This window comes from Schistocerca serialis, chromosome 4 (genome assembly GCF_023864345.2).
Source record: "Schistocerca serialis cubense isolate TAMUIC-IGC-003099 chromosome 4, iqSchSeri2.2, whole genome shotgun sequence".
Lineage (NCBI taxonomy): Eukaryota > Metazoa > Arthropoda > Insecta > Orthoptera > Acrididae > Schistocerca > Schistocerca serialis.
In genome coordinates this window covers 725,180,784-725,252,872 of record NC_064641.1, presented here as the reverse complement: position 1 = coordinate 725,252,872, position 72,089 = coordinate 725,180,784, and the positions used below count along the sequence as shown (strand labels likewise).

Below are 72,089 nucleotides of genomic sequence, written 5' to 3'. Positions count from 1 at the left end.
TAGAGGAGAAGGAATTGTATAATGTACTTTATTCATTGCTGTGTTACCCATAACTTTTTACGTCCATTACTTTACAAGTATTTGCAATTATTACCAATTTCTGTAATTTAGAGATGCCGTCTTCCTAGCATATCGAATCTTCAATAATCTCACAGCAATGCTCACGATTCTGAATCGGATCTTTATGTCTAGAATGTTGAATTTTGGTAATTTTTTATTCATTTTGTGTGATTTTTCTTTCGAGAAATATATGAATACATAGCCGTCCGTGGATTGAATGCGCTCGTGCGTTAACGGGAAGGACCTGTCGGCTGGTGTGTTGGTCAGCCTTGGTTTGGTTTTTAGGCGGTTTCCAACATCCGACTAGATGAATACCTGGCTGGTACCCACAGGCGCCTCAGATAGGCGATCCGCAAACATTTCCAAAATGTTGTCATACTTTCACTTCGTTATCACTAAACGCAAACAGATTTGGGATAGGGGGTAGGGGTGGGGAAGGTATCGACAAGAAGGGCATCTTGTAACCCTACACTGCTAAACTGCTAAGTCTAAATCAATCTCGCGCCCCCGTGAAAATACGCGGGATAAAGACCAGGAAAAAGGAAGTCCATACTAAATTCCTGTCCATTAGTTTCAAATTCCAAAAATGTTCTACAGTGAAACAATGTCTGAAAACGATGAACTGTACAACGTACTTTTTGCGAGAGACAGTTTCAAGTACTGAAATCCGTCGCTTGTGGTCTCTTGTCTGTCAAGCATGCAACGTAGTCCTTGGTTCGCGGCCAAACCACGAAAATCCGTCGATATACGCCACACACAAAGGGACCCGGCCTCTGTACAGATCTGAGAGATTCAACCGACTGACGGAGCCCGCACGATAGTGGAAAACGATGTACCTGATATCGTCAAAAATATCCCTGAAACTGGCCCGTGTACAAAATATATTAATGAGATTTGCAACAGTTTACAAAAAAAAGACAAATCAGCTTAAAAACAACACTACTGTAACAAAAATAGTAAGGATCAGATCATTGAAGATACTAACAGTACTTTACTTAAAAATTGTCAAAAAAAAAATACAACGTACAGATAACACCTATTAGGTTTACAACTTTGCTTCCGCCGTTTTCTCTCGAAGTTCGAGGCTTTATTGTGAAAACCTTACGAAAAATTTGCATTCAAGAGTAGTGGCCGTTGTTGGCCACTACTTTCTCTCGTCTTTCGAGTAGCATACGAAGCCCACGGCGGAAGATCTGGACGTCTTTTGAGGAGGTCCATGAATTGATCCAATTTTGCACTTGTTCATATGACCGGAAGTACTGGCCAGCCAGGCCGTGTGACATTGATCGAAAGAGATGGTAGTCAGAGGGAGCAATGTCTGAAGAATACAACGGGTGGGGTAGGGCTTCCCATTTCAAAGTTTCCAAATTTTGACGTGTTTTACAACTTGGGGTCAAGCACTGTCACGTAGCAAAATCACTTTTCCATGTATATCGCTGTATTGTGTCCGATTGTCTTTCACTGCTAACCTCAAACACTTCAGTTGCTTTCGATAACGATCTCTTGTGATTGTTGCCGTCGGTTTCAGTTGCTTCAAAAATCTTCTGTCTTCCACCGCCTTGCTGGTATTCGACGTCAAAAATCAGCGTCCTTGAAGCATTGAAACCATTCTCTGCGCGTTCTTTCACCAACAGGTGCCTTCCCCTAGGTCTTATCCAGCATTTTATGTGCCTCAGCCGCAGATATACTCATGTTAAACCAGAAACTAAAACTAACCGCAAAGGACGAAAACTGGGTTCATAAGTTGACATATTCAGTGGAGAATAACTTTGTGATGCAATCAGAAACCGAGAAAAGTTTTGATGGTGCTTTGTTTACAAATGCCTGAACTTAATGTGTGACATTTACGACCTACCATCTGCACCAACACATGCAGCTACTGCCACCTATTGCAAAACGGTGGAAGCAAAGTTCGAGATCTAATAATTACGGACTCTTTAATCATAATAGCCAAAAGATGCTGTACATAAATGGGACAAGGAATTCAGGAACGAAACGCATTCCTTGAGATCTAAGACAACTGCTAGAGAAAAGTCACGGTATGAAAAGACATAAACAATTTACGAAACCACTCAAGGGAGTTGTTTCATCATATGGCCGTGAAAGCCCTACGTTGGTAACGACAGGCGCTTTGGAGGTGTAGCTCGGGAAAAAAAGTAGATTAGCTGTACAGATAAGAAATGCAATGAAGAAATTTAAGAAAAGGAGGAAGATGCATCATGGCCACTATAGTCAAGAACAAAAGAAAAATGTTAGGGATTCTTACGACACAACAGTGTCAATACATATACTTTTAAAGGAAATGTTTTAGGTAAGAAATTTTTTGGACTGTGGAGGAGGGGGAGGGACAAGATCAAAAATTACTCTGTATTGTCTCGAGGAAATAAAATGTCAAAGTTAATAGAGAAATGAAAAGAGCTCCACAAAACAGAGAATATCGTATGCACCGACATGGAATGGCTTTTAGAAGATGACGATTGCGTAACTTTAGAAGCAAAATACTAAACGGAATGTCTTTGCTTGCAGTTGAACACTAATGTATCCTGTGCTCCCTACGACACTCAAGGAAATAATGTCAGATACGCTCAACACAAGAGATGTTAGATGTTTAGTACATTGGTGCAATCTGTTTCGTGAGGTATCAACGGGGAAATCGACAGTTCGAATACGTATTAGGACACGCATGGCGGCAGAGCAACGTGATGCCGTCATTACTGGCGACCTATCACGACTGGGATGGCAACCGACACTTACCCTTCATGAACGGTGCAACGAGGATTGGACACCAGTCCAGCACTGTCACCGTAATGGTACCTAGGTACCTACGCAACTGGAAACTCTTGCCAAATAGTTATAGAGGAAATTTAATTTATTTATGCATTCATTTTATTTGACACGATGACGACGTTCAGACATTCTGTTACATCCAACCAGAAATTATTACTTAGTTAATATTACAACCAGCGGAAAAATGCTTCTACAGGTGCACGAAAGAGGCGAGTAAGTTCCTGTAAGATTGACTGAAAAGTGAGATATCAGTTGCCTCATTCTACCGTCCTCAGACTCTTCAAAAATTATCGCAAAACTTTTGGCATGCGAACATATTCGCGTTCTTTTTTAAAATACAGCTCACCTCAAACTCCCACAATCTCCCCTAACTGTAACTCAGTCCATTTCTGTAATCCGCTCATACCCGCCCACTCGCAATTGCCCTTACTTACGCACTCATCCAGCCCAGCCCAATATCATTATCTCTATGTGTCTCTCTGTCAGTGTCCCCTATGTCAAAGACACAGTCCCCTTCTTTCTGTCCTAGTACTATAGTCTGGCCCCACTGTCACTGTCTCCCTCTTCCTCTCTCTTACTGCTAATATCTAATTCCTTCCCTCCTACAGCTACTGTCCCTTCTCACTGTCACTACCTCCCTCTTTCTCGTTCTCACTGTCATGTACTCTGTCTCATTGTCACTGGCTCTGACCGTCTTCCACTTTCTCCTTCTGTTTATTCCTCTCTCACTGGCACTTTCCTTCCTGTCCTAGCACTGTTCTATCACTGACAGCTATGTTCCAATACTGTTGTGTCCCTCTCTTTCTTTCACACTGTCATTGTTTCTTTCGCTCTTTCTATAACACAACCGCTGTTTACTATCTCCCAGTATTCAAAACTTTTCCATATCTTTGCCTCTGCCACGGTCTTTATGTCTCTCAGCATTAAAAAAAGCGCGAATATGTCCGCAAGCCATAATTTTTGGGAAAGTTTTTGAAGGTGCTGCGGAAGGTAGAATGAGGCAGTTGGTATCCCACTTTTCCGTCAAAGTCTTTTAAATAAACAGGAGCGTTTTCGCAATTTTTGTGCTGCTATAGGAGCATTTTTTCTCTGGTTCCCTTCTTTCCCTTGCTTTAGCAGCGCGTGTAAAACATATGAAAAGAAATGTGCTGGTAATCAAAATTTATATAGTTTACTTGTGTGAAAGTGAAGTAACGCAGAACCAATTTTACATGTCAGACCGGATTTTATGTACACAAAATTTTGCATGTGCTTCAGCACTACAATGTGGCCTTCCCAGAATCCTTCTGAAGATAATGGAGACACTTTGCATCATACTTTATAAACTACGTTTTCACCTCTCATCGGATTTTTGGTGCGTATTGGGCGCGTACGAGTGGGGTGTATTCCGGAAACGGCTAAAGATATAAAGAAAATTTTCAAGGCTGCTCGAGATAGGAATACATCGTAAAAATTACATACGTTTGCTGTGCACAGTCTTTTCCGCAGCTGGGTTTGGGTCTGCTGGTGAAGGCGAAAATATAGCAAAAAAGCCTTTTTTTGGTTTGCCGAGGAATTGTGGTGCCTCCGTAAGTTCAATCGAACGCACCGTAAGTGCATCAAATGCAAAAAGAACCAACCGATGTGCTCCATTTGCCTAAGCAAGAGGAAGCGTATAATATTCACACCTTGACACTGTACAGTGGGATAGTGACACTATGACGAACCTTCTATTGGGTATACAAATTGTCCCTTGCTCAAGGGCTATCCAAATCAGTTGTGCCTATCTTTCTAACATCAACAGACTCCGAGGTATGAGCACCGGAAGGTCCCAGTTCTATGTCGCTTGCATACCGATATGCATAGCACATGAGTAATTAGAGTAATAATAATAAAATAATAATAATAATAATAATAATAACAGATGCTCTAACTACACATTTCTCAAAGTAAATGACCATTTTACAATAATATTATAAATAATGATAAATAACATTAAAAACAACAGTATTAATAATAATGATAGTAATAACAATACACTCGCCTGGATAAACTCTTACGTTATCTCGTCGCTACCAGGATTCGGGGAAGCGTGGTCCTTGGATCGACTCCCCCAGCGGATTAACGACTAGGTCCGGCATGCTGGCCAGCCTGAATGTGGTATTTAGGCGGTTTCCCACACTAGACTACTTGAATATCGTGCTGGCATCCACGTTCAATCTCAGTTACAAGATTCGCAATTATTTAGAAAACTTTCGCACACATTTCCATGGGCAAACAGTAGATGCTGACAGTTGATGCACACAGAAAGGGAGACTGCGTCGTTGATAACTCAAATGGTTCAAATGGCCGTAAGCACTATGGGACTTACAATCTGAGGTCATCAGTCCCCTAGACTTAGAACTACTTCAACCTAATTAACCTAAGGATATCACACACATCCACGCCCTAGGCAGGATTCGAACCTGCGACTGTAGCAGCAGCGAGGTTCCACACTGAAGCACCTAAAACCGCTCGGCAACAGCGTCTGGCCGTTGATGACTGCTAAAGCTTTAATCTTCTCTTGCATGCAGATTTCTTTTGGAAAAGAAGCAGGTTACCGCATAGTAAGAAAGATTTTGTATTATGCACAGTCAGTGCCACCAACGGCCTTGCCGCACTGGAAAGACCGGTTCCCGTCGGATCACCGAAGTTAAGCGCTGTCGGGCTGGGCTAGCACTTGGATGGGTGACCGCCCGGTCTGCCGGGCGCTATTGGGAAGCGTGGTGCATTCAGCCCTTGTGAGGCAAACTGAGGAGCTACTTGATTCAGGAGCAGCGGCTCCGATCTCAGGAACTGACATACGGCCGGGAGAGCGGTGTGCTAACCACATACCCCTCCATATCCGCATAAAAAAAAAAAAAGATTCAAATGGCTCTGAGTACTATGGGACGGGAGCGCCTAGAGCCGCTCGGCCACCATCGACGGCTATCCGCATCCAGTGGCGCTTATGGGCTGAGGATAACACGGCGGCCGGTCGATACCGTTGGGCCTTCATAGCCTGTTCGGGAGGAGTTTTTCTTTATAGTCACTGCCAAGATGATGGACATATCAGATCTGGTTTGTAGTTAGAGAATGATTGTAGGGATTTGACGTGTGAGGAGATGATACCATTGACTAAGAGGCCGGTGAAGAAATCAGTCTCTGTGAAAATCACGTCCCGTATCCAGTCATATGTAGCCTAACTAAGCGCAGGAAGAACAGATATGACTGAACAAACGAGTGCTACACACGTGCCTTACGCAAGCATTCATGGCTAGCAAGAATAGTGTAGTGTTTTTTTCTATTTGGAACTAAGACGTTATGAGACACCAGCAATTTCGGCATTTCTCTTCTCATCGAGATTTTAGTTCATCTATTTCGAATTTCACTAACATTTTAGTTAATGGATGAGCACCAAACTAAGGACTAGGAAAGCAACCGACGGTGATCTTAACTTTGCGAGGGTAAGATGTAAACTTAATGGTGTAACAGCGGCAAATAAGTACACTCACATTTGAAGTGGTTTACTTTTAGGTCAGTTCGTGTTTTCCGATGATTCAGCAGTGAGCACATACCCCTCTATACCTGCCGTTGCCCCTTCATTGCACCCTACAGTTACATCTACGTCTGCCTATACACTCTACAAGCCAGTGTACAGTGCATGTAGAGGGTACTTCGAGCCCAGTTCAGCTATTTGCTGTCCTACTCCTTTCGCGTAACGAGCGCATGAAAAGTGACTGAGTATAAACCTGCGCAGCTTTATCTTATTGTCTTCATACAAAAGTTTTCTATCTACAAATTTATTTAGATATAATCAAACAGAGAGGAGTCAAAGCGTATCAAAATCTACTTAACAGAGTAGAAGCCCCAGGAATTCATACGTAACATCCTGACCTCTCTCAGTTGTCTCGTTGCCAAAGCACATTTTATTATCAAGTAAAATACGTTTTTCATCCACTTGACCCAGGACTATTGCGGAGCTTTCGCCTTTCTACCTTGCGCAAGAATATCAGTACGAATATTCCGTCTCCATTTCAGAAAACGTAAATCATAAGTTTTCCGTCCGATGAAGTGTACTTGGTACTTTTTAATATACGGCCCATGGCCCTCACAAAGAGCATTCAATTATTGTTTTGTTTTGATGTGAAGTGGTAGACTTATACTGTATCTCATTCACAGTATGAATCGGTGCACAAAAAGAGTTTCATTCTTTTTTTTAAACGCCCACAGCATTGCTGAGGAATATGCTTTCGCATTTGCATCTCGTCGACATTACAGGTGTATAGAGCTCACCTTGCGCGGTACTTTCTCACAGTTAAATCTTCATGTGAAGTGTACTGTACTCTTTCCTCTAACATGCCTATGGCGTCAGTTCTGTCGTGCACTTTTAATCGCTCACCACCCAATACAATATTGTGCACTTCCTATACCCATTTCTACTGAGGTTGCGGTTTTGTTCCATCTTTCGAGAGAATTATAGTACCCATTTCTTAAGATCTGTAAATGAAAGGGCTGATTCCTCTTAAATCTACACCACATTCGAACGCATTTCCTTTGGTGATGAACGGTCGAAAATTTCCATTTACCTAAAAATAATTTTTCATCAACTTTCGAATCCTACTCGTAACCCTACATTTAAAGCGTACAGTATAAACTGCAACGTAGCGTAGCACATTGGGAAGACGGGCAAGGAAGCAAAGAAGCAAGCTAGATTCCTTTAGCCTGCTTGGGTTGGCCACAGCTTCGCTTAGATGGGAGTAGAGTAGTCTGCCCATTCTGCTGGTAACGTGTGGCAGCTTGCCTGACAGGCTAACAGGCTAGCATGGGCAGCTTAAGGCCGGAATGTGTACACCTGTGGCAACGTGCTACGGTAGTGCGGCGCCAGGATTTCGGTGTGTACCACAACTGCAGATGTGTACATGCAAATCAACACACACTTAATTACGCAACTTAATTTCTCAGAGCCTGTAAGTTAAGCCTTAGAACTTACGTACAGGGATGGCAGACATGGAATTCAGAGACAGCTGAATGGAGGGTGGAACGCCAACGCAACTCTGCCCGGTAGGCCTTTTCTGGGCTGTTAATATTCTTGGTGATGGTGAAGAGCCGCCCAAAAATGTGGTATGATGCCCTTTCTAGGTAATCATAGTGGCATTCATTTTGAGAGATTCTTAGAGTCAAAATCTGCATTGTTGGACATCGAATATATAATCGTTAGAGCGAAAATGTAGGCAAGGGCCATGCAACTACATCCATTCATTCGGCCTCTCACAAATGCATCTTTTTTAACATAGAAAACGTAAATCACACAAATGTACAGGTTGCAAATTCAACCACATGCTTAGGGTTCAAATGGCTCTGAGCACTATGGGACTTAACATCTATGGTCATCAGTCCCCTAGAACTTAGAACTACTTAAACCTAACTAACCTAAGAACATCACACAACACCCAGTCATCACGAGGCAGAGAAAATCCTGACCCCGCCGGGAATCGAACCCGGGAACCCGGGCGTGGGAAGCGAGAACACATGCTTAGGGATTAGAATCACTAATAACTTAAATTGGAACGATCAGATAGATAATGTTGTGAGTAAAGCAAACCAAAGACTGCGATTTATTGGCAGAACACCCAGAAAGTGCAACAGGTCTACTAAAGAGACTGCTTACGCCACGCTTGTCTGCTCTCTTCTGGAATACTCTGTGCGGTGTGGGATCCTCATCAGATGGGACAAGCGGAGGACATAGAAAAAGTTCAAAAAAGGACAGCTCGTTTTGTATTATAGTGATTTAGGGGAGAGACTGCGACCGACATGATACATGAATTGGGGTGGCAACCATCAAATCTAAAGGAGTTTCTCGTTGCAGCAAGATCTTCTATTGCAATTGGAATCACCAACATTCTCCTCCGATTGAGAAAATATTCTGTTGGCACCTTCCTACATAGGGAGAAATGATCATCATGATAAAACAAGGGAAATTAGAGCTCGCACAGAAAGATTTAAGTGCTCTTTTTTCCCGCGCGCCGTTGGATAGTGGAACGGGAGAGAAATAGCTTGAAGGCGGTTCGCGGAGTAATGATCTAGGTGTAGATGTAAGTGTAGGTGTATCAAACATTATTTTATCCATGTTGCATGTTAGAACTACGTAACAGTCGATATAATGAGACATAATTTATTCAAAGTTGATGATCTCCTTATAAATATACAGATACAACCTACATCTGAAGATGAGCAAATGAGCCTGAAACTGGTAGAAAGAGAGAGAATGTCACAAGGATGTGGGGAGAGAGGGGCGGGGGGGGGGGGGGGGATGGAGAGAGAGAGAGAGAGAGAGAGAGAGAGAGAGAGAGAGAGTAGCAAATCATAAAAAATGACTGGCCGCATTTTTTCAACATTTCAACATATATTAAAAGTAATTCCTGCTAATACGTATCGTACACTAAGGCACACCGTGAAACACTGCTAGACAGAAAGCAAATTCTTAATATGCCTGTACACTACCTGCTAAAGGCTTTTTATCTCAGCCAGATTCCCAGACTCCGCAGCAATGTCTCTCCGCAAAATAGTCTATGTGTTCCGCATTCGAGCTCCGTTTTGGACAAAGTGCGGAGTTTGTTGGTACAACTCCCTCGCTAATCTCTCCTAAGGGGGCCTCTTTATCTCTGCACACTACTGCATCCGTACAAGCGTCTACTGCAGTCAGTACTTAGTTTCACTCTACAAATTTTAGCCCCCGCCCCCTACTCCCTCTCCCCCGCCACCCCCTCCACACTTCTTTCGATTATCAACATGACGATTCTTTGGCGTTTAAGACAATTTGTCCAAAGGGTTGATCCCTTCTTTTAGTCAGGCAGTGCCATAATTTTATTCTCTCCACAGTTCGGTTCAGTACCTCATCTTCAGTATTAAATCCAGCCACCTACTCTTTAGCATTCTCTTGCGTTAGCACATTCCAAAACCTTCTATTCTCTTTATGTCCACAATTCTTAACGTTCACTTTTCTCTCCGCTACGAGCGGACACTCGTGGGTAATACCTTCATAAAAATATTCCTAGCATTTAAATTTATGCACGATTTAACAAAAACTCTCTTTAAAAGAATGTTTTCCTTGCTATTGTCACTCTGTATGCTGTATCTTCCCTACTTCTGCCATCATCAGTTACAGACGTTGAACAATGATACAGAAATACAGAGAGAAATTCACGCTTTGACATAAATGCAGATCCTAGACAAGTCTGCAGGTTGCGCTGTTGTGCTTTACACGAACTGTACCTGTGCAATGTCCTCGATGCGTTTAGGCTGAACAGATTTCAAAGAGAAAAAAAACTAGCCTGCATATATGATATGTAATGTGTAGTCACTTACTAGTTACTTAAGTACAATTTGTTAATCCTAAAAACTAATAACTAATCAGATACAAACCGTACATTTCATACTAAAATTTAAGATTGCGGTTGTCTGCAAATTCTTAGGGCAAGCGTGTGTACATGCCAAACAATATTCAATAACCACTCCGAAGACATGCCGCATCGCTGAGCATTTTACACAATAATAACTTCAATATGGCTGCAGTCTCATTAGGTGACATAGTTTAAGTGATGCTCCTTTATACCTCATTTGAGTTTGGTATTAGTTCTCTCAAGGCCCACAATGTGGAAGATCGGCAAGTGAAAGGTTGTGGTAAGTAGTATCTGCTTTTCTTTTCAAAACATCCCGTACTCTTTCTTTAGGCATAAGACGAGTTAAGCCAAATGTGGTAGGCCTATAATCGCTACTGTGAAAATATATATTTCTATAGCCTTCTATTTCTTTGAAACTTGTTTGCTAACAAATATTTAACTAAGTGAGAAATATTATTGCATGCAATTTGTTTCTCGATTAAAAGTTGGGACCCGAATGATTTTCCCGGGACACTGGCACCTTTACTTGAAAACCGCAACATCTGGTCAGCCTACAATACGTTGCAAGTGCCAGTCGTTCCCATAATAGCGTAATTATAAGTGCATTATGTCGGAGCTAAGTGAATCTGAACGTGGAAATATTGTTGGTGTTCGTATAGTGGCTCCTTCACAAACCAAGGTAAAAAGTAATCGGAGTGTTTGGTGCTACATGAGGCAACGTATCGAATATTTCCATCACATATAGGGAATACGTAAAAACATCATCCACTAAGTCAGAACGCCGACGAAAGGGTATGATGAGTGATCATGACGGACAGTTATTGAAGATGATTGTAACGAAAACCAAGATGATGACAGCTGTAAAGAACACTGCAAAACTGAATGTCGCACTCGTGAAACCTGTCAGCACCAAAACCACACGAAGGGAGCTCCATAAGCAGCGAACTGCAGGGTGAGCTGGAATTCCAAAACCACATATCAGTGATGCAAACGCCGATAACAGGAAAACGTGGAGCCGAAGCTATTACAACCTGGACTGCGGGGCAATGGAAGAAAGACATTTGGGCTGGTGAGTCTCGTCTCATACGGTTTGCAATTTCGGACCGAGTTTACGTCCCAATAGTGAAGCATGTGGGGAGTTTGGCCATGATTTGAACAGCCATATCGTGGTACTCCATAGGTTCCATGGTTACTCTGTAGGGTCGCGTTACTGTGTAACCTCTCAACAGTTTACTTCCGTAACATCGGAATAATAATATGTGACTAACCTCCCAATGAAAATTGTGACTCATCTAGAACCCAATAATAATAAATTACTGACTGTGGACCTAAAGTGATAAATCTGGGCGTCAGCAATGCTGCGTCATGGCCCTGAAAAGTCATTCTGAACAAAATAAAAATTATTACCTCAATGAAGTCGATGGATAATGCTATCTATATATCTGCTCCTATAAAAAAATTTTCTGGCACAGCCCAGTGCAATGCTGGCCATTAGATTTGTTATGTATAAAAAGAAACAACTGCTTTTTCTTTACGATAATAGGAATGACCATGGATAGGAGAAATTAGTAAAATCTTTAAATTCAGATGAATAATTGACAAAAGTTATCTTTATAAGAAAGATTATTATTATAAGATTTTTAAAAACGTTTACATGGGACTTGATATAACAATAGCACAAAATCAGTTGTTACAAATTACAAATGCGCGCAGCTGCTTTTACCTTATACTACATCTCTGTCCACGACCGGCCCAACCGCCCGACTGCCAGCTACTACTCTTACTGCTAACACAGCTCCTACTGCAGCCCATACTGCTTCCTGGTTTGCGATTCAATTGTAGCTTACATACCGCAGGCAGCGCGTGAGCAATCCATCGAAATTACATCTGCTCGAGTGCGCTAACAATAAATTCCATAGTCATGGACCTCTTACAACTGTCAAGGATAGCTTGAACATTTTGGCTGATGAGCTCCATCTAATGGTACACTTTTTGTCCCCTAATGGTGAAGCTGTGCCCCAAGATGGCCACAGTTCACACAGCTCACATCCTCCAGGACCGGTTTCGTGAGCACCAGGATGAGGGCTCGCATCGTCCGTGACCACCGCTGCCACCAGATCTCAATACTATTGAGCCCTTGTTGTCTACTTTGGATAGAAGGGTGCATGATCGCTGTCCACCTCCATCATTGTTATCTAAACATGCCACTGTTTTGCAGCAAGAGTGGTATAAGATTCCCTTGAAAACGATACAGAGCAGATTGTAACGGTATTCCTGCACCGTGATAGGCATGGTAATGTCTTGTGTTTGTGATATTCCATATTTTTATCCATTCTTTGTATTTTGCTGTCCAAATAACAAACCTTACCTGGTATTTTAGTGTCTCATTTCCCTTAGCATAGCCTAATTTTATACAACTAAATTACCTTTTTTTCACTTCTGTTGTTTCTGGTCTCAAAATTGTTTTTCAGGATACTATCCATTACGTTCAGCTGCTCTTCTGTCACTTGCTGTGTGTGACGGAATAAGTATGTCATAGGCGAACTTTAAATACTTATTTATTCTCCTTCACTTTTAATATACACTCCTGGAAATGGAAAAAAGAACACATTGACACCGGTGTGTCAGATCCACCATATTTGCTCCGGACACTGCGAGAGGGCTGTACAAGCAATGATCACACGCACGGCACAGCGGACACACCAGGAACCGCGGTGTTGGCCGTCGAATGGCGCTAGCTGCGCAGCATTTGTGCACCGCCGCCGTCAGTGTCAGCCAGTTTGCCGTGGCATACGGAGCTCCATCGCAATCTTTAACACTGGTAGCATGCCGCGACAGCGTGGACGTGAACCGTATGTGCAGTTGACGGACTTTGAGCGAGGGCGTATAGTGGGCATGCGCGAGGCCGGGTGGACGTACCGCCGAATTGCTCAACACGTGGGGCGTGAGGTCTCCACAGTAAATCGATGTTGTCGCCAGTGCCCGTCGACCTGGGACCGGACCGCAGCGACGCACGGATGCACGCCAAGACCGTAGGATCCTACGCAGTGCCGTAGGGGACCGCACCGCCACTTCCCAGCAAATTAGGGACACTGTTGCTCCTGGGGTATCGGCGAGGACCATTCGCAACCGTCTCCATGAAGCTGGGCTACGGTCCCGCACACCGTTAGGCCGTCTTCCGCTCACGCCCCAACATCGTGCAGCCCGCCTCCAGTGGTGTCGCGACAGGCGTGAATGGAGGGACGAATGGAGACGTGTCGTCTTCAGCGATGAGAGTCGCTTCTGCCTTGGTGCCAATGATGGTCGTATGCGTGTTTGGCGCCGTGCAGGTGAGCGCCACAATCAGGACTGCATACGACCGAGGCACACAGGGCCAACACCCGGCATCATGGTGTGGGGAGCGATCTCCTACACTGGCCGTACACCACTGGTGATCGTCGAGGGGGCACTGAATAGTGCACGGTACGTCCAAACCGTCATCGAACCCATCGTTCTACCATTCCTAGACCGGCAAGGGAACTTGCTGTTCCAACAGGACAATGCACGTCCGCATGTATCCCGTGCCACCCAACGTGCTCTAGAAGGTGTAAGTCAACTACCCTGGCCAGCAAGATCTCCGGATCTGTCCCCCATTGAGCATGTTTGGGACTGGATGAAGCGTCGTCTCACGCGGTCTGCACGTCCAGCACGAACGCTGGTCCAACTGAGGCGCCAGGTGGAAATGGCATGGCAAGCCGTTCCACAGGACTACATCCAGCATCTCAACGATCGTCTCCATGGGAGAATAGCAGCCTGCATTGCTGCGAAAGGTGGATATACACTGTACTAGTGCCGACATTGTGCATGCTCTGTTGCCTGTGTCTATGTGCCTGTGGTTCTGTCAGTGTGATCTTGTGATGTATCTGACCCCAGGAATGTGTCAATAAAGTTTCCCCTTCCTGGGACAATGAATTCACGGTGTTCTTATTTCAATTTCCAGGAGTGTAGTTTCCAAATTTCTCGTAGGGTACCTGCACACCTTTCTGTAAGTACATATTGAATAACTTCGAGGATAGGAAAACATCAGTGGGACGAAGTGAAAGAAGACAGCTGCTTTTCCGGCTGACACGAACTCTGTGACACCGGCTCAGTACCCGAATTTGGCAGCTAACACCAGACCTACTTTATTTGTCCAGCTCTTGCAATACGTCAGTAAACCATACTGAAGAAGTACAGCAATTTTAAGGTAAGGATTTCTATTACATTTTGATTACATTTTTTAAAAAAGAAACCGTAATTTACTACCAATTGGCAAACTGATGAAACGACGACGGAACGAAGTTTAAAGAGAAGCCTCAGCTGTAAGTACTTTTAAGCAGAAGACATTTTTAAGCTAACGATAATGTTTATGCTTGATACGAAGTACACTTCAGCAACAGTAGTTTGTCCATTTCAACATTTTCCCAGTGCCCAAATTTATTCTCGATGAATTCCTTTTTTTTTAGTTTTCTTGTCAGATTTTGGTACGAAACTAGAGCCTAGACTACTTAGCCGAATCTACGAGACTGTTTGTACTCTTCTGAAGCCAGCCACAAAAATGGAGGTGTTAAGACGAGACAATTCAGAAAATCGGTTAAGACTGGAATGAAAACTCGCATGCATTTATCGCTCTCTAAGGTGCAGAAAATTCGTCGTCCAAAAAATACCTACACGCTCTGATTCGAAGCATTAGAAATGTTTTGTGAAAACCAACGACTGTGAAAACAATAGGTTTGTTTACAGATAACTTTTCTTCTACCACTCACGACTTTATGGTTTTAGGTTTATAAGTATGTTCGTGGTTTTTGTCTTTTGTATGTTGGTATTCAAGTTGCTATGTGTTCATTTATCGAGTGTCAATTTTTGCTGTAATTCAGTGTTGCTATTCCAGTTTGTCATTTTGTCATTTGGGGACAATGAGTGGAGATGTGGACGCTAGAAAATGAAATGCCAAGTAGAGAAATAGGACATTTCCGATGTATTCTTTTGCTTGAGTTCAATAGAGGGGTGACAGCAGCGGAGGTAGCCAAAAATATTTGTGACGTTTGTGAAGATAGTGCCACTGGACACTAAGTGGAAACGTAATAATAGCAAAAATGAAACAAAATCCTTATGGCGACTGCCACTTTTAAACTATTCCACACATGTATATATATATATATATATATATATATATATATATATATATATATATATATATATATATTAGCGTGCCCTCGAAAAGATGGTTATTGCTTTGTCTTTCAGGGACCTTGGGAGAAGCTACTACATCGAGATCGCGTATGCAGATCTCCGACAACTTCCGATTGGCTTTCATCACCACATTAATTGCCAATATTTATTATAATAAACGACTCTCACGTTAAAGTCAAAAAATACACTCTAACACAAAATCGCAAAGGTACTGTTCCTAAGTGCTTGTTGTCTATTCCACAACCACAATTCACCGAAACAATGCCACTATTCCCTTAGTGCGTGCTGTAATCGACCTCACAAAAACAAATAATGACTTCACGTGAGACATTCTCTTCTCTTACACAAACCAGAGAAAAATCTTCAACTTAATGAGACATCGCACGGTTACAAACGTTTGGCTATCAAGCAACCCAACTTTCAGCCACTGCGTCCGCACAATATTAACAAAAGGAGAAAACAATCTCAGACTTCAATTAATCGTAGCCTCAACTGCGACTACCAACAAATTTCTACGTTTCGCCTCAAGTTTATCTCCTGCTTTTCCCTCCACATGATGAGTTTAAACTACACCAAAATCTGTGAAACAATTACTTTCTCCAACAGGCCGATAATATTTTCAGAGTATCTACCTAAACGACTTAAGAGTTGCTTTGAACTCTCCTGAGTTTAAGCCCCACAGCAGCCTAACTTACTGAGACTCTCTCATTGCAACTAGCTCGTCGAGACTAACTCTTGAGATCGTCTCTTTCAACTAGCTATTGAAAAACTAACTAAAATTCTTAAGGGACGAGCCAAGAACCCTTTACGGCGAAAAAAAAATTATGATGCTCATTGTCTCTTTAGCAGTAGGTGTCTCTTCTTAGCAGCCGCTGAAGTGATCTTGTAGATGGCGGCTACTCCGCAGCTGTAAAATTTGCCGCATGCCGCGACTCTACAAACGGCTGGGCGTAGTAAACTAGCTGGCTTGACTGGAATCTGCTTTTTGCATACATCAGGCGACAAAATCTACAACATTTTAGCTCACTTTATAAATTCATAAATAAACTCTCGATTCTTGCGAAAAACAGCCAACTTCGATAATAAGATGAGGCGATAACACCCGGTAATGCACTTAAAATTTGGCGCATTACAACCAGCAACGGTGTGGTGTACTACGAGTTGCTTCCCCGAGGTGTAATCATCACTGCTGACATATACTGTCAAAAACTGAGACGTCTTGCAGACGCTATATAAGAACAACGACCAGGAAGACTGTGTGTAGTGATACTATTCCACATTAACGCTCGCCCGCAACTCCTATACCGACAAAAAACATTATACAGCAGATTAGTAAGGAAGTCATTCCGCACCCACCTTTTCACCCAGCCTTACGCCCTCAAATTTTCACCTTTTCCGCTCTCTATGGGGCATGTGAAGTTGGACTGATATTGGCTTCTTAATACGTCTGTATACGACTCTTGAGGTGACATGTACATAAGCATCCTGTCTGATCACCTGCATCCATTCATGTGCATTGTGCTTTCCGACGGACTTGGGCAACTCCAGTATGACAATGCGACAACTCACACGTTCGCAATTGCTACACAATGGCTCCAGGAACACTCTTCTAAGTTTAGACACTTCCACTGGCCACCATACTTCCAGACGTGAATACTATTGAGCATATCTGGGATGCGTTGCATCGTGCTGTTCAGAAGAGATCTCCACCCCTTCGTGCTCTTACGGAATTATGGACAGCCCTTTATGATTCATGGTGTCAATCTCCTCCAGCGCTACTTCAGACATTAGTCGGGTCCATTCCACGTCGAGTTGCGGCACTTCTGCGTGCTCGCAGGGCCCCTTGTAATGCATCCATGCATTCGTTTCACGTGTTTATGCTAAATATTACGCACATGTATGCGATCGGGAATGCTGAGGACCAGCCAGGCTACATGTACATCTGACAATTATGCATCAGGAAGGAGCATTAACGATAATATCATAGGAGACAATGTTGTGCAACTTTAGTAGGGACAAGATCCGACTATTTGGGAGTAGGATCTTACAATCTGAGACAGTGTTCTGAGACAAACTTCCGTCACAATGTCCGCAAACGTGACGTCATATATATATATGCGTAGGGGACGAGTGAGGTGTCCCTATTGGCTGAGAGAGAAAGGTGGGGTCTCTCTAGTGCGTAGAGAGGACAGGGCGAGTCAGTAGCGAGGCGACACTCAAAATGGACGGTCGAGTAACTGGGGGCGGCTCCAAAAGAACGGTCACGAGTAAATATTCCAACTGTTAAACATGATATAAAGTTAAAGGTATTGGTTATCAGTGAACATAACGTTTCGTGGGCAATATCTATCGCGAGTATGGAAAGCGATAAATATGTTGAAAAGGGGTTGAATATAACGGCGTAGCAAAGAGGCGCCATACTGGAAATTCTGTGATGTGTGTTTCAAAGTAGTCTTCATTAAAACGAGTACATTACGAGTACATGACGACTGGCATCCTGACACACCCCACTTCAGCAGGATCACAAACCTACATTGAACCTCGTGCCTGAGCGCTACTACTGTGCGACGAAGAAGAACCGAAACAGCAAGACACCAGGATATAATACAGAAACCAGAGAAGTAAGGCAGAGTCGCTTCTTTTTCGCTACAATGCCACAGAGGGTATTGTACCCTACATGATATTAAGCAGGTATAGCGGTTTCTTTGGCGCTTCAGTGGATTATTCATGACTAAAGTCTCTGTTACGTGTGTTATGGAAAAACGCTACGACTCTTTGCACGAAAGTATAGTGTGCGTACTGTAAGACCTTCGGTACACACACCATCAGATTATTTGACTTGTCGCTCTACCGAAGTAGGCGAGTGTCAGTAATATGTCTCGTGGTCTTATCGTGTCGTGTTCATCTACTGCTGTTAGGTCAGACGATAGAAATGCCACTTGCACGCTAAGAGTAGAAGATTGACGGTGACCAACTTTAAACAGAACTTGATTAATTTTCACACACATTTATTAAAATAATAAAAATCATAGAAATTACTTAACTTGATTCTGGATGCTGTTTACAATTGACAATCTGAAGTTCCATTGGTCTTGGTACGTTAATCTTATTCTCACATATCTCTGATACTTGACAAAGTGTCTATTCACTTATCTTCATGGCTATGTACAGGAATATGATAATCTTATTAGGCGCAGACTGAAACTTGACTATAGACTAATGCAGACTGACTAATCGGAGCTCTGTACACTCGTTATAATACCTCGCGCGTTCAGGTATCACTGCGCGAGTGTGATCCGCGAGGAGAAAAGGTTCTACGTTAGCAGCAGTCTCATTGGCTGCGAGACATATTAAAACGCGGATCGGCAGAAGCAGAATTTGGTCCGTCTCTAAGACAGCGCCATCTAGTGCGGAGACGGCCGAGCGCTGCCCCTGCGCTGTTGTGCTTAGCGGGGCGCGCTCTATTGGGAAAGTTGTGTACGCGCTGACTACGCGTAACTATGTACACAACACAAAGCTACATTTATATTTTATCCGACATGATTCGGGAAATGATTCCGTTTTCAATCGCATTTTTCTTTGTACTACACCATTTTTCGTACATAAAAAACGTTACGAGAAAATGGAATAGCGCACAGACAGAGCTGCACTTGAAAATGGACTCATTTCCCGAAACACGTAGTGCAAAATATAAATAAAACGAAATCGTGAGTAGTAGCAGAACCATTATTGATAAACAAACCCACATACAGGCTCTTCTACGGCTGAGTATGCTGCTGAAATCCGGTAGGCGGATTAGTGAACCCTTGCTCGAAATTTCTGAGTTGCGGAGTTCCCGTCCGGCCCAGTCCTGAGCTTTTAGCCTCGGAACCGGAAGAACAGTTAGACAGCCACGGCGGCTCGTCCAGGTACAGAGGCGAGCACACGGCGCCCTGGGACGGGCCGGATGTGCCGTGGCGTGGCATGGCGTGTGTGGTCCCTGCCTTCCTGCCCGTAGCTGTCCGCCCCCACTTGGCACGGGGCTCCGCGCAGCGGCGGACAGCTTTTATTGCTCACGGGGATCGGCCGGCTTTGAGGGAAACAGTGCTAATTGTTCTCTAAAGACGACACCGGGCCGGGCTGTTTGGGCGCTAAACACCTCCCCCTCCCTGCCGGCTCTGCCTGCCCGCTACTCTCCCGCCTCCGACGTATTTTTTCTTATTACGGCGGGGAATTGCCGGCGGCGCGCAGTATTTACGGGCGTAATGCGGCCGCCCGCAGACACCTGACGCCGGCCGGCGGCGCCTTTGAAGCTGGCTGCGCGTTCCCATACCGTATACCCGGACCTGTCCGCCAGACCGCCGCCAGGTAGCTAGCTAGAGATAGCTAGCGCCAGCCACCCGTACCTGCGCTGTCCAGCTAGCCGGCGCATTCTCAGTCCGTGACGCGCACCGTTTTGGCGCCTGCTGTCCGGACTGTTACCGCCTACCCCCCACTCACCTTCCAACACTTACTCGAAGCGGCATTTCCGCCTCCGGCCACTCCCAGAGGCGTCTCCTTCTTAAGCTTTGACTGAGACTTACGGCAGAAAAAATGACGTCAACAACTTCTTCCGACAGTTAGCTCTGACGCCTCTAAATCTACCGCACCACGCCAGCTTCTCCTTCTGCTGTATGGGCTTTAAGGCCAACAATGGACAATATATATAGAATCGCCCAAAGCCATGGAACGGCGCTGGATGAGATGTTATAGTGGTGTGCACATCTGCACATCAGAATGCGGGTGGTGGGGCATTGCACAGTGGCAGGGTACAACGCTACAATGTTATTTCTACATCTACATCTACATGGATAATCTGCAAATCACATTCAAGTGCCTGGCAGAGGGTTCATCAAACCACCTTCACAATTCTCTATCACTCCAATCTCTTACAGCGCCTGTAAAGAATTAACAAACGGTTCAAATGGCTCTGAGCACTATGGGACTTAACTTCTAAGGTCATCAGCCCTCTAGAACTTAGAATTACTTAAACCTAACTAATCTACGGACATCACACACATCCATGCCCGAGGCACGATTCGAATCTGTGACCTTAGCGGTCGCGTGGTTCCAGACTGCAGCGCCTAGAAAGTGAATATCATGAATCCGGTAAAACATCAAATCTCCGACATCGTTGCGGCCGCAAAAAGATCCTGCAAGAACGGGACCAACGGCGACTGGAGCGAATCGTTCAACGTGACAGAAGTGCAACACTTTCCGAGCCGAAGGTCCACTCGTGTACCCTTGATGACTGCAAGACACAAAGCTTTGCGCCTCGCTTGGTCCCGTCAACACCAACATTGGACTGTTGATGACTGGAAACATGTTACCCGCTGCGACGAATCTCGTTTCAAATTTTAACGAGCAGATGGACGTGTACGGTTATGGAGACAACCTCATGAACCCATGGACCGTGGATCAGCAGGGGACTGTTCAAGCTCTGTAATGGTGTGGGACGTGTGCACTTGGAGTGATATGGGACCCCTGACACGTCTAGATATGACTCTGACAGGTGACACGTATGTAAGCATCTTGTCTGATCACCTGCATCCATTCATATCCACTGTGCATTCCGACGCACTCGGCATTCCCAGCAGGACAATGCGCCACCCCACATGTTCACAATTGCTACATAATGACTCCAGGAACCCTTTTCTGAGTTTAACCACTTCCACTGGCCACCAAACTACCCAGACATGAACGAACATTATTGAGCATATCTGGGACGCCTTGCAACGTGCTGTTCAGAAGAGATCTCCATCCCCTCGTACTCTTACGGAATAATGGACAGCCCTGCAGGATTCATGGTGTCAGTTCCCTCTAGCATTACTTCAGACATTAGTCGAGTCCATGCCACGTTGTGTTGTAGCACTTGTGCGTGCTCGCGGAGGCCCTACATCATATTAGGGAGGTGTACAAGTTTCTTTAGCTCTTCAGTGTATGTGTCGTCTTTGTTTGAAAGTGATTATTTTTGTAAACATTTAATTCAAGAGTGAAGCATACAAAGAATAAGAATATAATCAGAATCTCAGACGAACATCCTGAAAATTGCAACCACTTCGATCCAACCTGATATTCACAGCAATTGCCTCCCAAATTCCAAGTCAAATGCCACATTAATTCTATGAGTTACTTACATATGAAATTGTTGAAGAAAACTCATATATAAAATGTCGAATTAAGAGAAATTCATTTAGAATAAATAATCATAAATTAATAAATTCTATATTACCTAACGGTGTGAAATATATATTCTGCCTTCTTTTCTCGGCAGTTGGTTTAAGTCGTAAGTATATTGGGATATTATGTACGGCCCAAAAAGAACTTCATCTGGCCGCCTACCATCCATATTCGTCGGTACCGCCCAGTTTTTTCATCACTATCATAGTTGTTTCCCATTCTAATCTGTTCTCTAATCAATTTATATACATCCTGTGTTTTTCAGTAATTTGTAACATGTCAAAATGTCTCTGAGCACTATGGGACTTAACATCTATGGTCATCAGTCCCCTAGAACTACTTAAACCTAACTAACCTAAGGACATCACACAGCACCCAGCCATCACGAGGCAGAGAAAATCCCTGACCCCGCCGGGAATCGAACCCGGGAACCCGGGCGTGGGAAGCGAGAACGCTACCGCACGACCACGAGATGCGGGCTTGTAACATGGATCCCCCATTAGTTGACGTGCAGCCTTCAAATTTTGAATGGTCTTTGTGTTAACAATTCACGTTCCACTGTCACAAGTCAAAACTGTTAACACGAACACTTTGTTAACGTCTAGTTTCATACTTATTAAAAGCTTCCTTTCGAAAATATATGTAGCTTACCAGCAGCATATAGCATCAGCCAAGTTTTCTCACCTTCCGCCTAACTGTCACAGTACTTTCAGTGGATCCTAATGCAGTTTGGAATTCCTGTGTGATGGTCTGGATAGATGTCTGCCTATTACACATTACGACCCTCTACAACCGTCGGCGGTCTCTGTCGGTCAACATACGAAGTCGGCTTGTACGCGTTTGTGCTGTACGTGTACCTTCATGTTTCCACTTCACTATCACATCGGAAACAATGGACTTAAGGGATGTTTATGAATGTGGAAATCTCGAGTACAGACGTATGACACAAGTGACACCCAATCACCTGACCACGTTTGAGGCCCGTGAGTTTCGCGGAGCGCCCATTCTGCTCTCTCACGATGTCCAATGCCTACTGAGATCACTGATATGGACTACCTGGTAGTAGGTGGCAGCACAATGTACCTAATAAGAAAAACATATGTTTTTGGGGGTATCCGGATACATTTGAGCACGTAGTGTACCTTTGGAGCATAGTATTGTATGATAGCGAAACGTGGACTGTGGGAAAACCTGAACAGAAGGGAATCGAACAATTTGGGAGGTAGTGTTACAGACGAATGTTGAAAATTAAGTGGACTGTTAAGGTAAGGAATGTGGAGGTTTTGCGCAGAATCGGAGAGGAAGGGAAAATGTGGAAAACAATGATAAGGAGAAGGGACAGGATGGTAGAACAGCTGTTAAGACATCGGGGAATGAGTTCCATGGTACTAGAGGGAGCTGTAGAGGACAAAAACTGTAGATGAAGACAGAGATTGGAATACATCGAGCAAATGATCGAGGATGTAGGCTGCAGGTGCTACTCTGATGTGAAGAGGTTGTGACAGGAGAGGAATTCGTGGCGGGCCATCATCAAATCAGCCAGAAAGTAATGGAACAGGGCCGACATCACCTCATAAGCGTAGACCATTTGTTCTGTTTTGATTGACAGGTTCTTAAACTGTTGTTCACGTAAGTCACCCCAACCCTCCCTGCCTCACGGACACCTGGAACAACTTCTGATATCAAGTCAACTGACTAATTAATTATTGATTGACAAAGACTGACAGTAAGTTGGTCAATTGTGTCACTTTCTGTATTCGTAAACTGCTTCAGGTTATCTGAATAGCCCCCCTTCCACTGTAGCAATTTGATTGACTAATTAATTATGTAGTTAAATCGATATACTTCAGTTTTCCTTGTTCCTTCCCCCTTCTGGAAATACTGATTTATCGATTACATTGTATGTAAAGTTGTTTAAACAATTTGGACAATGTGTGGAACATTGTTTATACAAAAAATTAAGAAGATAGAAGGTGACGTATGGTATATAGTTTATTTAAAGAATTTGTCGCCGCTATTTTTTCATTCCGCTCTGTCAGCGGTCGGCGGCTCCACACCTACGTGAAGTACCGCGCTAATCCCTGAACAAAAACGTCAGGTGGTGATATCCTCCTGATATTGATACACCCCCCGCTATCTCAAGTGGCCTGTATGCATAAACCTACCTGTCAGATAGCTGCGCACGCGAGAGATTCCTTTCTTCCAATGCAAATGCCTGACAGGGAATACTGCTGAGCCGGCCGCGGTAGTCTAGCTGTTCTAGGCGCTCAGTCCGGGACCGCGCGACTGCTACGGTCGCAGGTTCGAATCCTGCCTCGGGCATGGATGTCCTTAGGTTAGTTAGGTTTAAGTAGTTCTAAGTTCTAGGGGGCTGATGACCACAGATGTTAAGTCCCATACTGCTCAGAGCCATTTGAACCATTTTTGAATACTGCTGATGTTTCCGGTCACATGATCGTGTTGTAGGGTTATTAGATGGACGCAGTAGTTATTTCACTCTCACAAATTGACGATGTCACAAAGCTCGTAGCAGAGTGGCCCGAAATGCACTTCAAAAAAATATCATTGCATACAGAGAGAGAGAGAGAGAGAGAGAGAGAGAGAGAAAGAGAGAGAGACAGACGGACAGACAGACAGAGATAGAGCTGTATTTTGCTTTGCAGGTGACATAGGAACTACCATGGGATACTACATTACGCGATAGGCTTTACACTGTCCCAGCCTTACACTCTCTTGTGTGGCATTTCTTGAACTGCTTCAGGAGTTATTAAATCTGGTGCAGAATATCACATCTTGAAGTTGTCACAAATGTTGCTTCAGAAGCTGTGCCATGGGAAATGTTAATTGAATCGTTAATATAGCATTTAAACAATTTGGTTCAAACTGTTTAAAACTACTCGAAATAAAAAAAAGACACGGCAGAGTAGTTTTTGTGCATGAACAACAGTTCTCTGTTTTTGATGAGAAACTTCATTAAATAATCCCAACCTATTATTATTTGACGTCACGACTGGAAGCTGTGCTGTATGAAATTTTAGTTGGAATTTCAAAATTCGACGTGAATTTATACCGTCACGGTTATGGATTTCCGGACCACTGCGGGTCTGCTAAGTATATTTTCTTTTTTAAAAGTACTACAGAATTCCTAAGTCGACTGGTTATTGCAGAAGAAGGGAAGAATAGGTATACGGTGTGATAGGATAGTAACAACAATAAATACCACTGCGATGTAGCCGGCCGCGGTGGTCTAGCGGTTCTAGGCGCTCAGTCCGGAACCGCGCGACTGCTACGGTCGCAGGTTCGAATCCTGCCTCGGGCATGGATGTTTGTGATGTCCTTAGGTTAGTTAGGTTTAAGTAGTTCTAAGTTCTAGGGGGCTGATGACCACAGATGTTAAGTCCCATAGTGCTCAGAGCCATTTGAAATGCGATGTACTGAGAAACACGATCCATTCATGGCTAGATGCCTGAGATAATTGAAAACAGTCTTACATCCCACGTACTCACCTTCTGGACACCCACATGCGTCGTGCCACAGTACGGCACCAGCACTCAGGGACCGGGGAAAACTACTGCTGTAAACGCGGCACGTGGCTGCTGCTACAGAAGCATGTGTCAGCCAGAGAGAGGCCTGCCAGCTGTGCAGGGTCTATATCCCACGAGGACCTGAGTGGTGGGAGTTCAAATGCCATCAATACTCCCATCGGAAATACTCCTCATATCGAATTTTGTCAAGTTTCCACCGAGTATACACATGACACACACAGTCCCAAAGGCGACTCAACGCAAACTGGGTATTAGTTCACTATTCACTAGTCCAGAAATGGGGGGGGGGGGGGGGGGAGGGGGGGGGGGCTGTGAGCCATACTGTCATAGGCCACACTGGTGTACAAAGGATGGGCAAGCCCAAGTCCAGAACGAAGTCATCTGTTGAGATACTGTTTCTGGACCCAAACTGCTTGCTTGTTGCTACACTTTCTACAACCATTTCCAGACTCACAAAAATACTGAGAACGAGGCACATATTTGTCAGTCTAGCTACAATTAAATATTACGATTGCAGCTGCAGTCTGACACTGAGCGACGTACTGGAAATGTCTCCTCTTGACGGCTGTGGTTACGAAATGAATATCAAGTTGAATTTTCAATATCTATAGCGCACATAATTTTCCACATAAAATCTCTCTCAGACCCTATGGCTATCGATGCATTGAGTCTACACCTGCTTCACTATAGGACACACAATCATTTTGTCTGCACATGCCGGAACATAAGCCACAATAACTTTACTCTGCAACAGCGGTGTGGTTATCATTTATATGTGTGCAGCACCTTAACAAAATTTGGTATGCCCATATCGACACTGGCTACATGTCTCGATTCTCCTCAGTTCTAGAAAATTATTTGAGGTTTAAATCTTCCAGTGAGTGCTTCCGGAAGGTGGTGCATCCTACCAGGACTCTCTGAAACAAGTGCTGTAAAGCACAGGCATCCGGCACTATGTGATAATCAACAGCGCTCCCGCAGACTAAAGGATTGGAAAGACATCACCGATGCGGGATGGTGTACTGTAATCAACATCACAGTCGATATTGCAACAAAGAAAACGTAAGAATTTGCTTAGGGGAGCCGATGAGGGACGTTCTGTGTATCCATTTTGTTACAGCCGTATTGCGCGTCCTGTTTGTACAATATAGCAGATCCAGTTGAATCCTTCCATTGTTATATTGTGTGGCTGATTACGAAATCAATGTACCACCTCTTAGATTCCGATATACTTCTCAATGCATTGAAATCATAACCCACCAAATCAACTCTATCCACCCCTTGGGACTAGACATAAGTAAATTTTTTACATGAATAGTAGTTTGATTACCTCCGACAAGTATCCGGTGGTGTGTCAGAACATCAGCCGCAGTACCGTTACGTTCAAGCAGCATAAAATTTCTGACTATGTATGGGTATATAAAAGTATTATGATACATTCACACTTGCACCGATTGAGTGTCGTTTTCACACTGTCCGGTGGCAAGAAAGCCTCCCGCCATCACATATTTGTCAATGAATAAAGGATATCATTACAATTTAAAAAAGCCCTAGCATCTTTGTTTTTTGTTTTATGGATTTCAAAACTTTCACAAAACATTTTTGTATTTTTGATACTTGTAAATCCTACCAACACACTTTGGCATCTTATATATATTCAGTTTGTGTCAGCTCATTCCATGCATACCTACTGTAGACGTACCTACCACCCAGATCACAGAAATTAGCGCTGACTAAAAAGTCATTGCGAGTGCAATATCTACTAGAGTATGTCCATTCGCAGTTAATTTTCAGGGGCCAAGCAAATGGGTGGGGAAACCGCAAAACTGTTGTAGTCTAAGCGTGTTTTTAAGTTCCTGTTGCTAAGCATCGTACCTGTTTAACACTTCGGAGGAGGAAGTGGATCACCGCGAAACGGATCTGTTGTTGCAGCTGGAAAAATTGAGTTTGTTGCGAAAAAACAAAAGAGCCTATTAGAGCATCCTACAAAGATTTTTTTCTTTGCATGCGCGAGAAATGTCGACTTAACGATACAGACCTGTTTAGATCCTATAACGTGTGTTCAAAAGCTGACTTTTGAAAAAGGAATGATATGTTATATAGAAGCCACCTACAGGTTTAAATGCAAAGAATGCTTTATTCCAAGTGTACAATAGACTTCCCTTTGTCCCTTTCAGCATACTAGCAGTATATAACTGAATAACCACTATGAATCCATCGTCCTTCAGTTATTTAACTTCAAGTATGTGCAGGATGCCTGTGAATAAAGTAATGACGTAATTCTAACAATGAATTTGAGGAGTGGTAGTGAGTGTACTGTGCAAAGTATGGTCATACTTTAGTTATGGCCATTGAAGGGGGAAGTGACTGCACAGCTCTGCTTCTTCAAGAACAGAGCTGTAGCCACGCATTAGAAAAATATTCTTACTTCTTCAATATGTTAAGACAGTTATCCTTGAGGACTACGGATTCGCTTGGAAAAGAGAATGTTACTGCTTACAACGAGTTTGAGCGGGTGTAATCAAGAAATATGTGTAACGTGCTCTCGGATACTTTTATGAAACAGATCAAGAGCTGTCGCCAAGAAAACGCTTTTGATTACTACATGTTCCCTACACAACTTACTATGTGATACATATCTCACAAATTTTATTTGTTACATGACGTATTTAAAAGGGATGAATTCATTTCAAAGTATCAGCCCTGCTTCAAGCACGGTGACTCGAATGCACGATGTCAGATTGATGGACCACCATCAAACAAGATGTATTGCATTTGGTGCATAGCTGAAACAATAATAACAATAATTACTATTATAATTATAATGTTTGTTCCATAGCCAAGTAAGAAGCTAATACTTTTTTAATGCCGTATTTCTTTAGTTCATGGTTTCTATGATGATGAGTGAAGACAGTTTATATTTAAAGATATGGCATACACAGATGATACTGGAATAATAGAGACATTATCAGCAAGCACTGCATCGCAGAGGTCTTTCAAAGATGTGAAGTTGCTAAAACATATTCTAATGTGGAATTCACAGGGATGATCCTGCCATACCCTACAAAGATATGCTGACTTCGCTTCGATTATTCGACCATCGTCCACCTCAAGGGGAAGGAGAAGATCTCATGGATACATCGAATCTTCAAGTTTGTTGCTATTCATGATCAGGAATTCTACAGGTTTCCTGCTCTCCATTCACTCAAGAAGAAGATGCATGAAAATAGTGTTGCTGTTGTATCTGCTTTTTGTTTTTTGTAACTGACAACAAAGATGTATTGTAACGAATTTTTTCCTTTACTCAGTTTGCACAGATACAATATAATTCTTAAGATTACAATTCAGTTTTTGAGATTACAATTCAGTTCTAGAGGTACAAAATTGTTCTTGAGGTACAATATAGTTCTTGAGGTACAGTTTGACTCTTCTATTCGAGTGCTGAGATACTTTTAACATACTTGCTACATCTGTAACACTGGTTGAGAATATTCTTTCCAATTTTATCTCCTGTAGCGCTCGATGAGAATGTTTACAATTTTTCCAGATATATAAACCTATGTTAAAAACTAGTGCAGAGATACTTTTTTTAGCACTACTACAACTGAATTCCACAGTCCCCATAGCATAGCTCTTACAATAATTCTTGGACAAATATATTATACTAGAACTGACATGTGATTACATTTTCACGCAATTTGGGTGTATAAATCCTGAGAAATCAGTACCCAGAACAACCACATCTGACCGTAATAACGGCCTTGATGCGCCTGGACATTGAGACAAACAGAGCTTGGATGGCGTGTACAGGTACTGCCAATGCAGCTTCAACACGATACCACAGTTCATCAAGAGTAGTGACTGGCGTATTGTGACGAGCCAGTTGCTCGCCACCACTGACCAGAAGGTTTCAGTATCACAAACGCATGGTCTGAAAAATGGAACGCATGGCAATATCATAACATGCCTTAAATCACACAAAGCCACCCGGTTTTGACCTACCACGCAAAACGTGGTCCACTCTAAATAGGATTAGAACTCGTCATGGCAGATGTGCTTAATCCCTGTATAAATGGGGTAAAATACCATCCCCTCAGTGTGACTGCGTAGAAAGTCAAACCATCAGCCACATTGTTGAAGAGTGTTCTAGAAGAGCCTATAATGGGAGCCCCAACGACTTCCTGCTCGCAACCCCAGAGTCGATATATTATATTAATAGACTTGATGTTTGTTTGTAATCTGTAAACTTTGTTATGTTAGTAATGTTGGTTTGCAATTATTAACGTTTGTTATTTTAGTGATTTGTCTGTTTGTTTCTTATGTGTCTGTATTGCCATACGATAAATCAAATAAAACTGACCAGACGTTTTCAGTTGGTGAGAGATCTGGAGAATGTGCTGGCCAGGGCATCAGTCGAACATTTTCTGTATCCAGAAAGGCTTGTACAGGACCTGCAACATGTGGTCGTGCATTATCCTCCTGAAATGTAGAGTTTCGCAGGGATCGAATGAAGGGTAGAGTCGCGTGTCGTACCACGTTTGAAATGTAACGTCCACCGTTCAAAGCGCCGTCAATGCGAACAAGAGGTGACCGAGACGTGTATCCAATGGCACCCCATACCATCACGCCAGGTGATACGCCAGTATGGCGATGACGAATACACGTTTCCAATGTGCGTTCACCCCGATGTAGCCAAACAAGGATGCGACCATCATGATGCTGAAAACAGAGCCTGGTTTCATCCGAAAAAATGATGATTTGCCATTCGTACACCGAGGTTGGTCGTTGAGTACACCATCGCAGGCGCTCCTGCCTGTGATGCATCGTCAAGGGTAACCGCAGCCATGGTCTTCGAGCTGATACTCCATGCTGCTGCAAACGTCGTCGAACTGTTGGTGCAGATGGTTGTTGTCTTGCAGACGTCCCAATCTCTTGACTCAGGGATCGAGACGTGGCTGTACGATCCGTTACAGCCATGTTGATAAATAATGCCTGTCGTCTCGACTGCTAGCGATACGAGGCCTTTGGGATACAGTACGGCGCTCCGTATTACCCTCCTGAACCCACCGATTCCATATTCTGCTAATAATCATTGGATCTCGACCTACGCGAACAGCAATGTCACGATATGATAAACTGCAATCGCGATAGGCTACAATCCGACCTTTTTCAAAGTCGGAAACGTGATGGCACGCATTTCTCCTCTTTACACGAGGCATCACAACAACGTTTCACCAGGCAACGCCGGTCAACTGCTGTTTGTGTATGGGAAATCGGTTGGAAACTTTCCTCATGTCAGCACGTTGTAAGTGTCGCCACCGGCGTCAACCTTGTGTATAATAATAATAATGTCGTGTGACGAGGGTCTCCCGGCGGGTAGACTGCTAATGCTCTGAAAAGCTAATTATTTGCATATTACAGCATCTTCTTCCTGTCGGTTAAATTTCGCGTTTGTTGCACGTCATCTTCGTGGTGTAGCAATTTTAATGGCCAGTAGTATATATGTGTAAGGATAAATAATTAAATAAACAAATATTATGTTCATGGTGTGGGTTCCTGTCGTCATGTCCTAGTTCATGAACCACGGGCAACGTATGAGTGGCCAAATAAGTGGTCCCGACAGTCGGGATACCAGTTACTTTGGAATAAGGCTGGGCATCTCGGACATATTCTGAGTCGTGGTCACCCTTGTGCTTATACGGCAAAGACTACCAAATCCACCGGTTAGTCCCTCAGCCGTTAGGGGTAAAATTCAATGGGACTCGGGGCAAGTAAGGCTAGCAACCTGCTTCCCTGGTACTTTAAATATGATGTTGGCAACAATCAGAGCAAAATGCCTCGGACCTTTGGAGGTGACGGAGTCCCACCTCTAACTGACAAACCAGGGACTCCTAAGATACGACTTGGCAAACAAATGGTAATGAGATGGGGAGCTATTAATATCAATGGGGGCTACTCTGGAAAGAAGGTAGAGCTGGCAGAGGCTGCAAGTAAGATGGGGCTGGACGTTTTAGCTGTTAGTGACATTCGGGTAAGGCGTGAGAAAGAAGAGGAAGTGGGAGAATACAAGGTCTAACTGTCAGGAGTCAAAGCAGGAATAGCACAATGGGGTGTAGGGCTTTACATCAGGAAAGAAATGGAACCCAGCGTAGTTGCAATAAGGTATGTAAACGAACGACTGATGTGGATAGATTTGACAGTGTCTAGCAAGAAAATTAGCATTGTGTCAGTATATTCGCATTGTGAAGGGACAGATCAAGATAAGATGGATAGTTTTTATGATGCACTCAGTGATGTAGTTGTTAGAGTAAAGGACAAGGACAGTGTTCTGCTCATGGGTGATTTTAATGCCAGGATTGGAAATCGAACAGAAGGGTATGAAAAGGTTATGGGTAAATTTGGAAAGGATATGGGGGCCAACAGGAACGGGAAACAACTCTTGGATTTCTGTGCCAGTATGGGCTTAGTAATCACAAACTCCTTTTTTAAACATAAGAACATTCACCGGTATACTTGGGAAGGCAGGGGAACCAGATCTGTCATTGACTATACAATAACAGATCAGGAATTCAGGAAGGCTGTGAGGGACACACGTGTATTCAGGAGATTCTTTGATGACACTGATCGTCCGCAGCTCGTGATCGTGCGGTAGCGTTCTCGCTTCGCACGCCCGGGTTCCCGGGTTCGATTCCCGGCGGGGTCAGGGATTTTCTCTGCCTCGTGATGACTGGGTGTTGTGTGCTGTCCTTAGGTTAGTTAGGTTTAAGAAGTTCTAAGTTCTAGGGGACTGATGACCATAGAAGTTAAGTCCCATAGTGCTCAGAGCCATTTGAACCATTTGATGACACTGATCATTATTTAATCCGCAGTGAAATTGGTATTGTGAGGCCGAAAGTGCTGGAGGTCAGGTCCATACGTAGGAGGATAAGAGTGGAGAAACTTCAGCATAAGGAAATCAGGCACAAGTACATAACAGTGATCTCAGAAAGGTACCAGATAGTTGAATGTAGTCAATTACTGTCATTGGAAAAGGAATGAACAAGGTACAGGGACACAGTACTAGAAGTGGCTGAAGAATGTCTTGGAACAGTAGTGTGTAAAGGTAGGATGAAGCAAACAGCTTGGTGGAATGACACAGTCAATGCAGCCTGTAAAAGGAAAAAGAAGGTTTATCAAAAATGGCTACATACTAGAACTCAGGTAGACAGAGAAACTTATGTTGAAGAAAGAAACAAAGCCAAACAGATAATTGCAGCATCCAAGAAGAAATCTTGGGAAGACTTTGGAAACAGGTTGGTGACTTTGGGTCAAGCTGCTGGAAAACCATTCTGGAGTGTACTTAGCAGTCTTCGAAAGGGAGTTAAGAAGGAAATGACAAGTATTTTGGACAGGTCAGGAAAACTGCTGATGAATCCTGTGGATTCCTTGGTCAGATGGAGGGAATATTTTGAAGAGTTGCTCAATGTAGGTGAAAATACGATCAGTAATGTTTCAGATTTCGATGTGGAATGGGATAGGAATGATGATGGAAATAGGATCACATTTGAGGAAGTGGAGAAAATGGTCTATAGATTGCAGTGCAATAAAGCAGCTGGGGTGGATGAAATTAAGTCGGAACTCATCAAGTACAGTGGAATGTCAGGTCTTAAATGGCTACACAGGATAACTGAAGACAGATTCCATCAGACTGGACAAAAGCAGTAATCACACCAATCTTTAAACATGGAAACAGAAAAGATTGTAAGAACTACGGAGGTATCTCTTTAATCAGCGCAGTGGGTAAAATCTTCTCAGGTATTGTTGAAAGGAAAGTGCGAGTATTAGTTGAGGACCAATTGGTTGAAAATCAGTTTGGATTCAGGCCTCTTAGAGGTTGTCAGGACCAGATCTTTAGTTTACGGCAAATAATGGAGAAGTGTTATGAGTGGAACAGGGAATTGTATCTATGCTTTATAGATCTAGAAAAGGCATATGACCGGGTTCCTAGGAGGAAGTTATTGTCTGTTCTACGAGATTATGGAATAGGAGGCAAACTTTTGCAAGCAATTAAAGGTCTTTACATGGATAGTCAGGCAGCAGTTAGAGTTGACGGTAAATTGAGTTGATGGTTCAGAGTAGTTTCAGGGGTAAGACAAGGCTGCAACCTGTCTCCATTGTTGTTCATATTATTTATGGATCATATGTTGAAAACAATAGACTGGCTGGGTGAGATTAAGATATGTGAACACAAAATAAGCAGTCTTGCATATGCGGATGACTTAGTTGTGATGGCAGATTCGATTGAAAGTTTGCAAAGTAATATTTCAGTGCTAGATCAGAAATGTGAGGAATATGGTATGAAGATTAGCATCTCCAAAACGAAAGTAATGTCAGTGGGAAAGAGATATAAACGGATTGAGTGCCATATAGGAGGAACAAAGTTAGAACAGGTGGACGGTTTCAAGTGCTTAGGATGCATTTTCTCGCAGGATGGCAACATAGTGAAAGAAGTGGAAGCGAGGTGTAGCAAAGCTAATGCAGTGAGCGCTCAGCTACGATCTACTCTCTTCTGCAAGAAGGAAGTCAGTACCAAGACTAAGTTATCTGTGCACCGTTCAATCTTTCGACCAACTTTGTTGTATGGGAGCGAAAGCTGGGTGGATTCAGGTTACCTTATCAATAAGGTTGAGGTTACGAATATGAAAGTAGCTAGGGTGATTGCAGGTACTAGTAGATGGGAACAATGGCAGGAGGGTGTCCACAATGAGGAAATCAAAGAAGAACTGGGAATGAACTCTATAGATGTAGCAGTCAGGGCGAACAGGCTTAGATGGTGGGGTCATGTTACACGCATGGGAGAAGCAAGGTTACCCAAGAGACTCATGTGTTCAGCAGTAGAAGGTAGGAGGAGTCGGGGAAGACAAAGGAGAAGGTACCTCGATTCGGTTAAGAATGATTTTGAAGTAATAAGCTTAACATCAGAAGAGGCACCAATGTTAGCACTGAATAGGGGATCATGGAGGAATTTTATAAGGGGGGACTACGCTCCAGACTGAACGTTGAAAGGCATAATCAGTCTTAAATGATGATGATGATGATGATGACTACATTTTTTAACTTTTAATTTTTTTTTCCACATATATGGTTTGTGTATATACATGTGAACATAGTACACACAAATAAATAAATATTTACATCAGACACACATACACACACACACACACACACACACACACACAGACACACATACACACACACACACACACGCACACGCACAAAATAACATACACTATGCAAAAATGGTCATTCCACTACTGTTCCCTCACTCGCGCGCGCGTCTCATTCTCTCCCTCTTACTCAGAGTCCCCCACCCATTTTCTCACTGCAAGTGAGTAGTGTCAGCACAGGAGAGTTTCAGTTCCATCATCACAAATGACCCTTTTATCGCCATGACGTGACAGGCTGATTTTAGATTGCAGCACAGTGTACACCTTGTGTTCTCTCGATCGAATACTGGTCTGCCGTGCCATTTGTGGCTGCTGCCCCGCAAACAGTCTTCCATAGAGAGGGCTCTTGATGCCATATGACGCACACCCTTAGCCCGCCGCCTCTGGGTGGCACTTTTCAACGTGCGATATGCATACATTTTTGATCGCACACTCACAAACTCCACAATCAGTAATCCATTCGCCTCATCTTCCACAAGGCCAATAACCTTCTTGTCATGTGGAACAATACCATAAGGATTATCGGCCGTGTATGAGGACGTGTCGAATACATTACTGTGCTTGTGTTACCTGATTACTTCATATGGATCATAGTTCTTAACGCAACAGACGAAGCTATCTGTATCCTTATGAAGTAAATTAGGATCTGTGTAATGAGTTTTCGCCAACTCCTAAAGAAAGGAGTACTCGTAGAGTTTGGATACGTCTAGTATGCAGATCCCCACATAAATAGGTTTCGTAAACTCTACTGCAGTCTTCGCCATTTCCACAGCAACAAAGTTAAAATTTGGTCTGGCAATGCATTTTCGTACGCCAAAACGCCTATCCCATTCGGTTCTAATCAAAATTTCACCTCGTTCCCTCAAATTCTCCATTGTTTTGCCGAAAATTGAATTATACATTAATTTACAAAAATCTTGGTCAAAGTCACATGTCATGGAAGCTCTCTGTCTCATATTCAAATCAGTATTCTCCTTCAACCAGGGAACTTTTTGAAGGAGCAGCCTAGTAACTCTAGCCATCCTCCGTGTCTGGTTCCCAATATTCTTGTGTCTGGAAATGACTGTAGAAAGCATAGCAGCAAGCAAGCAAGACGGGGCCAGAAACAGCATCTTAGCGGACGCCTTTGTTCCAAGTTGAGGCTTGCCCATCCTTTGTACATCGTTTAAGAGAACCTGAGAAAGCTTCCGGTCTGCCACAACTTATGACAGCTTGTGGTTCCCCCTGGACGGGTGAACAGTGAAATAATACCCATTTTGCGTTGAGTCGCTTTCGGGACCGCCTGTGTCGCTTGTATACCACATGGAAATTTGAGAATAATCAATATAATGAGTGAAACTTCCTGACAGATTAAAACTGTGTGCCGGACCGAACTCGAACTCGGGACCTTTGCCTTTCGCGGGCAAGTGCTCGGAGAAGAGCTGTGAAGTTTGGAAGGTAGGAGACGAGGTACTAGCAGAAGTAAAGCTGTGAGGGAGGGTTGTGAGTCGTGCTTGGGTAGCTCAGTTGGTAGAGCCCTTGCCCTCGAAAGGCAAAGGTCCCGAGTTCGAGTCTCGGTCCGGCGCACAGTTTTAATCTGTCAGGAAGTTTCATATCAGCGCATACTCCGCTGCCGAGTGGAAATCTCGTCCGGAATATAATGAGTGTTTGCGCTAAGAGTGTTGATGGCATTCGAACTCCTTCTACTCAGGTCTTCATGGTGTGGGGACCCTGCAAGACCGGTGGGCCTCTCTCTGGCTGACATGCACTTCTGTAGCTGGAGCCATGTGATGTGCAGCATATACGGTGGCAGTTTTCTCTGGTCCCTGAGTGTTGGTGCTGTACTGTGACATGGTGCATGTGGGCTTCCAGACAATGTGGGCGTGGGACGCATGAGCGTTTTTAACGATATCAAGCATGTAGCCATTAATAGATCGTGTTTCTCAATGCATTACAGCGGTATTTGTTGTCGTTACTATCATATCATGCGGTGGACCCTTCCCTCCCTCCTTCTTCATCTTGGTGTAGCTGAGAGAAACAGTGAATTTAGGAATCCTGTTCTACTTTTAAAAAAAGAAAATACATTTTAACATCTTCAAGATGTGATATTCCACACTCCGCACCAGATTTAATAACTCCTGGAGCAGTTCTTGAAGAAAACTGCAAGAAATGGCAGAATGAAATATCCCATGCTAATTCCAATGTCACCTGCAGAGCAAATTACAGCTCTCTCTCCCTCTCTCTCCCTCTCCCTCTCTCTCCCTCTCCCTCTCTTCTCTCTCTGTCTCTCTCTCTCTCTCTTTGTATGCAACGATCTTTTTTTAAAGTGCATTTGGGTCAGCCCGCTACTAGCTTTGTGACGTCATCAATTTGTGCGTGTGAAATAGCTATCGCAACCGTCTAATATACCCTACACCACTATCACGTGACCAGAAAGTAATTGTTTATCAACTTCAGCAGTATTTCAGGATCGAATCCCCGTCAGGTATTTGCGTTGGAAGCAACTTAAGTCCACACCTCCTGGCACTTTACAGAAGAAGGTAGGAGACCAGGTACTGGCAGAAGTAAAGCTGTGAGGACGGGGCGTGAGTCGTGCTTGGGTAGCTCAGTTGGTAGAGCACTTGCCCGCGAAAGGCAAAGGTCCCTAGTTCCAGTCTCGGTCCGGCACACAGTTTTAATCTCCCGGGAAGTTTTATATCAGCGCACACTCCGCTGAAGAGTGAAAATTTCGTTCTAAATCGATTGATGATAAAAAATTCGTTCATCTCGTGATCATTACTGGTAAATATTTTTTTGTTACTGCTGGTCGGGAGTCTTCCTTTAATATTTTTAATATAGCAATAGGTGCCAGTTCCTGATCCCAATACTTCGTTCTATTTAAATATTTTTTTAAAGTAAGTATGGAGAGCTCCTTACTTACTGTTGTATGTGGCAGAAGTGAAAACTACCTTACCGCTTTATTTAATGTGTCCTGGTGTCCTTTTGATCAGTACTTGGCAAAAATGCTATCTGGAAGAAAATTTCTCTCATGCCTCAGTAGCACATAATGCAGAGCCTTTTTGCAAGTGCCCTGTTGTGAATTTAATTCTTTGAATGTCGTTCAAGTTATTAGGAATGGCATCTTGAAATGACTGTGTGAACACAACAGTGTGACTCTAATATCATCCCTCTGAAAATTTCGTAAACAGCAGTTGTCAGGGCATGTTCTCATCTATGAAGTATGCAGAAAAAGATGGCACAGACTGTCCCGATTTTGCATTGTTCGTTAGTGGTGCACGCTGTTATTTCTGCGGACATTCGTCAAAAATAAATGCACAAGAATCCAACAATTTCAAGTTACTTTTTAATTCTATTATCTCACAGTGCATGGGTTTCATTTCTTTACGAAGATTTTCTATCTGATCGTCATGGGCATATCAGTTCTTCCTAACTTGTTTTCCATGTTCTCAGAAACAAATGTTTCGATGTCTCTTAGAGGATTTTTAGAGCACTGTTCCAACTTCACTGAGAATTTGTTTATTTTGACTGCAGCACCAGTTGGACATATGCTTTTTCATTTCTTTGTGTTTTGTGTGGCCCAGTTGGATATTCCTACTTGTCTCGAAGATAATTATCAAGCTATTTCTCTGTCTGGTCCAAACTGCCATCAGTTCGGTGAGACAGATTTTCAATGCTTTCATTAATTTTAGGTTAGTCACTAGCTAAGTGGCGTTGCTTGGTCATGAGTGGGTCAGACTATTGTGTTTATTCACTCTGAAATGGAATCTGCTGTACTGACATCTATGCAGTGTGGGTTTGTCCAATTGCAATTGAATCTATTGTATTGACCTTTTCTGCAATTGAATCTATGGTATTTATTTTTTCTGATATTCGCTTTTGTTCTTTTCGCATTCAGGACTGTACGTTTGGAAAGCTGGTAACAAGACCTACACTGTTTCTAATTTTGCTAATATATCTGACATTTTCTTGTATAATTTGCACAGTCGTTCTTTCACGCCCAATTTTAGGTTCTCTAGCTAATGATTCCTCATATCAGTATTTGCCTCAAATCACAAAAATTGAAAATGATCACTTTATCCTGCGTCACAAAGTCATTTAGGCTGAATAACTTACGTACGACTAAAATGCTAGCTGCATATAACAATGACTGACTGAGTTACAGAAACAGTCCTGAAGTGCTATGTCCAACAAGGGAACATGTACGTAACATACAGTATGAAATCTACCTAAATTCTCTAAAAAATCGAAATTACTACAGTTAACTGTATTATTGCACATTACAGATATCACTAGTTGCCAGTTTTACTGGAATGAAACTTCTACAGCTACGTCTCAATGCATAATGTGCTAGGGCAAACTTCAAGACAAGAAAAAAATTTACAGTATGCGTTCTGAATCCTGGACAGGTTATTTTTAATTTTTACGTTTGGATTTTGCCTCGTTTTCACATCAGTATAGTTCATGAAACAAAGTGTACATACTGGATTAGTTATTTGAAAAATATTTCCATATATCCCACTAGTTTGTACTCTCCCTTTCTGCCACGTTCTGTTTCATTTAACAGTTTATTTAATCATGTATTTCCTTTGGTTGAATGTCCTTACTTAAGTCCCATCTAAAATTTTTTTTTACTTCATGTGACCAGGAATATTAAAAATATTCATTTGCTACATTGGTGTTCTGTAGATGGGGTTATGAGAACATAAAGAATCTTTTTCACTAATGAAGTGTAGAAGACACGAGACATGCGTTAAATTTACCTCATTTTCAGGTGATTTATCTTAAACTGAGTTTTCATAAACGCTCCGAGTACGCACTATTTTACATCTCCTTCATATACATTGTAGGTATGTATGCCACACTCTTCATGCTAATTTCACTGTATGTCACGGTGGATGTCAGTTAATGATGAAGCTAGGTACAAAAGAGCATCTATTTGCTTGTACTTATATAACAGAACTGAACCTCTCTGGTTTCATCTTCAGCTTCTAAAAGAGGGAGACAAAAGGACACGCAGAAAATAAATAAATTTTTACCATATTTCATTGTATGCGATAACATGTATTTAATATCGCCTATCGAAATAAATCTTGCTACGCTAGAGGAATAAAATGAAACTGAGATATTAAAATTAGGGCAGCTTGCCACAGTGTGTACCAGATATGGTTTCAGCGAAAAGCTTTGCATTCAGTGCACTGTCTCGAGAGACAGGGAGACGTGGCAGCCTCTGGTCGAACCCGTGCGGCAGTTTTACGACTGTGGCTGGTACAACAGCAGTCTGAAGTACGATGTGACTTTCAGGTGATTTGGCACGCTCGTTTGGGAGAATCGGGGAATGCTCCCCAATTGTTGCCTGACAAAATAGATACACAAACACTTAAAATACGATAACGCACCGGACAAAATTTTCACGATTCACAGACAGATAGTGGGCATAGCTTCCCTCCCTTTAGGGTCCTCCCAACTTCAACATTATTGTCAAACGGAAGAAATGTATTCGCAGTTGCGAATACGGGCAACCAACGACTGTATAATGAAATGACGACAGTGAAAATTTATGACGTACAGGGACTCGAACCCAGATTTCTCACTTATCGCAAGCAGGCACCTCAACATTCTCATTTTTTAATTTTTTGAGGGCATGGAGGGAAGGGTGGATAGGGCAGAGAGAGCAGAGGTCGAAACCTGAGGCCTGGTCACGGTATCCAACTTGCTGTCAAGGTATTAGGAGTGGTGAGGGGAAATCAATACTAGGAAATTTTTCTAATTCTTTAATATATTTTTATTTTCTCTATGTCACACCTAAAATACGTGTAACTAGCACCACATCGTGCACTAAATAAACAAAACAAGTAGTCTACGGACTTTCCTAAGCTGGTGAAACGGAAAGTGTGCTTTGTGCACGATGCAGAAGGGTGAGCCGCTACTCTTCTTATGCTTCATCATCCAGGTATGTCTTCACACATGTCGTAGGTTATTCCATCGAAAATCAGACGTGTTCTCGTCAGCTCAGTCAATGGGTATCTTCTCCTACCTGTTGATGATCCAGCTGCGTGCAGGGTCGCATAGGGCACTCCCTAAGTAATTAGAGGAATATTGCCTATGCTTTGGGTTCCATAGAATGTTACAATGACGTTCTTGTAAGTGGTTTCGGAAGTTCAATACATTTTTAGGTTCATCGTGAAATAAATATTGAACCTCATGCTCACACGGACCCACGTGACTGCGATGAGAAATACAGTTCATGCCGAAAAATTAGAGGTGATGCCTTCTGCCGCGCCACATCTGAGACGGTGCTCATCCATGCCTGGTACTCCGCATTCCACACGCAGAGGCGAGTGCGACATACGTATCTTGCGGAGGCGAGAGTCTTCGCCGCTCGCCTGCTGAGGGCAGATTGTCATTAGGCTATATAAAGCTGCGAGGACGGTGCGTGAGTCGTGCTTGGGTAGCTCAGTTGGCAGAGCACTTTCCCGCGAAAGGCAAAGGTCCCGAGTTCGAGTCTCGGCCTGGCACACAGTTTTAATCTGCCAGGCAGTTGCATATCAGCGCACACTCCGCTGCAGAGTGAAAATCTCATTCTGGAAATATCCCCCAGGCTGTGGCTAAGCCATGTCTCCGCAATATCCTTTCTTTCAGGAGTGCTAGTTCTGCAAGGTTCGCAGGAGAGCTTCTGTAAAGTTTGGAAGGTAGGAGACGAGGTACTGGCAGATGTAAAGCTGTGAGGACGGGGCGTGAGTCGCCCTTGGGTAGCTCAGTTGGCAGACCACTTTGCCTGCGAAAGGCAAAGGTCCTGAGTTCGAGTCTCGATCCGGCACACAGTTTTAATCTGCCAGGAAGTTTCAATTTTTATTTTATTATTGGCTGAGTACCAGGCGTTGCCAGGGCATGTACTTACTCCAGTTCTGTTAGCCTGTCTCGTTTCTCCTCGCTCTGTCCACCTCCTCCACCCCCATACTCTGTCCTTTCTCTGTGTCCATTTACTTCCATCTCTACTCGTCAATCTCTTTTTCCTTTTCTCTCTCCATTTCCCTCTCTCCATTGTCCATCACGTCCTCCCCCTCTCTTCCCCCCCCCCTCTCTCTCTCTCTCTCTCTCTGTCCACCTCCTCCAGCCCGCAAATACTGTCCGCCTCCCCATCCGCCTCTTTCTCCATTTTCTCATACCTCTCCCTGTCCTTCTCCATCTCCTCTTTCTTTTCTCTCTCCACATCCTCCCCATTCGTCCATCTCCTCCCTTTTGTGTCCACCTTCTACACCCCCCACTCTGTCCACCTCCCCGTCTCCCTCTCTTGTGCATTTTCTTCCCTCTCCCTTTGTCTGTCTTATCTTCCTTTTCTCTATTTTCTGCTCCCCACCTGTCCACCTCCTCCTCCCCCCTCTCTCTGTCCATCTTCTCCTCTTTCCTAGTTCAGTCCATCTGCTCCTCTTCTCTTTCTTTGTCCATTTCCACTCTCTTTCTGTCCATCTCCTCTCACGACCCCCCCCCCCCCCCCACCAAGTATATGTGTTGTACTGTTTTCTAGAAAGCCTTCTAAAATGGGTCTAATAGGTTCGAAAGTTGACACCAGAGTGATCATTTTATTAATGCAAGTCTTTATCTCACAGTTATATAGAAATTCCATAACATGATATACCAACAGTCTTAGTTATTCTTAGTATTTGTTACGCAAAAATATAATTATTATTAATATTTTATGTTTAAAACCCGTGAAGGTATAGAGGTTTCTCGTTCCAAAATAATATTTCATCATTGATAGCACATTTCGTATACATAAACCCACTGTTATATGTGAATATTGTCCGCAAAAAGTGCTGAAATTAGAGTTGCAATTGTACTAAATTGAAAGGTCATGTCTCATGTTGCAGTTTTACTGCATCAGCTGGGAAAACGTAGTGAGCAATAAACGTTTTTCCCCATCTCTGTTTTTTGGGGATGTGTCAGCAAGAAAAAAGTTCATAAGGGTTTGACATTATGTGTTGTGTTGGTGGCAAGACACTAAGTACTCTCGTTCCCAAATAATGGATGAATGTAGTCTTACCATTTGCGCGTCGTTAGCCACGCTTGTTTCTTCACCGCCATTCACAGTTCTTTGAGAGGTAGGTGGTTCTTATCCCCACAGTACTTCTTTCCAGACAATAAGTGATATGCGTACCAAGTTTGACGTCGAACCAATGGTTCAGGAGTAGATGTGGAATGTACATACATACATCTACTTTTCTAATATGTATGATTTTAACTCTGTGGCCGTTGGGCCTAGTGGTATACTAGTAAACAATGTACCTAGAAATCGACAGGCCAAGGTATCGAATCGCGGTAGGACTACTGGAAATTTCAGTCTGCCTTTAATCTAGCCTGCGCATTTTAACGGCATGAGGAGTCGCCAAAAATGGTTCTGATCCCACGTTAAACTGTAGTTCTCCTTTCCCCATATTGATAACTGGGGCATATTAGGGATACGCAGGGGGCCGAAGCGGCGTACTGAGGCACAAGTAAGTATATACTCAGGTGAGAGTCATGGTACACCGATAAGCTCATGCACAGCTGCCCGCAATGTCGCGTACACACGCTATAAAAGGACAGTGTATTGGCGGAGTGGCCATTTGTACTCAGATGATTCAATGTTTTCGACGTGATTATGGCCGCACGACGGGATTTAATGGACTCTGAATGCGGAATGGTAATTGGAGCTAGATGCACGGGAAATTCCACTTCGAAAATCGTTGGGGAATTCAGTGTTTTGAATCCACAATGTCAAGAGAGTGGCAAGGAAATTTAGGGCATCACCTCTCACCACGCACTACGCAGTGGCTGGCAGCCTTCACTTAACGACTGATAGCAGCGAGGTTTTCAAAGAGTTGTCAGTGCTAACAGACAAGCAACGCTGCCTGAAGTAATAGCATAAATCGATGTGGGACCTACAACATAGGTAGCTGTTAGGACAATGCGGCGAAATGTGGTGTTAATGGACTATGGGAGCAGACGACCGACGCTAGTGTCGTACCGGTTGGCCCATGACGACTAGGAAACCGTGACTTGGTCAGGTGAGTCCCGATTTCAGTTGGTAAGATCTGATGGCAGGGTTCGTGTGTGGTGCAGACCGCACGAAGCCATGTACCCAAGTTGTCAACAAGGCATTGTGCAAGCTGGTAGTTGCTCCATAGCGGTTTGGGGTGTGTTTTTATGGAATGGACTGGGTCCTCTGGTCCAGCTGAACTGGAGATGGTGATGTTCAACTAACTGAAGTCTATTTGCAGCTATTCACGGACTTTATATTCCCAATCAGCGATGGAATTTTTATGGATGACAATACGCCATTCAGCGGGCCACAATTGTTCGTAATTGGTTTGAAGAACCTTCTGGACAGCTCGAGCGAATGATTTGGCCACCCTGTCGCCCGACGAGTCACATGGAACATTTATGTGACAGTGCGCTGAAGCCTGCACCGGCAACACTTCCGCAATTACGGACGGCTATACAGGCAGCGTGGCTCAATACTTCTGCAAGGGACTTCCAAAGACTTGTTAAGCTAGTGCCACGTCGGGTTGCTGCACTACGCCGGGAAAAGGAAGTCCAACACGATATTAGGAAGCATCCCAAGACTTTTGCCACCTCGGCGTACTCTGTGAGCGATAGCCATCCCTGACACGACAGTGGTCAAGGTAACGTAATGGAGAGATATCGTCTGCCTGTGATTAGCGTTAAATCTGATCTGCGAATTAGCGTATTTTAACTCTTTGTGTGTTATATGCTCTGAGCCGAAGTATCGGGGACAGCTCAGCATTGGTCTAAACCAGCCTGGGGATCCTCTAAAAAGCCACATTCAGGCTCGTCTTTCTAGCACACCATGGTTGTTACCCCGAAGCGTGGGTTTCATGCGACTCCGCCTAAAGCTATATTCGTATAGATGGATCCGAGGGCTTCCATAATAACTTTGCTGATTTGTGTATGCTGATATTACAGCACTGATCTTAACTCGTTACGATGACCTGACTGTTTTCGGAAATGTCGAAGTTACTCCTTATCTCTCGTCGACAGCGGTTGTCTCTTTCATTAATGTATTTTTCTTCTGTATTTTATGTAGTATCAACTTTTATAATTTGTATGATGCAGGATTCATCCCAAAATAGAATATGGGATCTTTCTGATTCATGGTTCTGACGTCTGTCAAATCGCTCTTTTTCCAGCCATTCTGGTTTCTGGTATCCATTTCCTGTTAGAATTGGGAAATCCGACCAGTTAAATAAAACTCATACTGGCATTTCGGTTCTGAATAATCGGTAATATTCAGTTTGGTCTCAGTTATAAAAGGTGCTTTTCTTTTTTAACTAATTACCGAGTAAAAACTCGAAATATCATTTAGCTGTAGCAGCAATGCTAAAATTTTTCGGTCTTAAATAACACATTTTTTTATAAAAAAAGGAATAATTTTCATTCGTATTTGCATTAGATTGAAATATTGTGTAATTAGAGAAAATGGGAAAAACGATCAGCACTATTTTAATAACAATGCGGACAGAAACGAACAACAAACACATGGCTTAAGAACTGATGCAGCACTGCTGAGACAATAGTGTCCATATTGCTACGTGCCGTGCGTTAAAAGTAGGCCTACGCGTGTGGGTGCAGTGTGCAGGGCCTGTTCCCACATTATCTATAGGTAGTTTCTCGCAGTCGTCACCTGAGATTCGCTGTATTACAGAATGACACCAACCCTAGTCTGAACACATTTTTACGAAGTGGCGTAACAATGAAGTACAGTGATTAGAGATTTCTCTGCCATTTGTATGAAATAACAAGAGAAGAAAGAAATCATGCTAACAGTAAAATTTAAAAACTTAAAATAATTCATTCAGAGTGTCAATAAAAACACAAAGCGGCTGATCTGCTGCCTGTGTCTACACAATATGCCCTTCTCTGCTTGTAGCCCTTGAAAACGTGGAAAATTAACAGAGTTCTTCAACCTCAGTTTTTGCCCTTTAGCACTGACTATTCATAATGCCCAGATAGTGCTACGATGCCCGATTAGAAAATGAATTTTGAGCAGAGTTTGAATTAATTAGAATCAGTAGGAGAATATTGGTGATTTTTCGCAGTATTCAACCACTTATCAGCAGCGAACAATGGAAGGACTAAGTTTTCTTTTATTTCCCCATTTAGTTTAATATTCTGATTCTACGCATTTTGAAAACCAGGTGCTCAAAATTTTTCCATCTTTATCCAGTTTCTACGTTTATTATAGTAAATAATAGTAAGAAAAACCTAGACTCGTTTATTTCAGAAACTGGTTATTTTGAACAGTTTCAACAGTGAGGTTAAAACGGCGTGAGTAAAAGCTAGATTACATAAATTCGGTTCTTTTAGCGATAACCGCCGTCCATATATCCTGTTTCTCGTTGTTTTTGATTGTTTATTGGCAGCTACAGCTAATGTAATTTCAGCGGACGATATCTTTTGTGTCTACAGCATCTTACCCTTACGAAATCGAATTGCCAAATGACAATATTATCGATGCTTTGGGATCGATTCAATGGTATCCGGCCAAACAAGTTAAAAATAAGATAAATTTGAGGTATCAAGAAAACGGCGGGGTAAGACAGAGAGCTGCAAAATCATTTGGCTCTGTCCGCGCAACTCGTACAATCGTATGACTGGGGAGACGAGCGCCGTACGAGCGCCCGCAGCGCCTCTGGTGGCGAGGCGCCAACCAGCGGCCGCGCCTGCGCAGGTGACCCCCGCCCGTCGCTGTAATGAGCCCACTTCAAAGGGCGCCGCCGCCGCCACGGCGCGAGCGCGCCAGACACCAGCCGAAGCGCTGCAAGGCGATACAGGGCCCGCTAGTGTCGGCAGCCGCCGCCAGGGGCGCCACAGCAGCCGCGAGTGGACGCTCTCGGTACTTCGTGCCCTGTCTGGGCGAATTTCCTTCTCTTCCAAATGCGTGAGCCGTGCGTGGAAGGTGAATCATTCCTCAGTCGTTCCCTTTGAGAATAAACTAATTAGATTGTAGTGTCAACGCTATGTAATTCTCTCGAGCTACTGTGGAGTAAAGCGAACATTTACTAGAGTAGCTCCGTTTATTTTCTCCGTAGGTGAAGGCATTTGGCAATGATTGATAATTAAACACAAATTAAAGATATTTGTGTCACAAAAACATATAATATATTGTTGTTGACAGTTTTCTATTTCAGAAACAGCACTGCTTAAGTTAAAACATTGTTTATGCAAGAGTAATGTGTACTTACAGGAAAAGCAGTACCAAATACATGTTTGTTTCTCCGAGTAGTTATATTTGTTCTTCACTGTACATCAGGTGATACACTGTTTCTTCATTTTGTATATGGAAGTTATACGTGTCAGAGATATGACTATATTTGCATTAACGAGATAGACAAGTCACAGGTTAAGATGCTGACGCTTGCCTGTTTAATTTAGTGTACGTCAGAATACTGTTTGGAGCACTTGAATATTTAGGGTGTCTGCTATACTAGTATGTTGCAAGTCATGATTTACATATCAAGCAATTTTACGTTTCGCAAGAATAGGTGCAAAATACAGAAACTGAAACAAATAAAGACACATGCATGTCCTTCATAAAAATGTGCTACTGTTTACTTGAATGAGTACACCAACCAGATCTTTTTACAAAAATTTATTTGTGTTTAGACTCGTTTCACTTTTTAGCCCAATTTAAATTGGCATAATACGGCTATGTATTCAGAAGTATTATATTTATAGTCGATATAGGCATAGTAACGATGGAAATATAACAGTATTACGCCAACTTAAAGACAGGCGAAAACCAGAAGCGGACCTTAGCATAAGTAAATTTGTGTAAAATGATCGATTGCTGTATAAATTCAAGTTATTTAATTGACAACCACAGACCTTAATCACCAGTATAATGGATAAATTAATTTGCAGTGTTTATAGCTAAGAGATTCTAAATAGATTTCAGTAATATGGTCAGAGCCTTAAAATTAGTGTTAGATCTGTAATTATCCCTTAATCTAAATCTTTATCTATATTTTGCAAACAATAGTGAAGTGCATGGAAGAGTGCATTTCCCATCGCAAATTAATATTGTAGAAACATATCCATGTTTTGTTTTTGATTTTGAGTGAGTACTACAGAAAATTATTGACATTCTTGTTGTTAATTTATTTTTCCGAAATAGTGTTTTGGAATTAGTCTTAATGCGATGGTGGCTTGACAAGTTCTGGGAACGGAATACAAAAAAAAAAAAAAAAAAAAAACAATGTACTTACATCACTGAAACTTTTTTTTACTTTTCAGTGTAGTCTTTTTGTAGATTAATTCACTTGATCCAACGGTGCTCCAATACCTTGATCCCATCCCGAAAATTAGTTTCCTCCAGGCTAGCAAAATAGTAGTTAACTCCAGCTATCAATTCTTCGTTTGAAGTCAATCTTAGTGCACTAAGAAAAATTGTCAGTTTTTAGAAGAGATGGAAGTCTGACGGAGCCATATCAGGTGAATAGGGCGGGTGTGGCACCAATTCATACCTTAGTGGGTGTAATTTTGCCATGGCGACGGCACATGTGTGCGGGCGCGCGTCAAGAGTCGCGGCACCCATCTTTCAGATAATTTTTCATTTCTAACTCTTTAGTTAAAATATGATATACCCTTTCAGATGGCATCTGGCAAGCGTGGACAATTTCACGCATTTTCAATCGGCAATTCTCCATGTCCATTTTGTTCACCTTTGCAATGATTTCTGGAATAGTGACACATCTTGGCCGACCACTGCGCGGATCATCTCTCTCCCGACCAAATTTAAATTCAGTTGTCCACTTGGCAGCAGTTGAATATGAAGGTGCAGAGTACCCAGTGTATTCTGGAAATCGGAGTGAATGTCCTTCGCTTTCATACCTTTCTTTACGAAGTACTTAATCACTTCTCGAATCTCGATTTTTTCCATCTTCGCAAATCACTATGCGGGAACAACAGAGCCACGTCGCCGCCACAGCTCTCTTCCAAGCCCGGATGACGCCCTCTTTCCCTCCAACTATCCCTTCTGTCAACTCTGATCCTCAGTCCCCCTCCTTTTCTCTGTCCTTTTCCCGGGCTCCCTCTCCCCCCCCTTCCATCCTCTTTCCTCCTCACCTCCCCTCTCTTTGCCCCCTTCTCTCCCCCAAGTCCTTTTACATTTCCCTCCTCTGCCTCCTCTCATTCCCTCTCGCGTCTGCCCTTCTCCCCCTTTATTAGTCCTCTCCCTCCTTGGTTCCCCCCCCTTTTCGTTTTTTCCTCTCCTCTCTCCTTGTTTTTCCCCTCCTCCAGGTCCCCCCCCCCCCCCACATCTTCCTTTGGCTCGGGAGTGCCATATTTGCGCCGCCATTTTCGTGCAGTGTTTTACGGTGTGTTTTTCCAGTGAGTGTTCCGTGTCGTGTCTTTTGGGAAGTGTAGCGAACGGCCATCACACTGTCGCTGGGTGTGATTCTTTTATCTCTTGTGAACAGAAACCAGACTGTCGCCATGTTTTTTAATTGTGTGTCTCCTATGTTACTTGTCTCAATCCTGTGTATTTTATCAACATTGCCAACCCCTTTTGCTTTCTGTTTTAACTTTCCGCATTTTTATGCCATTTCACACTTTAAGTCACCATTTTATCGCCTGTTTTTCCTTGTTTCTTTCTTCTTCCTTTTTTTAAAAAAAAGTCTGTAGGCTGGAGAGCAGCGTACTAAGCTGCTGCCAGCCCGCCCCCTTCGGGGGGGAATTGAAAATCAATAAAGAAAAAAAAAAACTCTTCCAAGAGCACTGACGTGGCACGTGTTTATGGGCAGCAGTCCAATGAATATCACGTGAACAACCCGTTGCGCTAGCTCTGACCTCTCGTGGTGATTCCGAGAACTTTTCAAACCAACCTCGTATTACGTAGCTGGTTTATTTTTAAAATATGGAAGACTACTTTGACGTACCGTCGCATTTCGCTTTGTGACACCATTAGAAATACTAACGTCGATATTTGCATTCACGGTAGCAATCCGCAGTCTTTCAGAATTTTACTATCCTCTTAGTTCATCAGTCGGGAACGGGACGTCAAAGTTGGTGCGCATAGTTCGATTGTGCTCATGCGGTGGAAGGAATCGATGACAGGTAGCAGATCCTGTTATAAAACTAAGTGCAGAAGTAATTGGTTTTTCCCCCCAAAGTTCCTATCTCTAGAAATAAACTGGACAGCAGGCTGTATTACACACGCCCCTAATCGTCGGCCGTTTCGCGCCGCTTAAGTACTGTAAAATGGTTTGCACGTAATGTATTCATAAGTACTGATTAAACATCTTATAATGACAACGCATGGGGGCCATCTAATGCTTCCTGTCGTTACATCTAGTTTGTCGGTTTCACTTTCGTCAGAGTAGGGATAATTACGAGCGGCACGGTATAACGATGTCATCAATAGACAATTACCTCAGTAGTAAATTTCATTTTAGTGGGAGTGATTAACGTCTCGATCAAAGGACCGCTGCTGCTACGCTCATGTTAGGTCGAAAGTCGTTTTTACAGTTAGGGCAAAGAGAAGCAGAATATGTCTCTCGAATTTGAACAGCAAGAGATATAAAGAAATTACAGGAGTAGTCTCAGTGGCTTCTCTTGGCAAACAGAGAGTAAAATGTACGGAAGATTTAATAATAAAATTCATCTATTGGCTTTATAATATTTTTTACTTTTCCAATGAACATTCAATAAAGTCACATCTTCTCTTGTTGTGTGGGGGTCTTCGTTCTCATGTTTCCAGGCCAGAAATGCAAACCTGGGAATTTTATTGATTTCTTTTCTGCATGACATCCCAATGAAGCATCTCCCACGTCTTTGAATATATTGGACATGTGGCAGTTGTTTCATTGTGATTCCATATACAGTAAAATAAATCCTCAGGTACACATTTAAAAATTAACTGCTCGTTTATTTTTAGCTGTTCAGATCATAAACGTGTGTTAAGATAAACCGCATCGTTAGAAATTGTGTTCTTTACGTCTCACCATGAAAAGTAGTTTTTCGATTAAGTTTGCAGGGATAGCATGTTTAACGTAGGAGGGGAAAACTTTAAGTGACGCAAGATATTTTCGACTAATATGAAACAACATATTAATGTATGAGAAACTATTACTAGTGAGACACGCAAATCAGCTTTTTTATTTCTGTTGTTAAGACGAAGATAAATAATAAGCTGAAATTATATATTACCCTTCGTTGTCTGCGCATCTGACTTTCATCGACGAAATCATATATGAAAGTTCTTGTACAAAACACAATTTAAAGTAGACTGGGATGGCAGTGATAATTTGGATCGACGGCGGAGGCGTCCCGGGGAAATCCGTGCAGGTGTGTGAACCATTGTGCGAAGATGGCTTCCAGTAAGCAGGAGACCCGGGTTCGATTCCGGTACAAACTTTTACTCACCACTTCAGTCTACATACTCGTACATAAAAACACGATTTGTTGGCTCTACACTAAGCGCAAACGGACCTCTCCACTAATCAGTTTATAAAAGATCTGTAGCTCCTTAATAAATCAGTTCTGTTTGAGACAATGCCTATTTACAGAACCATCACGCACGAAATGCATATGAAAAGTGCCGGGGAGTGGTTCGCTACTACTGAACATATCAGTGACAGCCTGCTGGACTATACTGTATATCTATGCGACAGTTTTCTTAGTAATTATATTGCATATTTATGAAGTAATTCCAGAAATGAGTCTCTTAACTTCAACTTGTCTCGAAATGTTGTGGGCACGGTGATAACCTGCAGCCAGATCCTGAGGGAATGGGTCCTTCTAAACCTCACCACCTCTGAAAATGTTCACGTAGACAACACCTATGGCCCGCCGCTGTGGCCGAGCGGCTCTAGGCGCTTCAGTCCGGAACCGCGCTGCTGCTACGGTCGCAGGTTCGAATCCTGCCTCGGGCATGGATGTGTGTGATGTCCTTAGGTTAGTTAGGTTTTAGTATGTGTAAGTCTAGCGAACTGATGACCTCAGATGTTAAATCCCATAGTGCTTAGAGCCATTTAAACAACACCTATGTGGTACTAAACGAGAAAACACTTGTGGCTAATGAGGAATATTTCGACAAGACGGATATTTCTCAAAGTCACAGTCTTACTATCGATTACAGACTTGACAGAATAACTACGTAAACCCGAAATAATTTCAAGAGATCTGGCTTTATATCTCACAGTACAAAGACACCATTCACACACTGAGAGCGCGATGGAAGAACTTAGCAACAACGTGTTTCCTCAAATCCTTGTCGTGACCTTAGAGAACTTTAATAAATGTTATTATATGTCAGATCACAACGGGAGAAGTGTGCCGAACGAGATATGCAAGTCAGTGAGCGTGCTTGGCAGAGAGAAACCATATAGCATATCGAGGGCGGATAACGCTTCCCAAAACAGCTGGACACTAGTAGTTTTTTCGAGGCTGGTCAAACACGCCAGCTAGTAGTACACTTGACACCTCGCTAACGTCGCCAAGGATCGAGGTCAACGGAATAACGGGTAACTTAAAGGGCGCGCAATGCAAGAATACCGAATAGGATTTAGAGAGGTAATCAAACAATAAGGCGATCGTATGCCGAGGGAAAGGTCCAAGGATATGTTCCAGAAAGAGACTGAAGAGGGCCCTATGCAACTAGAGGCGATTAAGAAGAATATCAAAGTATCATGTAGCAGTGAATACAGGCAGTATTGAGTTCCAGTGCCGGCCGTTGTGGCCAAGTGGTTCAAGCCCTTTAGTCTGGAACCGCGCGACTGCTACGGTCGCAGGTTCGAATCCTGACTCGGGCATGGATGTGTATGATGTCCTTAGTTAGTTAGGTTAAAGTAGTTCTAAGTTCTAGGGGACTGATGTTAAGTCCCATAGTGCTCAGAGCCATTTGAACCATTTTGAGTTCCAGTATCGAGCACCCAGAATGCAGCGACGCTGCACGGCAGCACCTGATGGAGCTGTAACACGAGAAGGCGGTGACAAGACTCTGGTGGGTACACAGTAACTGGACGCTAGGTAGCATTTTGCAATATTCATTGGAAGAGTGCTGTCTCAAAGAGTTAGAATAGCTGAATTTCAGTGAACAGCAGGAACAAGATATTGCTTGGTACTTGTCTCTTGTACGGTAGGCAAAGTGTTCTGTGACTACTGCACAGTGTTGATGATTGAGTAGTTAGGCCAAGTGGCCGGTAGTTAGAAGACCAAGTGACAATCAAGCACTCGTCTCTCATAGGGATCCTTTCTAGTTGAAAGCGTCTGATATTCTGATAAGCGATTTTGGTCCGACACCTCACACCTCACACCGAATGTATTTGTTAGAACAATAAATTAGTTGAAGAAAGAGTAGTAACTGCCACTGCTGCAAACCATTCCAGCGAACTCCACGAGAGTTACCAGCCTTCTGTAACCTAATCCACTCCAACAAAGGAGGTTTTCTCCCAAGGTTCGTAATAAAGCAACTAACCGCACAATGTCGTTAATGTCTCGGCTGAGCCACTAAGGGATAGGAAACATGTGCGGGACACAACATAAATTGTTTTTGGGGTGAATGGTGTAGCAAATTGTTGCGAACCGGGTAATGAGGCTGGTAGTGAAGGAAGCATAAATAGCAGGAGAACAAATGATACCACTTGCGTCACCGAGTCCCGCCGCAAGAAGAAAAAGCGCTTATGAGCAGCAGTGTCCAAGATTACGAGCAGCAGCTCCTAACATAGTGGAGAGCCCAGCGGGACGGGGCATGCAGGAGCGCCAAAGACCTAGGTGGATCAGCAATAGAATAGAGGCAAGAAAATACGAGAACAAATAAGGAAGCGCGACAAACTGAGCATAGGATCCCTTGGATTGTAACAGAATCAGTAGCGATAGCGTTAGTGAAGAGTTTGACAGAGCACTGAAAGACCTAAGTCGAAACAAGGCTCCGGGAGTAGACAACATTCCATTTCAACTACTGACAGCCTTGGGAGAGCCAGTCCTGACAAAACTCTACCATCTGGTGAGTAAGATGTATGAGACAGGCGAAATACTCTCAGACTTCAAGAAGAATATAATAATTCCAATCCCAAAGAAAGCAGGTGTTAACAAATGTGGAAATTACCTAACTATCAGCTTAATAAGTCACGGCTGCAAAATACTAACGCGAATTCTTTACAGACGAATGGAAAAACTGGTAGAAGCCGACCTCGGGCAAGATCAGTTTGGATTCAGTAGAAATATTGGAACACGTGAAGCAATACTGATCCGACAACTTATCTTAGAAGCTAGATTAAGAAAAGGCAAACCTAAGTTTCTAACATTTGTAGACTTTGAGATAGCTTTTGGCACTGTTGACTGGAATACTCTCTTTCAAATTCTGAAGGTGGCAGGGATAAAATACAGGGAGCGAAAAGCTATTTACAATTTGTACAGGAACCAGATGGCAGTTATAAGAGTCGAGGGACATCAAAGGGAAGCAGTGGTTGCAAAGGGAGTGAGACAGGGTTGTAGCCTCTCCCCGATGTTGTTCAATCTGTATATTGAGCAAGTAGTAAAGGAAACAAAAGAAAAATTCGGAGTAGGTATTAAAATCCATGGAGAAGAATTCAAAACTTTAAGGTTCGCCGATGACGTTGTAGTTCTGTCAGAGACAGCAAAGGACTTGGAAGAGCAGTTGAACGGAATGGACAGTGTCTTTAAAGGAGGATATAAGATGAACGTCATCAAAAGTAAATCGAGGATAATGGAATGTAGTCGAGTTAACTCGGGTGATGCTGAGGGAATTAGATTAGGAAATGAGACACTTAAAGTAGTAAAGGAGTTTTGCTATTTGGGGAGCAAAATAACTAATGCTGGTCGAAGTAGAGAGGATATAAAATGTAGACTGGCAATGGCAAGGAAAGCGTTTCTGAAGAAGAGAAATTTGTTAACATCGAGTATAGATTTAAGTGTCAGGAAGTTGTTTCTGAGAGTATTTGTATGGAGGTAGCCATGTATGGAAGTGAAACATGGACGATAAATAGTTCAGACAAGAAGAGAATAGAAGGTTTCGAAATGTGGTGCTACAGAAGTATGCTGTAGTTTAGAGGGTAGATCATATAACTAATGAGGAGGTATTGAATAGAATTGGGGAGAAGAGAAATTTGTGGCGCAACTTGACTAGAAGAAGGGATCGGTTGTTTGACTAGAAGAAGGGATCGGTTGGAAGGACATGTTCTGAGGCATCAAGGCATCACCACTTTGGTATTGGAGGGCAACATGTGGGGGAAAATCGTAGAGGGAGACCAAGAGGTGAATACACTAAGCAGATTCAGAAGGATGTAGGCTGCAGTACGTACTGGGAGATGAGGCAGCTTGCACAAGATAGAGTAGCATGGAGAGCTACACCAAACCGGTCTCAGGACTGAAGACCACAACAACAACAGCGTTGGTATGACTGCTAAGGATGAGTTTGTTTTAATTCCGGAGACATTTGATGGTAACAAACGAGAACTGTAAGAATTCACTGAAAACGTGAATGGTGCTTTTTAATTAGTGAAGTCTGAGGATGCAAAAGTATTATTTCAGTATGTGAAATCTAAAATAAGCACGGCTGCAAGTGCAAAATTGTTAGTAAGGGGCAATACGAATAACTGGGCTGAGGTCATATACTCTTTGGAGCAGTACTATTCTGAGAAACGAACCATGTATTTCTATGCTTGTAGGAAGTTTCAAGTCAGACAGTATTCTGGGGAATCAATTGCCTCCTGGAGAAAAAGGGATGGAAGAGCTATCCAAATCGTTCAGAGTGTTGTGATGTGAGTAACGGATTGGGAACAGTTAAAGGGTGTCGCAGAAGTAGTTTATGCCAGAGGCTGTGCATGTTTTATTCAAGGATTAGCCAGTGAGAGAGTACAGACGAAAGTACACAGTCGAGACGAAAGGTTAACTTGGGCGAAGCCGTGGAAATAACCCAACAAGAAAAGAGTGTGATCGTGTTCAATAAAAGAGAAAAACAGGAGGTGAGGAGAATAATTAGACAGAATAATAGTAAGCAACTACCATAACATGAGAAATGTTATAACTTCTGTAAAGAGGGACATGTAGTCAAAAACTACTGGCACAATACCAAAGTAACATAGGTACAGACATACAACAAGGCAGAGGAAGCAAGGACATTCCAGAATTATTGTTATCACTGTGATGAGCCAGAAGAAATGGATGTGAGATGCGACAAAGTATTTGAACGTGAAAAATGCCAAAGGTGTGGATGCAAGGAAAATGACTGTCGAACTACCAGCTGTTATAAATGTACTAAATATGAGCATAAAGCGCCCCAGTGTAGAGAAAAAATTGTAAAAATTTCATGGAAAAGGACGGGAAACGAAACAGACGGTACAGGCAACAGTCTGCGAGGTAAGAAATGACGTAATGACGGTTTTTTAATCATGTTATGTATCGAAAACCCATAAGGCAAAGATTGCATTGACAAGCACACGTCGAGTTACAAACAGGAGATATTAGTAATAAATGGTTCTTCTTTGAATGCTATCAGGTTTCGGATGCTGTTGAGATAGGCTGAAGGATGCTGTTTCCCCAACTGCCGCTTACTGGAAAATGTGCGGAGTAGTCTCACACAGCACTATGGTAATATGAAAAAATAATATTTTCGAATTACATTTTGGCGCTGATTGTTTAAAAATCTGATGTAATCCAAATAAGCAGTTACAAAATTGGGGAGTCATTCTCATCGCACTCCTGTACACTTTATACAGAAAGCAAACATTTGTCCGATTTTGAATTACTGTTTAACGAATCATTATTCACTATGTAGTATTGTTCAAATGTGTGTGAAATCTTATGGGACTTAACTGCTAAGGTCATCAGTCCCTATGCTTACACACTACTTAACCTAAATCATCGTAAGGACAAACACACATACCCATGACCGAGGGAGGACTCGAACCTCCGCCGGGCCCAGCCGCACAGTCCATGACTCCAGTGCCTTGACCGCTCGGCTAATCCCGCGCGGCTATGTAGTATTCAAATGGTAGTTACGCAAGGTGATTTTTCTCAGATGCGTCGTGTCATGAAAATGGTTTCTAGGACTTTTTTTTTGCATTCCTTAGAGGTATCATGGATTAATTATCAGTACATGTGGAAGTAGTCATTGATTGGCTTCACCATACGTCTCTTCCAAAGTCAGTTCACTCGTTCACAGTCTTCAGTCATTTCACATTTGCTGTTTGATGGAAACCTCTTCCACAGTCCTCCTCTTACTGTGATCCTCTCCTTTATATATCTGCATATTTCCTGATTTCTCTAGCTCCCTCTTTCCATTTTGGAATTTATCCTTAAATCATAAGGAATTCTTCATATCACATCTTGTTATTTCCAGTTTGATCCTTATATCAGTATACTTAATGGCTTAGGCATTTAAGTTCCACGGCGCATGACTACAAATAAGAACTACAGTACATATTGCTTACAAATTCGCTGCAGACTTCGGCCTTTAGACAAATTAAGAATTACGTATGATTTTCCTGATGGACCACAATGCGCAGTAATGTATTCCTTCTTCATACTTGTTACGTAGTCTCAAAAAATATTCCTAAGGACAATGTAAATATATTACAGAGTATGTAATTCGGTTTTAATTTGTAGTTTGTTTTTGATGTAATGCAATTAAAGCTATTTCTTCAGACTTTTTAGCTTTCTAGAAATCAATAAATCCAAGGTAGAGTGGTATTTCATATTCAGTGCATGTTCATATGATCCGTTTCACAACGTAATGACCCTTCACCTTGGTAAAATCAGTTAGGAACCCTTATTGTACCTGTTGCCAGTCGTGGTTTACTGTCTCTTGTAAGGAGTTTGAAAAGTTATGTATTCCCGTGACATAAGTCTGATAAGCATTTCGTTCAGTGAATCTTCTTTATACTCTGTGAATTAAATCTGTTAACTATTATCGAGCTTTCTCTTGATGTACGTGAGTTAACATTTAACGTAGACACTCTGTGAACAAATCTGGAAGTTCACTTCCTTCAGATCGCTCCCTAAATATCGTCTCTATTCTAAGTTTATCAGTCTCAGATGTGTTTACTCCTCCGACAATATTACTGGAAGAAACTCGTTCTCATAATCTGTGCCATTCTAATTTCATTGTGTACAGTTGAATATACACTGTTAATTCAAAACATTACGACCAACTACTTAACAATGTGTTCGTCCACGGTTTTAACCCAATACCGCACCAGTTCCGCATGGCATGGAATTGTCATCTCCTCGATAGGTTTTCAGGCGTATGTGGCATCAGATGTCTATGTACAGGTCACCCTATTTCCCTACGTTAGGGGCAGGTGGTTTGTTGATATGTGCTGAAGCCCAATAGCGCCCAAGATGTATCCCGTCAGTTTCAGAGCAAGTGAATTTAGTGGCCTAGATCACAATGTCATTCACTATCATGATCTTCAAACCACTGTAGCAAGAATTTGGCAAGTAGTCTGCTTGAAGATAGCACTGCCTCTGGGGAGGATATCAGACGAAGAAAGGATGCAGATCATCTGTAGTAATGTAACAGCTGTACAGTTCCTTCTGTCACTACCAAACCTTCCATGATGGGAGCCCCGATGAGTGTCGCCTTAGCACAATAGTGCCCCAACAGCCACCGTCGTGGTGCGGTAGAAGTTTCGAACGGCCGTTAGCCCAGTTGATGGCATATTTGAACCTGACCATCGACCTTGTGTCACATGAAACGTGATTCATTTGACCATATGATAAGCTTTCATCGATTCATGTTTCAGTCTCGATGACCCCATATTCATTGCAATCGTAATTGGCGACGTTAGTAGTGTAGCAAAAGATTTTCTGACGCACTTTTCGGACGTACACTCCTGGAAATGGAAAAAAGAACACATTAACACCGGTGTGTCAGACCCACCATACTTGCTCCGAACACTGCGAGAGGGCTGTACAAGCAATGATCACACGCACAGCACAGCGGACACACCAGGAACCGCGGTGTTGGCCGTCGAATGGCGCTAGCTGCGCAGCATTTGTGCACCACCGCCGTCAGTGTCAGCCAGTTTGCCGTGGCATACGGAGCTCCATCGCAGTCTTTAACACTGGTAGCATGCCGCGACAGCGTGGACGTGAACCGTATGTGCAGTTGACGGACTTTGAGCGAAGGCGTATAGTGGGCATGCGGGAGGCCGGGTGGACGTACCGCCGAATTGCTCAACACGTGGGGCGTGAGGTCTCCACAGTACATCGATGTTGTCGCCAGTGGTCGGCGGAAGGTGCACGTGCCCGTCGAACTGGGACCGGACCGCAGCGACGCACGGATGCACGCCAAGACCGTAGGATCCTACGCAGTGCCGTAGGGGACCGCACCGCCACTTCCCAGCAAATTAGGGACACTGTTGCTCCTGGGGTATCGGCGAGGACCATTCGCAACCGTCTCCATGAAGCTGGGCTACGGTCCCGCACACCGTTAGGCCGTCTTCCGCTCACGCCCCAACATCGTGCAGCCCGCCTCCAGTGGTGTCGCGACAGGCGTGAATGGAGGGACGAATGGAGACGTGTCGTCTTCAGCGATGAGAGTCGCTTCTGCCTTGGTGCCAATGATGGTCATATGCGTGTTTGGCGCCGTGCAGGTGAGCGCCACAATCAGGACTGCATACGACCGAGGCACACAGGGCCAACACCCGGCATCATGGTGTGGGGAGCGATCTCCTACACTGGCCGTACACCACTGGTGATCGTCGAGGGGACACTGAATAGTGCACGGTACATCCAAACCGTCATCGAACCCATCGTTCTACCATTCCTAGACCGGCAAGGGAACTTGCTGTTCCAACAGGACAATGCACGTCCGCATGTATCCCGTGCCACCCAACGTGCTCTAGAAGGTGTAAGTCAACTACCCTGGCCAGCACGATCTCCGGATCTGTCCCCCATTGAGCATGTTTGGGACTGGATGAAGCGTCGTCTCACGCGGTCTGCACGTCCAGCACGAACGCTGGTCCAACTGAGGCGCCAGGTGGAAATGGCATGGCAAGCCGTTCCACAGGACTACATCCAGCATCTCTACGATCGTCTCCATGGGAGAATAGCAGCCTGCATTGCTGCGAAAGGTGGATATACACTGTACTAGTGCCGACATTGTGCATGCTCTGTTGCCTGTGTCTATGTGCCGGTGGTTCTGTCAGTGTGATCATGTGATGTATCTGACCCCAGGAATGTGTCAATAAAGTTTCCCCTTCCTGGGACAATGAATTCACGGTGTTCTTATTTCAATTTCCAGGAGTGTATATACGTAACGCGCTGTACTTACTACAGCACACACGAATCCGCGTACGCGGGTTGTTTGCATGCAGGGGCAAGAGAGAGGCGAGACTCATTGTCAGCAGTAACCTTACACAGTTTCGTTAGCATGTACCCTGCTCTGTTACTACACACACACGTTACATTCATGTGTAAAATATCTGCGTTTTTTTATCGAAAATACCAACAGATACTTACAAAACTAGAGTAACTTACAGTATTTCCAAGTTAAAAATTTAATTACTTATCAAAAATGTTTAAAGATATTGGCATTACTGGTGTAATGTTTCATAAGCAAAACACACACACACACACACACACACACACACACACACACACACACACACACACACACACATACACATGAACAAACATACCTCTCACTTAGTACAAGGTAAAATGGATGCTACAATAAATATTTCCACATGTAAATTAACTGAATTACTTACCGAGACACATATGGTGCAACTGATCTGTCTCACAGGTTAATCTGCACTTTCAAAATGAGCACATTGAGATCTTCGTACCATATTTGGTGCAAGGCAGAATGGAGCCTCAAAGTACATATTTGCACATCTCATTTGTTTGTATATTTTTTTCTATAACTGTACAAAACACGTGTTGGCTAAAATAATATGCTAAAGTAGGCAGTGAAATAATAGATGTCAGTTCCTCTTTGGCCTAAATGAGGCTGTATTGTTGGTGGTACAAAGACGTACTCATGTTATCTGACCAAACATCATTTTAAGGGCGAAGAGGAACATGCATCATGTTCTACACTGGTAAAATATAACCGATGTTACTGACTAGCTAAAAGACTTTATTTTTACGAGGTATTACTTTTGATCTTGGACCTACATGTGATTATATTCGACTGATGTACAATATCGAACATTCTGTAACTATAGTGCCATGTCTCTCTAAATAAATTTACAGACTGTATCCCATAATTAACTACTAAATAATATCAGTATCTATAGCATATTTATACACCAATGTCAGAGCTTCTGATACTTAAGCACATCTGAGCATATTAAAAATTTTGTGTTTCCGAGGGATCTTTAATGTAGTGTATCACTTTAATGAAATGCACAGCGCCAAGAAAGCGCCAGACACAACACATTAGTTACGTGAACACTTTGATAAATATTGCAGCTGCTGCAGTTGCTTATGCCAAAGACACTGGTGGTCAAGGTTCCATAAAGGGGAAAATTCTATCTTTGCACCACAATAAAATTGTAAAAGTACATAAAGATTTCTTCTCTAAGTGGACAAAACACACATAGAAGTAGTGATCTGACTTACAAATGCACTTGTCGACAACAATACTTCGATCTTTGTACCCCACCGTAATGAAATCAGAAATTTGCTATCGATAAAAGTTCTTCAACATCTTGTTTTACCTTTCCGAAATCTTCTATAGTCCATTTAACTTTGTCTCTCTTCATTGTGTGTTTCCGAAGCCTCTTAATAACACAGTATAATATAAAAATGGATCCTATTGGGGTAACGATGGTCATTTGAAACGCTGACTGCTGTTAGCACAGTCGTGTTGTCTACCATCACCCAAAGCACGTGGACTTTTTCAACAATTAAAAGAGTAATATGATCAAAATTCTTAATTAACAACTATGAGTGAAAGGTGGCAGTATTTCGCGTCCATACATGTAACATTATACCAGTTCGTTTGCATATTTTTTTCGATATGAGATCGCGAGTGATGGATGACTGGATAACTGATCATTTCTTTGGCTGATATTGGGTAGCACCACGCACTGACATTTTACTGTAGTGTTGCATGCCTGGGAGGTAATACAGCTTAATGCCGACAGTTTGGAGCGGTGACGCTTATGCGTTCCGGTGGAATCGGCGATCAGCAGAAGCGCAGTTAGCGGAAGAAGACATCACAAGTTCGGCCGAGAGGGATGTTTTCACTGCTCTATAGAAAACGGAGTAGAGGCAGCAACTTTACAGCCCCTCGGGCTGTCTGCCTGTGGCAGAGCACGTGAGTTGAGGTTAGACGCACTCCTGCTGCTTAAAAAACAGCCGGTTTGTGGAAGGCGGGGTGGAGAGCAATAACATCTTACGAGAGAAGATGCCATGCTTTTCTGGCCAAAAAGCAGAAACGCCATTTCGATTGGCAGGTTTCTTAGTCGAAGGGGGGGCTTTAGAATGTTCCAGAACAGCGTTTTATATGGAGAATGAACCGCAGGTGATGGCCCGTGCAGCTTCATGGCCCATGAAGTGGGAGGCATTTCTATAATGGGCGCGAGGATTCGTTGCAGAAGAGCAAAGACGCCGCAAGCCTTTCTGGAAGCCAACTTATGGCATATGCGGTATGAGCAGAACTGGCTCCAGTTCATCTTTGTCTTACTGGACCCTTCTTTCACTGGCGCCCAGATAGAAGGCGCGAATTTAACTTGCGGTTTAGTAGATGGTCACTGGTTCAGAGAGTGTTTGAAATAGACCGGCTGTGGGTTGAGAGGTGAGAAGGGTCAGCAGGGCCGCAGCGTAAGGGCTTCACGCGCGGGTTTCACGTCCAACCGTTCCTACGGCCGTCAGTTCAGTTTGTGCCGAGGTCGAGTCGTCACTGCTTTGGGGAGCGGCAGTCACAGCGCTGTATCGACGGTGTCCTCCTATGGCCTTCAGTGGATTTGCAGTTCCCTGTTTATCCATAATGTGCGGTCGTAAACGCTTGCAGTTTTGTCTTCATCGTTTCCGCGCATTCAAGGACCATTCTGCGGTCAGTTTTGCTCTCGCTCTGATATCTATGCCTCTGCTGTTGGTGTCTTATGGATCACTGGAATACTTTAATTTATTCTGATTGATCTTGGACGCAACCGTGTTGTACCTTTACATTTATTTCACTGGTGGAAATTTTGGGCCTAAATTAGTGACTATCCATACCTTGGCGATAAAGTGTTCGACTGAGACCTTTATCTGCTGTAGATTACTAAGGCCGTAAGCCGTGCAGCACTTTCAGATTGAGTGGTTTACTAGTGAAATTTAACTTTTGCCTCGTCTGTATGATAGTTTGCTATTTCAGCTTTAGTGTTTAATGAAATTCCTTACTCAGTTTTATTAACTTGGTCATGAGCAGTGTGGCATAATTCCTGTTCACTGAGTTTGAGATTTTTTTACGTTTTGTAATGTTTGTAATTATACCTTTTAATTATATTAACGGGAATTCCCTTTATTAATATGTGTGTTCTGAAATTAGGTTCTGGTTTACGCAGACTCTGCGTGAACCAGTTATAGATGTTGAGCACTGATGCGTCTGTGTATGGATGGTGTTAAGCCCCCTAGAATCTGCTTAGACCAGGAGGTGGTGCACTGAACCACCGAAACTGGTAATCGTACAATAAATGACATAATAAGAGAGGGACTGATGACCTTCGCTGTTTAGTCCCCCTTAAACATGCCAACAACCACCACCACCACCACATAATAAGCACGGCTGTAAGTGTTTAATTTTACTACGTTAATTAAAGGCCGAAGTCCTCCAGACCTCCTGTCACAAAGATGGGCGTACAAACACTGTATCCTGTCGTAAGATCGACGCATACCCTGCCCTACAGAGAAGGCAAGTCTCTGACCTTCATGTTTTCTGATGAGTCTTGCACGTCCAACACCAAGCTGCCCACTTGTGGTTTCACCAGCCCTCAACCACAGTCCGTAGATGTTCACGACGGTCGCTCGTGAACAGCTGCCCAGCTTCGCCGTTTCGGGGATGTTCGTTCCCAGGCGCCGGGGCATAAGATTCTGCCTTTTGTCAAACTCGCTAAAGTCACAGGACTTCTTTATTGGCAGCCCGCATCTTCCCTAGAATTATTCCCGATTCGACTCAACTCCACTTAAACACTTACCTTGTTGCGATGTGTGTCCAGAATTCAGTCTCACGGTGACCCACGATGGAATTGTTTTGGCTCGTCTACGTACATAAAGCATTAAGCAAATCTAAGAGGACAGTTGCAATCATTCCTCTTTTGTAACGAAGAAATCTTACGTCGATATAGCTGTCCCTTTTGTTATCAATACTTCAGCTGTTCTTAATTGTTTCTCTTAGTGCATTTGTCCAGATGTTAGTGTGCATGTGTATGTGTATTGAACCGGGGACGTAGAAACGACAGAGAGGCTTCGTCTGCGCCATAGTCCTCAGTGGTAGACAACCCACAACAGACTACAGCAGTCCACACACCTCACCAGCGCCCCACACAGACTGGCTCTGAGCACTATGGGACTTAACATCTATGGTCATCAGTCCCCTAGAACTTAGAACTACTTAAACCTAACTAACCTAAGGACAGCACACAACACCTAGTCATCACAAGGCAGAGAAAATCCCTGACCCCGCCGGGAATCGAACCCGGGAACCCGGGCGCGGGAAGCGAGAACGCTACCGCACGACCACGAGCTGCAGACGCCCCACACACAACTCAGGGTTATTGTGCGGTTCGGCCCCCAGTGGACCCATCCATCCCACCCCCCAGGAACATCTCACACCAGACGAGTGTAACCCCAGATGTTTGCGTGGTAGAGTGATTATGGCATTGCGTACGTGGAGACAGTGATTGCGCAGCAATCGCCGGCTTAGTACAACTGAGGTGGAATAAGGCGAACCAGTCCAAGGCAGGTGGAGAAACGCCTTAAAAACCATCCATTGGCTGGCCGACACACTGGACCTCGACACTATTCCGCGGGCGAATTCGTGCCGGGGACCGGCACGCCTTCCCGCTCGGAAAGCAGCGCGCTAGACCGCGTGGCTAGCCGGGTGGGCCATCTTAGTGTACTTGTCCCGAAAAGGAATATGTGCAACTTATTCAGCTACTTCTTAGGATTGAGAAACATGCTTTGGTTACTTTGAGGGCTATAATTTATCATAAATAAAGATGAGAGTATGTCTTAGGAACGTCAGCGATTAATACATCACTTACGCCTGTGGTACAGACAGATTAACCATGTTTCAATCATTGCTAACGTGTTATTCCAGTACTCGAGAGCTTCTGCAATACTGATGTGACTTTCGAAGAGGAACAGTAATGGGCTGAGGCGCGAATTGGAATTTATATTGTGGTGGGAGACGTACAGGGTAGTTCGTGCAACTGCAGTAGCTGGAGTACCAGTGTGGGGCTATGGATGCAGTCCGCTTTCGGCGTTGTAGCGGGGCGGACATGCCTAGCGCCACGGCCGTGCTCCGTTAGCGCGAGCTTTGTTTACATCCCTGAGGTTTCACATAGCGGTGTATTTCTTACTTCAGACGGAGATGGCTCTTTCCTACCGGAAGGAGACAATCGAGTTTACGTTCACCGCACAGAGTACAAAACCGAAAGCGCACGATATCGAACGTCTCATGCCCGATGTGGTGAGCTGATAGAGATCCACCTGTCCATAGTGTCCAGCGTGGCATAGGTCAAACGTGCAGACGAAGCAGCGCGCGACGGACTGATTCGTCGATTCTCCGATGGTTATCGTTTCCACCAGACCGTCGAGAACGTGGGTGTGGTTTCAGTCGATCATGCTGGTCTCGGAGCTAGAACGGTACGTGTATTCGAACTTCCGTTCGAAGTTCCTGCGGATATGATGATCGAATCATTTCGGTGCTCAATCATGCGGTGGAGAAATGGATCAGCTTTGAGACATATCCCGTTCTCTGTGGGATGAGCCAAATAAGGATTGAACTCCGGAAGCACATACCATCTTACGTGTCAATGTGTCAATAGGAGGTTGTCACGCCATCATAATTTACGATGTTCAACCGAGGATCCGCTCTGGCTGCGGGCAGGATGGTCACATCAGAACTGACTGCCTTCAGCGATGTCTTGTACAGTTACCTTGGGAGATACACCTTCTTCCACAGCTGATGGCATCGCTGCCTTTCACGTACGTGGAAGCGCTGCAGAACGAAGCGAACGACGTCCATGACAGGCCGTTGCCCATGGAGTCTACGAATGTCGCCCACGATCCTACGTCATCGACGGTGCAGACCACACCATCAGCCGGATACCCCACAAAAGCTGCGGAGTCAGGGTCCTCTCACGCTCCCGTCTACAGAAGTGGAGGCGCAACTACGAAAACAGCTGCCGACGAAGTAGCGAAAGAAGCGGCGGTTGTCAACAGAAAACGAGCAGCACAACCGAGGCGGCAAACAAGATAATGGGAATTATCACAATTCGTCTCCACTGACTGGCAAGGACGATTTTCCAGCCACAGAATCTTTGCTACAGGCCGTAGAGGAGCTACGACGTCAAGGAGAGGCGATGGAGACAACTATACAAAAGGATGGCCTCCCACCTGTCAGTAGTACAGACGAACATCAGTCAAAAGCGAGCGTCTGCATCGATTTATTGGGAGGCTGGGCTCAAAAAATGGATCAAACTGACGAGATGCAGGAGGTGGGCGTTAAGTCACTGGCTTCCATCTACAATGAGTCGTGAGGGAACCTTGGGCACTGTGGCCAATGAGTAGGTATTGTGTGGTTCAGAAAGAACGCTCCGTTTCCAGTTTTGGTGTGTAACATCCTAGCAGTATTTATTTAATCGTGTGGCTGGGGCCCCCCGTTGGGCAGACCGTTCGCCGGGTGCCGGTCTTTCAATTTGACGCCACTTCGGCGACCTGCAGTCGATGAGGATGAGAGGATGATGATGAGGACAGCACAACACCCAGTCCCTGGGCGGAGAAAATTCCCCGATCCAGCCGGGAATCGAACCCGGGCCCAGAGGATTCACAATGTCACGCTGACCATTCAGCTAGCCGACAAGATGTCCGACGTCTATCGTATTAGTACAGTTAACATCAATGGTATTAGCAGCCCAGGGAAGATCCAAATGCTGCGAAATATGCTGAAGGCGCTACAGTCTGGAACCGCGCGACCGCTGCGGTCGCAGATTCGAATCCTGCCTCGGGTATGGATGTGTGTGTTGTCCTTAGGTTAGTTAGATTCAAGTAGTTCTAAGTTCTAGGGGACTGATGACCTCAGAAGTTAAGTTCCATAGTGCTCATAGCCATTTGAACCATTTTATGCTGAAGGCAGCGGACATCGACATCTGCAGCAGGTACGAAACTATATCGCTATTGAGTTTTATGGTTATGACATCTATCGTTTAACGGGCGACGGCAGTAGCGCTGACATTACCATACCATTACGAGAAGGAATAGGTGGTGGTGGTGGTGGTGGTTAGTGCTTAACGTCCCGTCGACAACGAGGTCATTAGAGACGGAGCGCAAGCTCGGGTTAAGGAAGGATTGGGAAGGAAATCGGCCGTGCCCTTTCAAAGGAACCATCTCGGAATTCGCCTGAAACGATTTAGGGAAATCACGGAAAACCTAACTCAGGATGGCCGGAGATGGGATTGAACCGTCGTCCTCCCGAATGCGAGTCCAGTGTGCTAACCACTGCGCCACCTCGCTCGGTCGAGAAGGAATAGTGGCGGAAGTTGTGGAATACTTACAATCGGCCCATGATGTTGCCGTAAGCGTAGGGATGTCCTCTTAGTGAATGTTTTTCAGTGGTGTCAGATGAGCTTCACGCAGAACGTTCACACGATATGGCCAAGGTAAGTTACATCAGCAACGGGTGACTTCCGAATTTATTTCTCAGCCCTACGTGAGCTGGCGACGCAAACACCGCTTTCCGAAGGTCAGCGGGTTGTTCAACGTATTGAAGCACAGCTGCTACATCTTACGACGGTGAAGATGGAAGGAGTTAAAGTATCGGCGAGGGTACTCGGTGCATTACGTAATGAAGGTTTGTCATTACAGTATACAGTCACAGAAAGGCGGCAGCGGCGACGTGCACTTATACGGGACGCCGAAATGGTCGACAGATCGCGGACCACATTACAGAAGGATATTGCATGTGCTTTCACTCATCACTATTGCAGTTCCTATGCTGAGGACCAACTCGACTCACGGACGCCCTTCGAGAAATGCCAGCGGGCGCCCATTCCATTGCAGTGGACGGCCTTATGGCTGAAATTACCATAGACGATCTGGACGCAGCCCCAAAGTGTGGTGCGTAAAACAAACCTTCTGGACCAGACGGACTCCGTCTTGAATTCTTTTTGATCTTTGTTCCTCTGATGGGACCGACGTGGATACAGATGTACAACGAACCCTTAACTCCTACCTCACCACGAGTACACAGAGGGTGTCATGATACCCGTTCCAAAACCAAGTGGTGGTCGCGACTACAAGACAACCGTCCTTTGACATTGTTGAACCCAAATAACAAAATCTTTGTACGTATCTTTCGAGCCCGCCTTTCGGAGGCAGTAAGTGAAGGATACGTTTCGATCAAACGTGTCTAGGTAGGAAGAGCAAGATATACACGGCACTAGGGACATACAGGGACGTCATAGCACTGATGTCGGCATGCACGTTACGCGGAGCAGTGGTGGCAGTGTATTTCGATCGAGGTTTCGACCGAGTGTCCTTGCGTTCCTACGCGCGGTCATGGAACGGATGGGAATCCCACCCATGTTTGTGGACACGATCTTGCCTTTGATTCACGGCGCCCATCAGAACCTATAACGAACCACCACTCAGTGCAGCAAGGTCGCTTCCTTTCGGCCATATTATTTGCAAAAGCTCTTGAGCCTGCACTACACGGCCTTCGAAGATGCCTAGAAGGTGTCCCACTACTGACAGCATCTTTCCGATGCCGCTCACACACTGCCAACGTCGTCCTTTTGGTCAAGTCACGCGACGAAATTCAGGCGGCGCTAGGGTGGCTTCAGCAGTGTAGGACTGTGGCGGGTAGTGTCATTAACCTGCGAAAGACCCCATGTATGGAGGTGGGCAGAGGTTTGCCACCAGGGGCAGCAGTGCCCATTACAAAGATCCCCATTCTCAAGAGTCTGGGAACGGTGTTCCATGGAAACATAAGACGTACAGCGGTGGATAATTATCGGCGGCTTCTGCCGCAGAATCGGGAGAATCGGGCATTAGTAGGACAAAAGTTACTACGTGGAACAGATATGTTACAGCGCCCAGTATTTCAACGTCTGTTTGGTACCAAATAAGGTCATTTACGCACCTGCTGCCGTTGCCTACCACGATCGCGTGAAGGTTACATTCACCTTGGACATTTAGTGAGTGCTGATTTCCTCTTTAAAATCTGCTGTGATACTTTGACGCTGCCACCGAGAAGAGGAGGCCTCGAACTCGTATACTTGAGGAACAGACCACGTGCGATATTTCTTGGTATGATTCAACGATTTTGGGGGACCGAAAACGTCAGCTTAATGGGCACTGTGATCGACGAAGTCGCCCCCATTCAGTCCGTCCACCAGCCAGCGTTGGCCACATTACGGAACCGCTACCGCACCTCCGGACTTCTTCGTCGATTACAGCTACATTCAGGACGGTTTGCCGGAGACCAGGCTGCCCACAACGAAAGATGTTTATGGCAGCTTCCTCCAACAACATCCTCGCAGAATGGTCGAACAGAAGTACCCGGCAAGGTAGTGGCAAAGAATACGGAGAGCGATTCATCTTCCCTATATCGATACGGAGGTAAGTACGTTGTGGTATGTAGTGGCGAATGGCAGATTTCCCAACCGTCAACGGCTGCACTCTATTCCTCTGGTCGACACACCGATATGCCGCCACTGCACCGTCGCCTTTTCTGACGATCATCGTTTGGTTTGTGACACAGCAATCGAGTGCTGGCTGCTCACAAAGAAAATGTTGGCCCTCTTATTGCGCACGGTGTATACGGCTATCAATGCTGGCGATCTACTCTTCCCCGACGAAATAGACTTTGACCCCCGTCCGGACAAACGCCGTGACTTGGATAAAGGGGATGGCGACGTCTTATCTGTATCGCGCCGGTGCCAAGTGTTGTGGGTTGGCAGAAGAGCCAACACCGGTATACTAGAGGAAGCCGAAAGGCACGCGTTTTAGCTCACGCAGGCTGGCGTGAGGTCTGGAACAGGACAAGGAATTCAGACTTTAGAAAAACGGACGTAGCAGGTGGAATACTTAACTTTAGTCCATTAATGATGAGCGTTGGTCTTGACTGTACATGACTCAGTATCAATAGTAACTGGTAATGGCTCCTTGCTAGGTCGTGGCAAATGACGTAGCTGAAGGCTATGCTAATTATCGTCTCGGTAAATGAGAGCATATTTTGTCAGTGAACCATCGCTAGCAAAGTCGGTTGCACAACTGGGGCGAGTGCTAGGAAGTCTCTCCAGACGTGCCGTGTGGCGGCGCTCGGTCTGCAATCACTGATAGGGGCGACACGCGGGTCCGACGTATACTAACGGACCGCGGCCGATTTAAAGGCTACCACCTAGCAAGTGTGGTGTCTGGCGGTGACACCACACCAAGTATGTTTTAGACTTCCGGTACATATTGCAAGAGCAACGTATCATCTTGCGGCAAAACATAAAATATAGAACATGTTTTGCTAATTACATGCATTCATTACTCAGCGACCAACCGGCTAGCTGCGGTGTTCCAGCTGCGAGAAGTGAAGTGAGAAGATAGATGGTGGTTCAGGACCTTGTGTTCATCCCTGATGTATTCGGGCGACTATACATCACTTTTAAGTGAGGGTGAAGCCAACCTGGATACACGTCAACAGGGCCGTTGCAGGGTTGGGTCTTGTTTTGTTAGTGAATTCGTTACATGTAGGTGGCGTTGAGAGCTGTTTTGCATTTGGGTGTGTTGAATGGTACCTTTAATTCCTGGATGTTTTCTTTTCATCTGTAAATCGAGCCGGCCGCGGTGGTCTAGCGGTTCTAGGCGCTCAGTCCGGAACCGCGCGACTGCTACGGTCGCAGGTTCGAATCCTGCCTCGGGCATGGATGTGTGTGATGTCCTTAGGTTAGTTAGGTTTAAGTAGTTCTAAGTTCTAGGGGACTGATGACCACAGATGTTAAGTCCCATAGTGCTCAGAGCCATTTGAACCATTTTTTTCTGTAAATCGCAAAATAGCGGTAAATAAATAGAAGAATAAAATAAATGGAAATAAAAAACCATTTTATCCCTTTGAACACACTCCCAGAAACGGGAGGGAGGAGAAATTGCGATCAGGCATCGGGTTGCGACCTGTCCTCACCCTGCCTCTTAACCCACGATTTGATCTCTTAAAATCCTAGTTAAAACAATGTCCAGGACTTGGTATAAAAAAATAAAAAATAAAAAAGGCTAGCGTATCCACCTAGTTCACAGGAGACTTGGAGTCGAATCCTGGAGGTGGTACAAATTTTAATTCATTGCTTCAGCGTACATCATTATCGTAGATAAAGATAAGACTCAATATTTCTCAGGAATATCAACTGTATATGATTAAGACTTATTTTCAAACTATTCTTGCTATCGGAAAGACTGCTATATTAGTAAAGTGATATCTAATTTGCTTGTTAGCAATTGTGGCTTCTCTTGAATACGTTGTTTTGTATGTAGGCTCTCAGATTTTTCTTTCTGCAACCTATCTTTTACCGATAACTTTCAAAAATTTTTACTGTGGGAGGCGTAGTAGTGCGCGGTGAGAGGTAATGCTCTCGATACCGTGAATCGCGGAATATTGAATTCTCTATAGATTTCTGTAATAGAATGGCCCATGCGTATAGCACCAACCACTATTCCGTGTTAAAAGTCTGTTAATTTCCGTCGTACAGCCATAATCACCTCGGAAACCCTTTCACATGAATCACGCGAGTTCAAATGACAAATGATAATAGCGTGTTGGTGCAGTTTTCAAACAGAATACAGCAGCGATTCTGCTTGGTATGGAGTCGGATTCCCAGATGTATGTGGCACCCACTGTCAGCTCCCAGGCCACAAAATTTCCGAAAGTTACGGGATGGTGGTCAGTGGGCACGCAGCTGGCGCATGATATGTGTTCCTGTGGGTACAGATCAGGGGGATTTGCTGGCTAAGGCATCGATGTGAGTTCACCATTACGTCTCTCAGACCAGTGCAGCACGATTCTCGCCTTGTGTCGTGATGAGCTATCCTGCTGAAAGGCGTCACCGCCATCAGAGAAGACTTCAGCCATGAAGGGATTCAGGTGGTCACTAATAGTGTTCACGTAGTTCTCTGCTGACATGAAGCCTTCGATTACCACCACAGATCCGATGGAAGCACTACTCAATACATCTCACAGCATAATTCTGCCCTCACCGGCCTGCATCAGTGGCGCCGTGCAGCCATTCAGCTAGACGACGGCATGTAACGACCCAACCACCGACCTGGTGTAACAAGAAACGCGATGCCTTCGACAGGCTACAAGTTTCTATTTATCCACGGTGAAAACTCGGTGATGCTGTGCCCATTGCAATCGTATCTGATGATGTCGTCGGGTTAACACAGGGATACATTTACATCTACATCTACATGGTTACTCTGCAATTCACACTTAAGTGCCTGGCAGAGGGTTCATCGAACTATTTTCATACTACTTCTCT

The 72,089-nt window shown here is 43.9% G+C and overlaps 1 non-coding gene across 1 annotated transcript; it reads left to right on the top strand.

Annotated features, from left to right (window-relative positions):
• The first annotated feature begins 35,898 nt into the window (after positions 1-35,898).
• Positions 35,899-35,973, top strand: Trnas-cga (transfer RNA serine (anticodon CGA)). The gene has a single exon. It is a non-coding gene; the product is annotated as a tRNA-Ser (tRNA).
• The last annotated feature ends 36,116 nt before the right edge of the window (positions 35,974-72,089 follow it).